This window comes from Thrips palmi, unplaced genomic scaffold (assembly GCF_012932325.1).
Source record: "Thrips palmi isolate BJ-2018 unplaced genomic scaffold, TpBJ-2018v1 HiC_scaffold_12, whole genome shotgun sequence".
Taxonomy (NCBI): domain Eukaryota; kingdom Metazoa; phylum Arthropoda; class Insecta; order Thysanoptera; family Thripidae; genus Thrips; species Thrips palmi.
The window spans coordinates 5,050,754-5,118,127 of record NW_023144623.1 but is presented as its reverse complement, the minus strand read 5'-3'; the positions used below and the strand labels follow the sequence as shown (position 1 = coordinate 5,118,127).

General features: G+C 54.7%; 5 protein-coding genes across 11 annotated transcripts; 3 read left to right on the top strand and 2 right to left on the bottom strand.

Annotated features, from left to right (window-relative positions):
* Window positions 1–2,105: 2,105 nt before the first annotated feature.
* Window positions 2,106–4,656, top strand: LOC117640247 (UDP-glucuronic acid decarboxylase 1). The gene is made up of 9 exons (XM_034376583.1): window positions 2,106–2,308; window positions 2,474–2,623; window positions 2,792–3,099; window positions 3,178–3,463; window positions 3,547–3,660; window positions 3,733–3,920; window positions 4,011–4,143; window positions 4,232–4,365; window positions 4,464–4,656. Exons 2-9 carry the CDS (start codon window positions 2,554–2,556, stop codon window positions 4,617–4,619), a joined length of 1,389 nt encoding a protein of 462 aa, XP_034232474.1. The 5' UTR covers window positions 2,106–2,308; window positions 2,474–2,553; the 3' UTR covers window positions 4,620–4,656.
* A 24,454-nt stretch (window positions 4,657–29,110) lies between these two features.
* Window positions 29,111–38,894, top strand: LOC117640171 (extracellular sulfatase SULF-1 homolog). Of its 3 annotated transcripts, none has more exons than XM_034376455.1 (17): window positions 29,111–29,502; window positions 29,649–29,888; window positions 32,596–32,747; window positions 32,915–33,084; window positions 33,482–33,632; window positions 33,714–33,889; window positions 34,038–34,205; window positions 34,300–34,622; window positions 34,710–35,034; window positions 35,124–35,424; window positions 35,502–35,723; window positions 35,809–36,201; window positions 36,274–36,428; window positions 36,525–36,841; window positions 36,959–37,195; window positions 37,431–37,527; window positions 37,648–38,894. In XM_034376455.1, exons 1-17 carry the CDS (start codon window positions 29,127–29,129, stop codon window positions 37,805–37,807), a joined length of 3,963 nt encoding a protein of 1,320 aa, XP_034232346.1. In that variant the 5' UTR covers window positions 29,111–29,126; the 3' UTR covers window positions 37,808–38,894. The 3 variants fall into 3 exon arrangements, with proteins under 3 accessions (XP_034232346.1, XP_034232345.1, XP_034232347.1); XM_034376454.1 differs by having other exon boundaries at window positions 35,499–35,723; XM_034376456.1 differs by lacking the exon at window positions 37,431–37,527 and having other exon boundaries at window positions 35,499–35,723.
* Window positions 38,895–38,992: 98 nt separating this feature from the next.
* On the bottom strand, window positions 38,993–43,398 carry LOC117640172 (uncharacterized protein MCAP_0864-like). 5 transcript variants are annotated; one of them, XM_034376457.1, is made up of 17 exons: window positions 43,124–43,398; window positions 42,806–42,955; window positions 42,630–42,688; window positions 42,481–42,541; window positions 42,236–42,397; window positions 41,980–42,139; window positions 41,714–41,899; window positions 41,476–41,613; window positions 41,358–41,396; window positions 40,974–41,224; window positions 40,724–40,883; window positions 40,462–40,647; window positions 40,224–40,355; window positions 40,106–40,150; window positions 39,907–40,002; window positions 39,593–39,807; window positions 38,993–39,507 (listed from the first exon to the last, which is right to left on the bottom strand). In XM_034376457.1, exons 1-17 carry the CDS (start codon window positions 43,243–43,245, stop codon window positions 39,303–39,305), a joined length of 2,367 nt encoding a protein of 788 aa, XP_034232348.1. In that variant the 5' UTR covers window positions 43,246–43,398; the 3' UTR covers window positions 38,993–39,302. The 5 variants fall into 5 exon arrangements, with proteins under 5 accessions (XP_034232348.1, XP_034232352.1, XP_034232351.1 ...); XM_034376461.1 differs by having other exon boundaries at window positions 39,593–39,714; XM_034376460.1 differs by having other exon boundaries at window positions 40,106–40,147.
* A 232-nt stretch (window positions 43,399–43,630) lies between these two features.
* Window positions 43,631–47,047, top strand: LOC117640298 (nucleolar protein 58). Its single transcript, XM_034376687.1, has 11 exons — window positions 43,631–43,805; window positions 44,361–44,437; window positions 44,546–44,657; window positions 44,737–44,942; window positions 45,034–45,233; window positions 45,317–45,462; window positions 45,539–45,665; window positions 45,752–45,915; window positions 45,998–46,292; window positions 46,369–46,443; window positions 46,529–47,047. Exons 1-11 carry the CDS (start codon window positions 43,761–43,763, stop codon window positions 46,666–46,668), a joined length of 1,587 nt encoding a protein of 528 aa, XP_034232578.1. The 5' UTR covers window positions 43,631–43,760; the 3' UTR covers window positions 46,669–47,047.
* Window positions 47,048–47,147: 100 nt separating this feature from the next.
* LOC117640485 (glucose-dependent insulinotropic receptor-like) lies at window positions 47,148–49,747 on the bottom strand. Its single transcript, XM_034377003.1, has 5 exons — window positions 49,602–49,747; window positions 49,140–49,434; window positions 48,791–48,949; window positions 47,837–48,175; window positions 47,148–47,806 (listed from the first exon to the last, which is right to left on the bottom strand). The coding sequence occupies exons 1-5, from the start codon at window positions 49,745–49,747 to the stop codon at window positions 47,678–47,680; spliced, it is 1,068 nt and encodes a 355-aa protein (XP_034232894.1). The 3' UTR covers window positions 47,148–47,677.
* Window positions 49,748–67,374: the final 17,627 nt, after the last annotated feature.

The window sequence follows — 67,374 nt, the reverse complement described above, 5'->3', positions numbered from 1 at the left end:
TGACATGCCGAATTGTGCCGCACGGTTTGCCTCTTTCATTCTTTTATTCCATTTTTCCTCTACCATTTATTTTTATTTTGTTAAGAAAACGACGAGCGAATATAGTGGTGTGACAAGTGACAAACGTATCAACTCATTTCCTGTTTTTTTATTCTTTTTTTTATTTTTTTGTCGAGTGACAAAGACGACAAAGGCACAGCGCAATGATATTGGCGCCCAGTCCAATCCGCTTCGAGGGGCGCCACGCAAACGCCACGCTTGCGCCTCCGAAGTCGGCATATTAAGGGATCAAAAAATTAATCCGACGGCAGATGGCGGCATCGCGCTCCTCCTCGCGGGGAGCGGCGGGGCGCGAAGGGGGGGGGGAGGCGCTCTAATTTGTTTACTGCAATCAGAGGATGTGTTTGCAACTCGCAGTGACTCGGAGCGCGGCAGCGGGGCGGCGGGGCGGCACGGCGCGGGGACAGTCTTTCGTACAAACACGCGCCGTCAGACACATCGCTGTATTCCTTTATTCAAACAGGAAAAATGGAAAATAAACGTCGACGTGCGCCGCCTGGCTGCCTGGCCGTGCAATCAGTGGCGCCCCAATCTACGGGGCCAAGATTCGGCGTCAAGGCGAGGCCTTCCCCCGGGGAGAGACAACCTAACCACCGCACCGAACCGGGTTCTTTCGTCCTCTTTTTTTTCCGGTAAATGGGGCAATATGTTCCTGTCGGCGGATACAAACACAAATAATGAAAGAAGTGCCACGGCGCGGCGCCATCCCTCTTGCCCGACTACTTGACACTCCGAGCATGCCGCCCTGGGCTCGAGCCTGGGCTCCTCTTTGACTCCGTGATGAGGCACTCGCCGAGGGGCTGCGGGGCTGCGGGGGAGCGCGTCACACACGACCGCCGCTAGAGGGGCTCTGCGCCCGGCCGCCCCGCCGTCCCCGCCGTCTCCGTGGCTCATTTGGTTAGACGACGCGCCGGCGTCCGCCGGGACCGCGGTTCGGACACCCGCATCGCCGCATCGTGGCGGCCGCACTCGGGGAACCTGGCCACTTCCATGATGCAGTCAGATATTGGTCAACAGTGGGTCCAGGTCCGCAGCGCGCCCCGCCCCGCCCCGCCCCGCCCCGCCCCGCCCCGCCCCGCCGCACCCCACCTCCCCCGTCCTGCGGCCAGTGGCGCAGTGCGGTAGTCACACGGGGCCTGCCCGACCTCCCTTCCGCATACGTCAGCACTGAGGCTGTCTTCATGTTCCATTTGTCCGGAGCACTGCACCGCCGCCCCGCCCCGCCCCGCCCCGCAGTGGGCTTGCGGCGAGGCGGACCAAGAGTGCGGCGTTTTCGGTTTCGCCGTTTCGCCCCGCTGCATCGCAGACTGCAAGCCACTGTACTACACCGATTCCGAGAGTCGTTTTCGTCGCTCTGTCTCTCTCGAACCCGTACTGCGCGCCCCATGAGTGCGAGGGAGACAGAGCGACGAAAACGGCTCTCGGAATCCGTGTCCTGAGAGTCTCGAAAGGTCGCTCGCGTGCGGGGTCGAAGGCGCGCTGGTTGCCTATTCAACAGGCGCTGAGCCGCTGCCCGTGGTGCTTTTAAGTTTTAATAACATTGATGAGGTTCAAGCTGCCGAGCGATTCATTAGAGCCGCTCGCCGCTCTGTCTCTCTCGCACCCTTATGGAGAGCCGCGCGAGTGCGACAGAGACAGACTCTTGTTCGGACAAGCGTGGCGGTCTTCCCTGTCGTCCTCCCTGACGCGGGCCGTGCCTCTACGACCGCCGCGGGGCACGTGGGAGGGAGAGAGACAGACCTCGGACAGACAGGGGATGGCAGCGCGAGGGCGGTCGGGTCGTAGTCGGGGCGAGTCGGAGTGACTTGTCCTTGTCCTGCCACCACTTCGCTTCACTTCGGATTTCGGAGGTGCACAAACAGGAAATGCCGCCGTGGAGCAGAATGGCGTGCCGCGCCCTCTACCGGCCAGACGATCAACCTCCCCGCCGACTTTCCCGCGCAGGCGACGCCTGTGCGACGCGTGGCGCCCTCTGTGGGGAGAAGCACGAAGTTCTTCGCTGGTTCGCTTCAATTTCTCATACCCGGCGGCTGCAGTAGCCTCGCACAATGCGCTACGCATCCCCTTTCCGTCAATAAAGATTTTGTCCGCGTCTTGTTTATGTGATTAGAGGTTAAGTTTTCGTAACTGATAAAATGCTCTTGAGTTTTTCTTTTGATACTTGAGAGAGTCAATGGGCTCGTCGCATGACGCGAGGCCACCATGTGACTGTTCAGGACAATTTTCGTCGAGCTTGCTGTGAAATTTTGTGCGTGACTGTACAAGGGAGGGAGAGAGAGAGAAAGAGATACAACAGGCACTGTGATACAGGCAGTGTTATGTTTTGAAGGGTCGAGATACTAACCTGTAAATGTTTGTCCTGTTGATGAGTAATAACAAATAGAGCTATCTTGCGCTTGTGATGCGGTGGACAGCCTTTGCATGAATGACCGCCAGTCGATAATGAGAGGTCAACCAGGGTGCAGAACGAGGTTCTGATTCCACAAGGTGACAATGCTGAGAATTTACAACGGTGTGAAATGGATGAAAATAGTTTTCTGCAGCGCCGTCTGCGCTACGATAGGTGAGGACATCTTTCTTAACGATACTGGTCTTCCTGGACCTCAGGTCAATTTATTGTCTGCTACCGTAGAGGCAATATGTTCATCGTCTTGCCATTGCTTGGTATTTTTGCGAGTGTTCTTGTCTGCTAGTTTCAAATTTATTTCATTTTTGTTTTGATCTTTCACAGCGTTGTGTGTGTACCACAATTGGGTGCACGCAAAGGAACTCGACATGCTTGGGAACGGTGTTGTCAAAGTGCACCGCAGTAAGCATCTCAGAGAAGACATCTTGTATGGAGACAGAGACGGTGTGACAGCGATTAGTCTATCTCATAATGCAAACCAGAAGCCAGTAGATGGGAACATCAAGGATTTAGATGAGGCTAAAGCAAAAATCAGAGAACTGGAGATGAGAATCAAGCTACTGGAAGGAGGTAACCCTCGAAGATTCCCAGATGTAAAATTCTTGAACTATCGCACAAGAAAGCGAATACTGGTAAGTACATTCACCTTCCTCCCAAATTTGAGTTAAAATTTTTAAAAAATTATTAATATTTCACTGTTAAAATTGCAGGTAACTGGTGGTGCTGGGTTCGTTGGTTCTCATTTAGTTGACAGTTTGATGATGGAGGGCCATGAAGTCATTGTTGTTGATAATTTTTTCACGGGCCGCAAAAGAAATGTGGAGCATTGGATAGGCCATGAGAATTTTGAATTGATACATCATGACATTGTTAACCCTCTGTTCATTGAGGTTGATGAAATTTATCATCTTGCAAGTCCAGCATCCCCACAGCATTATATGTTCAATCCAGTGAAGACCATCAAAACAAACACAGTTGGCACCATCAACATGTTAGGTAAGTCTTTCATGTTTTTCAGTTTCTGAAGAATTTAATTTTTTTTTTTTGGATGTTATTTTATTTATTGCCCCTTTTATTAGGTCTTGCAAAGCGAGTTGGTGCTCGTGTGCTCATTGCAAGTACTTCTGAAGTATATGGTGACCCAGAAGTGCACCCTCAGCCTGAGACATACTGGGGCCATGTAAATCCTATAGGTAAGGTACCACTCAATATAATTGTGAATTCATATTTAATGTGAAATACTCAATGATTGCATTGTTTTTTAGGTCCTAGAGCTTGTTATGATGAAGGCAAGCGGGTATCTGAATCCTTGAGCTACGCTTACGCCAAGCAGGAAAAAGTACAAGTTCGAGTTGCACGAATATTTAATACATATGGACCTCGAATGCATATGAATGATGGCAGAGTTGTTTCAAACTTCATTCTTCAGGCACTACGAAATGAAGATATAACTGTAAATAACTATATTTCTTTCAGAACATGTTAGTTTTTCTAATTAAGAGACTTTGAGCAAATTTATTTATTTATTGACGTTTCTTTGTAGATATATGGACATGGGGATCAGACGAGAAGCTTCCAATATGTGAGTGATCTAGTTGAAGGTTTGACAGCACTAATGGCATCCAACTATTCTATGCCTGTTAATATTGGAAATCCTGTAGAATATGCTATCAAAGGTAACATGACAAATTTTAGTACCTGCTGATTGTCCTGTTTTACTTTTGCTTACTTTTATCTAAATTTTAGTTTCCACATAACTTTCAGATTTTGCCAAAAAAATTAGGGATTTGGTGGGAGGAAGAAGCCGACTAACTTTCTCAGATGCTGTTGAAGATGATCCTCAACGGCGCAAACCTGACATTACAGTTGCTCAGACACAACTTCATTGGCAACCAAAGGTATGTAGTAGTTAAACAAACAATGCATGTATGCACTTTTATCTTTTTTCATCAAACCCACTAAAAATCCCAATCTTTGCCACCTTTTGTTTGATCAGGTCACCCTACAACAGGGATTAAAGAAGACCATTGACTTTTTCCACAAAGAACTTCTACGGTCCAGCCACTCTAATCGCAACATGTTTCAGCCAGAATTGAGCCTGACCAATCCTATTCTCAATGCAAAAGCTGAGCAGGTTGAAGTCAAGAGGTAGCCTTTCAAAGGGATTATGTTAGTACAGTACTTCACTAGTCATCAACTACAACCTACACCATTTCTGATTCTTAGTGGTGGTCCATGTATTTCAAATATTAATAGCAAATGACTGTAGAGTGTTAGATACTTTCAATGAGATAAATAAGCTGACTTGTTCTCTTCATTTGTTGAAGCTTCTTGTGATGGATATGAGTACCTTCAGTTAATATTTAATTGTTAGGTATTTTACAATGTGGTATTTAGGAGTAAAAATAGTAAAGGTAGTGGTTTGTTATCAGTTTTCCCTAATGAAACATTGTCAATATAATTCGTAATTCGCCCCAATGATATTTTTAATTACAGTATGTTTTTTCTCATTGCAAGAACATCACTTTGGTAATTGACTGAATCTTAAATTATGTTGAGTCATTCGTTTCCTGTCCTCTGTTTTTATTTGTTTCATTCCTGGTCATGGCCTATCCCAGGAAGCATGCTGCCAGAAGCATTGACTTTGACTAATTTTATTTGTTTGTTTTTGTTAATGTCTAATTGATTTTTTTTAAATGTGTAGATATTTTATTGTTTTGTTTTTATACATTTGTATCAATGTGATAGATCAAATCTTATCTTTACTTCAGAGTAATTAATCAATCGACAAATTCATAAATAGGGAATTGGTAGCTAAGCACTATTTGAGCTGCTATTAGACAGTTGTGTTTGGACTGATTGGATCCCCATTGTTTTGCTATCTTTAAGTTTTCATGGAGATTATTATTCAGTCAAACTGTCTATTTGGCTTCTTTAAAACCTTAAACTTTGCCTTTGTGACTTGGAGATTTAGTAAGAAAGTTCTCTCTTATTTATCTACAATGAACACTGGATACAGTGCCATAGTGTACATCCAGTGAGTCAGTGTACCTAAACTGGATGGAAATTGTGATGCTATTTTTAACAGATGATATTTAACTCTATTTTTATGTAAACTTGTGATAATTGTCCATTCAATTGTAGGTCATCATTAGTTATATTTGTTATCAAGATTACAGTTCTGAAATACTATTAGCACAAACATGCAAGGCTGTACTTATTCTGAACTCTGTGCTGTGCATGGGGTGACTTGATGGTTCGGCTTTCCATCAGTCTTTCCAGTTGAATGTTACAGTATAACTCTGCATATCTGCAAAAGTATTTTTTCCTCTCTCTATTTTGTTTTGTCTAGTGTGAAATTTTGTATTTTACTTGAATTTCATTATTACTATTATTCTTAAAAGTTAGAGGTGTCCTCATCTGTCAGTATGACTCTGACTGGAACAAATGTTGTCATCACTTTTTAAGGTGGAAATATTGTGACTCGTGAAGAATTCTGTTCCTTGTCATGTGGCGTTCTGAGACGCTTTTGGGTACATTCACTTTGTCTGTCCCTTTCTTCCCGCTGCTGAATCAGAATGAACATAGTCTATTAATGAGAGTGCCAACAGATTTGTGTGAGAACCTAGATGAAAAGGAGAGCAGTGTTAATCGAAAATGGGAGATTAAAACGTGTCTGAGGTAAAAAAATTTGAGCATCATTTCCTAGCACCCTCTCACCAACCCGTGCCGCAAGCAGGCAAGAAAGTCAGGCCGATTCTAGACCCGCCCTTGTGTAGGGCGTTCACTGCAGAAGCGAGGCGGCCTGGACCTGCGAGCCACCCTACACTGTGGAACAGTGGAGGCCACCACGGCACGGCGCCAGGCCGTCTGGTGCGTCGAGCCCCCGAGCCAAGGCCGAGCGATTCCGAAGGATCATTTCGTCGCTCTGTCTTTGTCGCTCTCGTGAAGCGAGCCGTAGGGGTGCGTAGGGGGCCTAGGCGGCCGTAGGGGTGCGAGAGAGACAGAGCGACGAGACGACCCCTCGGAATGAGGCGGCGCTGAGCCTGGCCGGGCCTGGCTGGGCCTGACATGGCGCACGTAATCCGATTTCCAGAGTGACAGTGTAAGTGTCTCGCCGTGTTCCTTCGCGTGTCGAGGCAGCAGTGCAGCAGCAGCAGGGCCAGAGAGTCGTTTTCGCCGCTCTGTCTCTCTCGCACCTCTACGGAACGCCCCACGAGTGCAAGAGAGACAGAGGCTTGCCTTTAGGCCAGACTACATGGAGGCAAAAGTCGGCCGGGAAGCCCCATCCCATTCCATCGCGCTCCGCCTCGCGCGTGCCCCAAAGCCCCAAAGCGCGCACCCAGAATGTGAATTAGCCACGCGTCTCGTCTTTAAGAATAAGAAAAAGGGGCCGGTCGTGTCTCGAGTCGCGAATGCTTTCGGAGGAAGACCTCGGCTCCCGTTCACTCACCCGGTCGCCGGGCATGGCCCTCGCAATCCCATCCGTGCTTTCGTCGCCCTGTCTCTCCCGCACCCCCACGGGACGCCCCACGAGTGCGAGAGAGACACACTGTTCGGAATCCGTCCGGGCTCAACGACACCCATTGTGACGCCTCGTTATCTGGACACGGCCGTGTGTTGAGCAAGCAGTCACTTGGGCTTAATCTTCAATCATCTGACCGGAGTCACCAAGTGGGACTCGAACCGAAAGTGTGACCCACCAATGGATTGCTCTCCGAACGAGGAATCCATTGGTGGGATCACACGCTTGGTTCAAGTCCCATTCAGCGACCCTGGAGCTCAAAACGCGTCGAGTCTCTGTCCCAGCCCTGCCGACGACGCCCGTCTCGTGCTGCAAAGGGTGGTGGAAGAGCCCCCACCGGGTAGGCAACCCAACCTACGGCCAGGCGAGCCGCGTGTACACTGGGTGGCCTACGCCGACGGCGGACACACCTGCGAGAACACACCGGGTGGTCAGGGGTCAGGGGTGATCAGTCGAGGCAAACCTTGTCTAGAATTCCGAGTAGTTGCAGAGCTTGAGGACCGGTGCTGTCTTACCAGTGTATAACGTTAAGCCTTAGTTTCGCAAAAAATAGTTGTATGGAGTGCGAATCGAATGTGAATCACTATGCGTTAGTCGTGTCAGTGTGTCAGTCAGTGGGTGGTCGGTCTCCTCATCGCGGAGGTTGGATCCGTCAGGTCACACGGGGTGTCAAACTGGTCGAATATCTGTCTTGTCGTGATTTTGCGATAGCGATCCCCGGAGCGATACAGTCTGTCTCTGTCTCGCCGGTCTTGGCGAGGCGCCACCACTGCGAAACGCAGTGGAGATGCACGGCATCGGATTCCACTACACTGTGTCAAGGAAAGAGCGAGACTCATTGACGTCCACGTCGCGCGCTTCATCCTGACTGTGTGCGGGCTGTGAGGCGAGCCGCGGTCGCGAACAACCGTCTCCCGTCGCTCTGTCTCCCTCGCACCCCTACGGAGCTCCCCATGAGTGCGAGAGAGACAGAGGGACGAAAGCGCCGACAGTTCGGAACGAGCGTGCTGGTCCTCTGCGTGCAGACCGTTTTCGAGGGTCGTTTTCGTCGCTCTGTCTCTCTGGCACTCATGGGGCGTGCCGCACAGGTGCGAGAGAGACAGAGCGACGAATCAGTCTGCCGCACGCGGACGCCGCGCCGGCCCACGACGGGACGGGGCCTCTTTGTCACCGCGATCATTCAACACTGCCAGGAACGGCGTGTGCGTGTTGCAGCCCGTCCAGGCCCTCGTCCAGGCCGTCCAGGCCGTCCAGGGCTCAGGTAAAGGTGTCCGCAGTGTCCGGAGGGTGCTCCATTCTGCTCCACTCGGCGGCGAGGCGCAGAGGGCGGGGTGGGGGCAAGGTGCGCCGCGGGGCGCGGGGCGCGGGGCGCCTGGTGTGCTCCGCTACTCCATGCTGGCCGTGAGTACGAGGCCCGCCCGCCCCGCCAGGCCGCCCGCCAGCGCCGCCAGTTGTGTTCGGGCTCCGCGCCGGCTCGCATCGCATCGCGTCCACCGCGTCCACGGCGTCGGCGCGCCACAGGCCGCGAGCTCCCCGTCGTGCGCCTCGCAGCACGCGCCGCACGTCGCCGCCGTCGCCGCCAACGCCGTGGAGCACGTGTTGCTCGCGGTCCTTATCAACAGCTTCGACGCAACAAGGAGCACCGCCGCCGACGGCCGCACCGCCGCGCCGAACACGGCTGAACGCGGTCGACGCGACGGGTGTCACGTGCTCGCCGAACACCGCCGCGTCGCCGTCCTGCCGCGTCCTGCGCCCTGCAGAGTGCTCCCAGTGCGTGCGCGCGTGTTGACATCTCGTTTTTGGAAAGGCCGCTCCGCGCTCCGCCCCACTTGCAGTGGCCCTGCTGCGCCCTGCTGCCTCGCCGCTTCGGCGCGCCGTGCCGGTTCCGTTGCGGTTCCCCCGCGGTTCCCACACTCGCGAGATCGAGAATCGAGAAGACGGACCAGGTGAGTCAGACTGCCGGACGCGACCGCGCCAGCCGCGCCGCCCGACGTGTGAACCGCTCCAGCGCGCGCCAGCGCCAAGTCGAGTGTGGCCTGGACTGCGGCTTCGGGGCTTCGAGCACCGGCGGCCGACCGGGCCTTGTTTGTTTTCGCTTGGCGCGGTGCCCACCCCGCCCCGCCCCACCCCGCCCCGCCCCGCCTCGTGGTACGCCCCAATCAATGAGGACAGATGAAATATATAAATGAATTGGGAGCGCCGGACGGTCGTGGCGCGGCCGCCGTGACAGAAGGCAAACGAACCCGCGCAGCACAGTGCGGACATGTCTCGCTGTCAGGACTTGGAGGATCTCGTCACGTCTTGAAATGTGTGTGTGTGGGGGGGGGGGTAATGTGCTTAAAGCACTTGGCCAACAATACCGCCACAGCGGGTCGCAAATGTGGAACTGCGACAGCGTTATGGCACTCATGCGTGGCTGCCTTTGACGCCCGACAGTGGGCCCAAAATCCCAAACGCGTTTTGAGCTCCAGAGTCGCTAAGTGGGACTCAAACCGAACGTGTGACCCCACCAATAGATTGCTCTCCGGACGAGGATTCCATTGGTGGGGTCGCTCGTTTGATTCGCGTCCTGTTTTAGCGACTCTGGAGCTCAAAACGCGTCTCGAGTTTTGGCCGCCTCCACCGGTCCCCTGGCCCACTGTGCGCCTTGCTCTTTCTAACGCCTTTGCCACCGACCGGCTGGCTGGCAGCACTCCTATCTTTGTGCAGGCATCGATCCGCGGCAACGCGAAGCGCGGCGAAGCGACGTGAGGCATCGCGATGGTCTGGCTCGGTCACTGTAACGGAAGTCCGCGAAGAAGAGGGGACACTCATTTGAACCTGCCGTACCCGTATACGCACACACGTGTGTGTGTGTGTGTGTGTGTGTGTGTGTGTGTGTGTGTTGTGTGTCTGTGTGAGTGTGTGAGAGAGCCCGTGTGAGTATAACTGAACGCGAACTTGGCTGATCTTTTTTTTTTCGTGCCTCATTGTCAGGCTGGGTGTTGGAGTATGGAAACGAGGGTCGTGTGTCTGTGTGTGTGAGGGAGAGTGGGAGAGTGTGCGCGTGTGTGTGTGTGAGAAAGAGAGAGCGAGGAGAGGCAGCCCGCCGTGCAGGGCAGTGCAGGGCTCCGCGATAATATCCAAGGTTACCTGAGTGGGACCTGAGCCCGGCGAGACTTCTGATGGCATGGCGCCTACGACGTCCCCCTCTCCCTCCCCCTCTCCCTCCCCCTCTCCCTCCCCCTCTCCTCTCCCTCTCCCTCCCCTCCCCCTCCCCTCCTCCTCCTCCTCCTCCTCCTCCTGCCCACCTCCACCTTCCCTCGTTCATTTTTTTTATTTTTTCGTGTTTGGGTGCTCTTCTTTTTTTCTCGTATTTTCTCCCCCCTTAGCCGGCAATACCTTTTTTTTAGCATTATTATTTTGCTCGTTTCTTCGCACTCTGTTGCTGCGGCCTGCCCGCGCAGACCGGACGCAGAAACACGCACACACACACACACACCCACACACACGCACACACACACATGCACCTACACACAGACGTGCAGCGACAGAGTCGCGCTTAATCCCATTCCCCCGTCCTAATTTCTCACGGATCTTAGGCAACCCTCTCCGCGACCGCGACCCCTCTTCTTCCCCCTCCCCTAACCTGTCGTGAGGGGGTTCCGCATTAAAACGGCGGAAATATTGGCCTCGTCCGCGGAGAGCGCATTGTGGGCCAGAAGACCGGTGGAGGTGGGTCTAAGTCCCGGACGCCTTTTGAGCTCCAGAGTCGCGAAATGGGACTCGAACCGAACGAGTGACCCCACCAACGGATTCCTCGTTCGGAGAGCAATCCATTGGTGGGGTCACACGTTTGGTTCGAGTCCCATTTAGCGACTCTGGAGCTCAAAACGCGTCTGGGATTTTGACCGCCTGCGCTGCGCCGTTTCGGAGACGCTCCGAGGCATTTGTCATGGTCCGTCAGGGGGTCAAAGCTTAATCGAACGTCCCATAAACGAGCGGCAACAAAACATGTTTATGACTCCGGCCGCTTATTATGCAGACATTCAGACATTCGCACCGAGCGCGGGGAGACCACTGCAGACCGATTCCGAGAGTCGATTTCATCGGTCTGTCTCTCTCGCACCATGGGGGGTGTCCCATAAGTGCGAGAGAGACAGAACGACGAAAACGACCCTCGGAGGAGACCCCCGCGCAACTGACACCACCAGCAGGCCCATTCCGAAAGCATCGTTTTCGTCGCTGTCTCTCTCTCTGTCGCGCCCACGGGGCTTTCCGTTTGGGCGCGAGAGAGACAGAGCGACGAACAGACTACTCGGAATCGCGCTTGCCAAATCAGCCCCCCGGCGAGATACAGGCCTTTCGCCGCCCGGCCGCCTGAGAAAACATTTCGGACACGCCGAATTGCCGAACGGGGTGCAGTTGACGCAGCGGGGGCGGCCTGTGGCGGCGGTACACTGCTGTCGGCGGCAGCTGTGGGGACACACACACTCACCCCCCCCCCTTTCCACACACACACACACACACACACACACGCGCGCGCACGTTGAGATTGGCACAGACCAATCTTTTGTTGAATGGGGCGGTGGAGCGTCTCTTTTCGCAGACCAAACGGCAGTGGACCAGCGGACCAGCAGCAAAAGCATAGCCTTCAGGGGACGCGGATTGAAAACAAACTGCATTCCGAGTGAATGAATGGGATGGGAAGGCCAGCACAGTCAGCTTGGCGGCCCGGCAGCGTTCACTTTTTTGCTGTCGCTTCACACCGTTTCACGGATGAGTCCATTCGGCGTTCGAACCCCCGCCACACGCAGGCGCGCGCACACACACACTCACACACACAGAGAGAGAGAGAGAGAGAGAGAGAGAGAGAGGTTCAGGTATGCCGAGTCAGTTACACTAGAGCCACATTGCATTACTCTCATTCTCATTCGATCTAATCGTCTGGCAGCCTCTGTCCCTCTCTTTCTCACTCTCGATTGGCTTGCCCCCCCAGTCCCCCCCCCCAATCCCTGATTGGCTGTGTGTGTCTCTCTCTGTCTGTGATTGGTCGTCGGTCTCCGTCGCTCGCCATCAAGAGCGCCCGGGCGCTGCCAGGGCACTGCGAGGCAGCGACAGAACACCTCAATGCAGTGAATGCGGTACTGCCCGGCAATGGTGCCTGAGTCTGGCTGGCCGGACGCGGCCTGATGGAATCGATGAGAGACTTCGAGAGACTTCGAGGGACTTCGAGAGACTTCGAGGACTTCGAGGGACTTCGAGGGACTTCGAGACATTTCGAGAGACTCTGAGGGACTCCGAGAGGGGGCGGGGGCGGGCCGGCCGGGGGGACGCCAAGGTAGCATTACGCCCCACAGGAAATCATACTCGGCCTGCAATCTGGGGCGCATTTTGTTTGTCAAAAGAAAATCCGAGAGGGTGTTGGGATAGACTGGCCAGAGACCCGGGAATGTGTGTTTCCATTACCCGACAAGGGCATCATTACGATCTCAGTGACATTATTTAGGTCGGACCCATACACCCGAAGTGAGTTTCCGTTCCAAACTGTCATTTTAGTTGCAATACAGTGGAAAATCCTCCTGCACCCACTGTCTATAATACTTTTCAATTTTATTTTTTCCCATCCCATAAATGTACTTATTTGACGCAAAATTTAGGAGGATCCATCCACCTGTACGATTGTAGTAACGAAATTATTGGACGCAAGCCCAGGGTGCGATGAATCGCGAGAATCGCATAAGCTTGTGGTCGCAAAAAATGAAATAAGGGTATAATGCAAAATGAATTACCGTGAACGTGTCCGATGGAGCTTCTCACGGGAAGCGTGGGGCTGGATGGTGCCTTACTAGCTGGGTGGGACGGCGTGAGGCGCGCCGCGTCCAAAACCCCCAATTTCGTTTTCCCTGCTCGCGTTGCCGTTCCCCCTGGCCTTCCCTCGGCCGCCCCGCCTCAGAGAGGCCTCCTCAGAGAGGCCTTCCTCAGAGAGGCCCGTCCTGAAGAGGCTTTGCAGAAAGCCTCGCCTCCGCCATCACCCACTTAGAGCACGCCGCACACCTTCTTACAGGCTGGAGGGGAAAATGGCGTCTCGATTCCAGCAGGCTTTCTTCTCTTTTGTTGTTGTTGTTGTTGTTGTTGTTGTTGTTGTTGTTGTAGTAGCAGTCTCTCTCTCTCTCTCTCTCTCTCTCTCTCTCTCTCTCTCTCTCTCTCTCTCTCTCTCTCTCTCCTGGTTTGGGGCCGGGCTCGCGGCCGCCGCCCGCCTCGATTCCGCGGAAATCAATAATCAGCAAGCTCCTAATCAAATGAGCCGTCAGCCATTGGGGTGGGCCCAGGGCGGGCGCCGCGCCTTCTGGTTCCAATTTCACGTAACGCCGTCGGCGACCCTGAACCACTGAGCCGAATTGAAGCCGGGCACAAGGAGGGGAGGGGGCAGCAGGGTGACCTCGAGGGCGGCAAGGTCGCGGGGTCGCGGTGCGGCCAGCTGATAGGTCGCTAAGGGTTGTAATGTGGCCAGTCAAGGGTCGCGTCGCGGCCAGGGTCACATAAGGGTCGCGAAGGGTCCGCGGTGTGGCCAGGGTCACTTAAGGGTCGTGAAGGGTCGCGGTGTGGCCAGGGCCACATAAGGGTCGCGAAGGGTCGCGGTGTGGCCAGAGCCACATAAGGGTCGCGAAGGGTCGCGGTCAGAGCCACATAAGGGTCGTGAAGGGTCGCCACCGAGCTTCCGTGCAAGTTATGCCAAAGTCGTCCCCAAGCCGTCGGGGTAGTCGAGTTTTGGAGTTGTTGACGCGCGGACCGGTGCAGGGCATGTTTGTCCCGGGTCCACACTGCTGATCGGGTTTGGGGCGCCTCCGCCACCGCCGCCGGGGGACCGCGGTACCGCCGCTTGTTGGTGGCGTTGCGGCTTGGCGTTGGCTTGGCGTTGGCGCCCCGCGTCGTACTCCTGGAGGCGCGCGGGTCGCCGTCAAGAAGGGCGTGGAGGAGGAGGAGGAGGAGGAGAAGGAGGGGAGGAGGGAGGGCGCGGCTCAATCTATTTCAGTGAACTTGGACTGATTCGGCGCTCCTTGGGGGAAGGGAGGGCGGAGGGGGTTCCGGAAAGAGGGGGGAGGGATGTTTCGCCCCTCCGGATATAGGCTGGGGTCGGGGGAGTTAGCACCTGCTGGCGAAGGGTGCGAAAATTGAACGCGAGCATTGTCGCCTCTCTCTCTCTCTCTCTCTCTCTCTCTCTCTCTCTCTCTCTCTCTCTCTCTCTCTCTCTCTCTCCTCACTCACTCACTCACTCACTCACTCACTCACTCAAGTACGGTACAAAGCGGCCAGCACGCGTTACAGTGACAGGGTGGCAATTGGGTCGTGCACTGTGCCCACTTCGCCACCAGCAACCACCAGCAGCACTACCATGTTCACCACCGGCACCTGACTTGGCCGTCGGGCCGTCGAGGCCGGGCCGGCAGGGCCCCCGAGCGCCCAGGCCAGCCGTGCCCGCAGTCCCTCATCAAGGCCACCATTCTCAACAAGTTTGCGCCGCACCCCGCCACAGCCACCAGCTCACCTCCAGTACACTGTCGAGGCACTCGCGGAGGAATATGGGTCGTTGGTTGACATCGCCACACCTGCCAAAAAGTGTCCTTTTCTCATACGTACCGAGAAGAATGCCTCTGCACGGCGGCGGACGTTGGACTGTGGCGGGCGGCCAAAACTCTAGACGCGTTTTGAGCTCCAGAGTCGCTAAGCAGGACTCGAAGCGAGCGTGTGACCCCAGCAGCAGTGAATTCCTCGTTCGGAGAGCAATCCAATGGTGGGGTCACACGTTCGGTTCGAGTACCAATTAGCGACTCCGAGGACAGGAACTCTTTTTGGGGGGTTGCATGACTTGCATCCACCATGGCGTCAAGATCAGTTCCGCGGCGTTTCGTTTCGACAATTCCGAAATTGCGCGTCGCTCTGAGACCGATTGGACCGATTCCGAGTCGTTTGCCTGAGGAATGTCGTCGCCGTGACGCCTGCTCGCCTTTCGAGGGTCATCGTCGTAGGACTTGCACGGCGGCAAGACATGGCCGCGGCTCCGGACCAGGCCGCCACTAAGATTTATCCTTGGCGGTCACTCGCGATAAATTATGTGATGTTGCGAGGCAGGTGGACTTTCAAATCCAGCATTACCCCTGGAAGGCCCTGGAAGACTCTGAAAGACCCTGGAAGGCTGCTGGAAGGGAAGCCTCCGCGTCGCTGCTACACTGCTATAATCCTTTTTCGGCGCGGTGACCGTTAACCGCGTTACTCGGTCGGAAACAATGCGCTCATGCAGTGGCGCCGCGAGCCTGCACTGTATAGCAGAGTGTGGGGGGCTGGCCGTGAGCGCCGCGAGCTCCTCCGTCGCTCTGTCTCTCTCGCACTCGCGGAGCATCCCTTATAGGTGCGAGAGAGACAGAGCGGCGGATCGCTTTTCGGCGTGACGTGACACGACACGTGAGCTGGCCAGGCCGACTCGAGTGACACGACACGCCCGTGACTCGGCCGACACGGCGAGGCTCACGAATCGACCCAGATTCCACGACCATCCGCCACCGGCGCGCCCGCCGCGTCAGTCTGATTCCGGCCGGAGGCCTTTCTCTCTCTCTCTCTCTCTCTCTCTCTCTCTCTCTCTCCTCTCTCTCTCTCTCTCTCTCTCTCTCACTCTCTCTCTCACTCTCTCATCTCTCTCTCTCTCTCTCTCTCACTCACTCTCTCACTCTTGGGGCATTCCCTGGGTGCGAGAGAGACAGAGCGCTCGGAATGAGCTCGCCGCCCGGCGGGCACGTTCTGTCGTGGTTCCACCACATTTGAGCCTCGAGTGCCGCGTCTTGTCTCGAGGGTGGGGAGAGTTCCCGCATGCGTGGTGGTGCATGGCGGTGGCGCCTGGGACACCCTGGGACGGCGAGCGAGACAGGCGACTGCATTTTAACACGCGAGATAGGACAACAGGAACACACACACACACACACACACGGCTGGGACTTACTTTTACTCGACCCATGCGACCCTGATATGACTGTAACGTACTGCAACGGTTCACCTAGAGGAAAATGCTCTTGGCCTGGTCTTGGCCTGGGGAAACGCTCTTGGCTTGGGGAAGTGCTCTTGGCCGGGGGATGCTCTCGGCTGCCTCGGGTCACATGACACCATGACACCTTGCGTGGCTGATTGTTCCGGAAAGAGTAAGGCAGAGAGAGAGAGAGAGAGAGAGACGGGGGGACGGGCGCGGAGAGAGTGCCTGTGTTGACATAGGCCCGCGGCAAACACCGTTAATGTACACGCCGACGCCTCCGTGCCGCCGTCTCTCTCGCACCTTCACACCTCGGCGTAATCCGTCGTGTGTTTGGGGTGTGTTGGGCGCGGGTGTTGAATGATTGCGCACACATCATTTCGGGCGCGAGGACGAGCGAGTGTGGGTGTGGGTGTGTGCGTGTGTTTAGAGAGAGAGCTGTGTGTGTGTCTGTCTCTCTGTCTGTCTGTCTCTGTGTGTGTGTGTGTGTGTGTGTGAGAGAGAGAGAGAGAGAGAGAGAGAGAGAGAGAGAGAGAGAGAGAGAGAGTGTCACACTCGCGCGCCAACGAGGAGAGCCCACCAAGTCTGATTATTTTCTAATTAGAGCCGTGTGGCTGTCCGCGACGTCCGTGAGGTGATTACCCGTAATGGCGCGGGCTTCGTCGCCCTGTCTCTCTCGCACCGCTGCGCAACGCGCCGTGCGTGCGAGAGAGACAGAAAGCGTCGACATGACCGCTGCTTGGAATCGCGGCGTTTTGCTGGTCGTGGTGGCGGCGTGTGGGTGACTGCCGTAGAGGGTGCCGCACCGAGACGCGGCGTGCAGCACACCGATTCCGAGAGTCGCTTTCGTCGCTCCGTCTCTCTCGCACCTGTAAGGGACGGCCCGTGAGTGCGAGAGAGACAGCGCGACGAAAACGACTCTCAGTCTGCGGCGCCCACACGCGCCAATTTGGAGGACTTGGAGCTCCGAGGAGGCGATAAAGGGCGTCGTCCTGGTTTGTCGAGGTGGATGACTGAAGACGCTCGGCGCGCTGCTTTTGGCAACACCTGACTCCCCCGCCCTCGCCCCCGCCTCCCCGCCGCCCACCGCCAACCCGCGAACCGGACACGTCGCATTTTACGCACCTCATAATTTGATATCCGGTCCGGCCGGCCGGCCGCGCAGCGCAGCGCTCGGTCTGGCCGGCGGTCTGCATCCGCACCGCACTCGTGGGTGCGAGAGAGACAGAGCACAGTTCGGAATGAGTCGGCAGGAGCGCGACTGCAGCGCTAATGACTCACACGCCCCGCACGGCCATCGGACTCGACTTTAATCCGACCCGCCGCTTGGCCGCTTCATCCCGGAGGAGCGTTTTGTTGCTGTCTCCGTCGCACTCGGAGCGTACCGTGGGGTGCGAGAGAGACAGAGCGAGGAACAGTCCTTCGGAGTGAGTCCGCTGCATCGCCGTTTGCCATTACCGCTCCACCCGCTCTGCGCTCCGAACGCCTTACGCCTCGGCCGTGCGGAGCGGACTGCCTGCCTCCACGGCGCCCACGCACAGTGGGCCAGAAGACCGGCGGAGGTGGCCAAAACTCTAGACGCGTTTTGAGCTCCAGAGTCGCTGTGCAGGACTCGAAACAAGCGTGTGACCCCACCAATGGATTCCTCGTTCGGAGCGCAATCCATTGGTGGGGTCACACGCTCGGCTCCGGAGCTCAAAATGCCTCTAGGGTTTTGGCCGCCTCCACCGGTCCTCTGGCCCACTGTGCCACGCCCTGCTGGGCAAGCTGGGCCGCTCCACGCGAACAACGCCGTGGACGACACCGACACCGTCGGCGAGCGCGAAAAGGTCAGTGGCGGCGGCGAGGCGGGGCGGCGGGCGTGTGACAGGTCGCCGGCGTCGCGGGGGCGCGGCCCACGTCCACGTGGCGGCCAACACGTGGCGCACTGACCTGCACACTGATTCCGAGAGTCGTTTTCGTCGCGCCGTCTCTCTCGCACTCACGGGGCGTCCAGTACGTAGAGAGAAGACAGAGCCACGAAAACGACCCTGGCTTGCTGACCGCCGGGTCCGGGCGGCCCTCCAGGGCTGCGCCCTGCACCGGCTGCTCGCGGCGCCCACGCCGGAAGCAACGCGCCGTCCCCCGCGCCGCCGTGCCCCCCGTCTCGGAGGCCGCCGCCACGCCCACCTCTTCCGCCGCCAAGCTTTCGGGCGGTGCACTTTAAGCGCCACCATGCCGTCGAGCGATTCCGCCGCCCGCGCGCCTCGCTCCGTCTCTCTCGCACCCCTGCGGTACACGCCGCGAGTGCGAGAGAGACAGAGCGACCGCGGCGTCCACCTTGCACTGCAAGCTCAGCGCGAAGCGGCGGCGGCGTGGGTGCCCTGCCTGGCGCTGCCCTGCAGACCGATTCCGACGAATCGTTTTCGTCTCTGTCGCACTCGTGGGGCGCTGCCAGGCGTTGCGGGGTTCCGTCGGGGTGCGAGAGAGACAGCGCGTCGAGTGTGCGCTGCGCTGAGTGCGCCGCCGCGCCGCCGCCGTGCGGCTGGTCCGTTCGATGGCGCGAGTTTTCTCCACTGGAAGGGAAGGGAAGGCCCGCCGGCCGCCGCGTCGTCCGCTAGCTCGTCCGCGTCCACGGCGGTCTAGGTAGCGGCTGCCGGCTGCCCTTGTTCGCACGGCTCGGCCAGTAAGGGGTATTGAAATGCACGTTTTTTTGAATTCCATACCGGCACACCCGGAAAAGGGTTCATTCCTGCCTAAAACCACCGCAAACCAAATTTGAGACCGATCGAAAAATATTTAGGGGTCGCTACAATGGCTGAAAGTTGTAAATTTGACGTAATTTTAAACAAAATACAACTTTGGAGTATTTGAAGCCCTGCGCATCCGGTGTTGGTCCTAGCTTGTTGCCCCCGGAGACTTTTTTTTCTCGGGATCCAGGCCGACCGAAAGAACCCTACGGGATGCGTTTTTAGCGAATGGTAACGGAACTGGGTCCATTCTACGCTCAAAAAAGTGTTTTTTTCTCCGCTTTTAATGTTTTAGAGGCCTGCCAAACTTTTGCTTTGCGTCACAAAAAATCTAAACCCATGTATTTTGATAGAAAAAAGGTTGCTCTTTCAAATGGCGGTCACGGAAACAGTCTATGATTTTTGGTTCAGGCTCCAGAGCCGTTTTAAGTTGAAAAATGGATTTTATTTTAGTGAAAATGAGAGCAAATTTTCACTCTTAGTCACGTGCGACGTATGGTTAGGCCACAAGTGCTACCCGGCGAAGTGCAGGCGGTGCGCTGTGATGGGAGAAATTTCCCGGGTAGAAATGGACGGCTTTTATACGGCTGCTTAATATTTTGTGACCAAAGTAACGCGCAGGCGTTCGAAAAATACCTGGATTATGTTTAGACTGTGTCAGCCTCTTTGCTCCCATTCGTTCACAGCAGGTCGCAGCAGCTCCACCCACGCTATAGACTAGCTGTTATTGCCGCGCGTGATCAACAGAGTTCGCTGGATCGTGACATCATGGGCTTGACCTGGGGCAGGGACCGGCTGAATCCACACCGTCGTGGATACGTAGACAGACCGCTCAGCTGCAATTCTTTTTCAACGATGACGCTCTGGCCCAGCGCCCAGTAGATCCGCTCTTGTCTCGCAAGCGGCAGGTTTGTGGATCGACGCCAGTGGTCTCTCTTTTGCTGCTGCGGCCAGCGATGCGGCAGCTCTTTGCCGATATTTTGTCTTTGCCATCTGGGCATCTTTTTAAGGTCGTTTAAAACGACGTCGGCCGGCCAGAGACTGCCAAAACGTCCACCAAATATCCGAATATTTTGTCGACATCTTGCTGACACAGTCCAAACATAATCCAGGTATTTTTCAAACGCCTGCGCGTTACTTTGGTCATAAAATATTTAGCAGCTGTATAAAAGCCGTCCATTTCTACCCGGGAAGCTTCTCCCATCACAGCGCACCGCCTGCACTTCGCCGGGTAGCGCTAGTGGCCAAACCATACGTCGCACGTGACTAAGAGTGAAAATTTGCTCTCATTTTCACTAAAATAAAATCCATTTTTCAACTTAAAACGGCTCTGGAGCCTGAACCAAAAATCATAGACTGTTTCCGTGACCGCCATTTGAAAGAGCAACCTTTTTTCTATCAAAATACATGGGTTTAGATTTTTTGTGACGCAAAGCAAAAGTTTGGCAGGCCTCTAAAACATTAAAAGCGGAGAAAAAAACACTTTTTTGAGCGTAGAATGGACCCAGTTCCGTTACCATTCGCTAAAAACGCATCCCGTAGGGTTCTTTCGGTCGGCCTGGATCCCGAGAAAAAAAAGTCTCCGGGGGCAACAAGCTAGGACCAACACCGGATGCGCAGGGCTTCAAATACTCCAAAGTTGTATTTTGTTTAAAATTACGTCAAATTTACAACTTTCAGCCATTGTAGCGACCCCTAAATATTTTTCGATCGGTCTCAAATTTGGTTTGCGGTGGTTTTAGGTAGGAATGAACCCTTTTCCGGGTGTGCCGGTATGGAATTCAAAAAAACGTGCATTTCAATACCCCTTATCGGCCAGCAAGCAGACTGAATCCGAGAGTCGTTTTCGTCGCTCTGTCTCTCTCGCACTCATAGGGCGTGCCGCGAAGGTGCGAGAGAGACAGAGCGACGAAAACGACTCTCGGAATCAGTCCACAGGCTTGGCGGGAAAGGGCGGCCCACTTCGCCGTCGGCCAGCCCTCCCCTTCCCTTCCCTTCCCCCTCCCCCTCACCTCACGGCGAGCACGAAAGAGGCTGTTATATACTCGTTTACGATCGTCTTGTATCGAGCAGAGCGGAGCAGAGCGAGAAAGAAAAGGGGTTTCAAGTGAAGCAGCCATGGCGGCTTTCAGTGCTCTCGGCGCCACACGGCTCTCCCCCCCCCCCCCCTCTCGCTCTCGCACAGCGGCTCGTGTCCGCGGCGCCAAATGATAGGAAAGAGCGTCGCTTTTTGCTGCTTTTTGCCGCCCCGGTTTCTTTCCGTCTGCAAGACGAAGAAGGAGAAGAAGCAGGAGGTCCAGCCAGCAGCTGCAGCGTCGGACAGCGGCGTGGCGCTTCTAAACAACACGTCAGTCGTAATAATTCGCTGCCAGTGGCGCGGACGGCCAGAGACCGGCCCGCCGCCAGATTCCGAAATATATTTTGTCGCTGTGTCTCCCTCGCACCCCAACGGAACGCCCCATGAGTGCGACAAAGACAGAGCGGCAGCCCTCGAGACTGGCGGCACCGGGGCGTCGGGACGAGGAGGTCAAGTTCAACGACAGCCCGTCCGTCCCGGTCAGTCCGCCCGAAGCCTGTCTGCCCGTCTGGCGGCGCGCCGCGGCGACTACAAAGTGTAGGTGTTGACGGGCGGACGGGCGGATCGGGCCGGCGAGGAGGAGAGGAGATCTGCCAATGCCGAGTGAGATAAGTGAGAGAGGGAGGGGGTCTTGTTCAGCGCCGCGCCGGATGCCAGGCTTCAGACTCCTGGCTCTAGACGCCAGGCTTTAGACTCCAGGCTTTAGACTCCAGGCTTTAGACTCCACACTGGTAAAACAAAGGCATAAAAATTACGCCCTTTAGGGCATAAATACTCTTTTACGCCCTTGCAAGGGCATAAATCGTTTTATGCCCTTGGGAAGGGCGTAAATGGTATAGGAATTTCAAGCAAAATTTTAATGCCCTTCCCAAAGGCATTAACGATTTATGCCCTTTAAGGGCGTAAATCGTTTACGCCCTTAAAGGGCATAATTTTTATGCCTTTGTTTCACCAGTGCAGGCTTTAGACTCCAGGCTTCAGACTCCAGGCTCCAGACGAAGGCTCATCGCCACCCAGGTGTAAGGTGTCCGGTGTGGCCGGCCTGTCCGTGACGCTCCACCCATGTCCCGTCAAGTCCTGGCGACGCCTAGGCCGGGCGTCTGGAAACCTGAAAGCTCTGGCAGCTCGAAAAGCTTGGAAGCTCTTGAAAGTCTCGACTCGAAAGTCCGACCCGCGCCCCGTAAACGATGAGAGTTATGGCCGCGTCAGCAAGATGACTCACGCGACAGGGATGGGATTTTGAATCCAAGTCAAAGCGGGACAGGGCGGGGGGGGGGGGGGGGCTCTCCTCGAATTCGTTATCTGTTTAGCAGACTCAGTGACTGCGGTCGGCGCCCCGTCACCGGGACGGTCTTGGTGGCGACGGCCAGCCCGCTGACGCGCTCTGTCTCTCTCGCACCCAGACGGGCCGCCCCTGAGTGTGAGAGAGACAGAGCGACGAAAGCCTGCTGGGTGTCCTTGTTGGTAATTTACTGCGCGCCCCCGAGCGGGTTGGGCCGCCCCGCCGTCCCGCCGTCCGGGATGCGGCGTTGTCGCCGGGGCTGCATATAAGGTTTATTGGATTACAAAAGGACAGGCGGGACTCGGTCGCCGGACAGCGTGGACTCCGTGGACAGCGCGGACAGCACTGCGGTGCGACAGCCTCGAGCCAAGCTCGCTCAGCCTGCCATTTTTTTTTTTTGCCGTGTGGAAACTCCATTCATACGATTACGTGTCACATTCCCACTGACGGTGGCTGCGGTGTGTGTTTTCGTGTTTTCGTCATCTCGCGGTGTAGGATCGACAGATCGTCCAATTTTTCGGCGGTGTCGCCTTACCAATCTCAGCTCGCTGTGATAATCCTATCAGTTCCTGGGCCGCGCCATGCCGTGCCGTGCCAGCCGTGCTTATGGCGCGCCGATCACACACCTGCCGTGATCAGGCCGCCGCGTTCAAGGGGATGATGGGGGAACAAAACAGGCGGCATTTGTTTGGCAGTGTAGCGTAGCGGCTCGTCGGTTGGAGCAGGTGGCCGAACGGGCCGCCGTGCGCTATGGTCGCCGTAGCCGCTGTGGCCGCTATGGCGCGTGTGGGGTAACTTTATCCGGCGTAAGAAGGTGCTCATTGAATTGTCCCCGTCTCACCCTGTGCGTTCTGCGTGTAACGGTGTAGGACCCGGTGCAGCATGCAGTAACTTGACCATCTCACCGCCGTCTCTTGACGCTCCTCGAAACGGTGCAGGCTGCCCCGACAACGCTCGTTTCCAGAAACCCGGAAAATGCAGTAAATTCATTTCGGACTGCAGTTTTGTTGCTGCATTGCTGCGAGACTGCGGACAGCGTCCCTGTCGTAATCCGGGCATTGTCCGCCCCGGCCGCCCACTCGTTCCTCCAGTGTACTATCTGGGTCACGCCGCGAGTTTCCCTGGAAAGCTTTTCCCCTTATTCAGAAATGTCCAAGGACGTTCAAGGTCGCGCCGGGTCGTAAACCTGCGCGAGGTGTGACTCTGGCCGCCACACGGCACTGGTGGCTCGGCGTGGCACGGCGTGGCACGGCACTGCAGGCCTGTACCTCACACTGTACAGGTAAGGTGAGGTAGTGCAGGTGCCCTCCAATAAAACCCTAGTTCCGCGGCCCCTCTGAGTCCCCTCTGGTGTCTTTGGAGTGCTAAACGGTACTGGCGATGCTGCCGATGCTTTACGAGGGCCTCTGAAAAGGCATTGAACTTGTCGACTGGCCGCGACGTGCCACAACCTGCCACGCCACTCGTAGTACAGTGCACTTGTCGCCGCGTTCCTGGAAGACTGGTCACCTTGCAATGCCTTGCAGAGCGCCCTGCTGAGGACGCTGAGCCAGCACCTGCCGCTCCGTCTCTCTCACACCCCTACGGGACGCCCCGCGAGTGCGACGAAGACCTTACGAAACGATCCTTCGCGAGTGGTCCATGACAGCCTCACGGCTCCGTGCGTGTTCGTCCGGTGGGTCCGGTGCCGCACTACGCACCCAACTATTTTCATCCAAACTTCCAACAGGTTCCCCCTCCTCCCCTTCCCCGGCGTCTGCCCCTTGCCCGCTGCGGATAAGTGGCCGCCGCGATTAGGGTGAATTAGGGTGAGCAAACTGTGAGCCACACTCGCTCTGTCTCTCTCGCACTTGTACGGGACGCCTTATGAGTGCGGGAGAGACGACTCTCGGAATGAGTCTGGACTTGGTAATGGCGGCCGCTCCGTGCTCGAGGACCCTGATCGTCCGAGGCTGAATCGAACCTCGAACCGCTGCAGCCACGCCATGCGACGCCGTGCAGCCCACTGTAGTAGGAGGCTCTGCCGCTTCTACATCCACACCAACGAACCTTTCAGCGTTCTCGTTCGCGCCTCTTCTACTTTTCTTCACTTTGTCTTCGTCATTCCCTCGCGGCTGCGCCAAGCCGCGCGGCGCCCCGCCAGCGCCGCCGCCGAGCGGTCTAGGCCGGTCTAGCGGGAAGGCCGCCGTAGGCCGCCGCCCGGTGGCTGGTGGTCGCGCCGCCGTCGCCGCCGTCCCGTCTGGCAAGCTGGCCCGGCCGGCCAGTCTCCACTAGGTGGCTCTACACCGGGTCTACACCTGACGAGGCTAGACAGGGCGACGACTGCTGCGACTGCTGCCACACTGCCACACCCCACCGCTCTGCGCGCCTTGCCGCCAAGCCCAGGAACGCCGTGACTCACGAGGACGAGACTCCTGTTGTCTCTCCTTTTGTTTTGCACGGTATACGACATGCCGAGGGGGGTGGAGGGGGCGCGCGTGCGTTTGGGTGGGCAGCCACTGTCACTGGCCGGGTCCACGACGAAGAAGCACCGGCGGAGGCGCAGAGGCCCCAGCTGCCGCCACTGCGTCTCCCCTCGCAGGGTCCACGACGAGGCCCTGGCCGAGGCCACGGTGCGGACCACAGTCGCTACGGCCAGTCTAATGGCCTTGTGGACCTTCCCTAGGCTCTTCCAGGCTCCCTGGAGTCGCAGTCGGAGTGCCTCGGGCCAACCTCATTTCGGGAACGAAACACGGCGAATGGGACAACGCGCGGGGAGGGGGAGGGGGGGGGAGAATTGAGACGCGGCCCCTTCTTGCACCGTTTGGGCTGCGCCAAATTAATTTCGTTTTGGGGAAAAGGGGCGGCCGTGCCGGGCCGTGCCGCCTGGCGCCCGGCAAGCCCTTGGACCGCGCACGCGCGCCCGTGGACAAGAAAGCCGTCACTGTAAAGCACCCCTTCTTGCGCCCTCGGGCTGGCTGGCTATCTAGCCGGCTGCCCTGCCTGGCCCGACACTGCACCGCACTCAGCCCTGCCGCCTCCCCTTGGGCCTTCAACCCAGCGCTACTCGCAGTGCTAACGAGTGCGCGCGGTCAAAGTCGCGGACGCGTTTTGAGCTCCAGAGTCGCTAAATGGGACTCGAACCGCACGTGTGACCCCACCAATGGATTGCTCTCCAAACGAGTAATCCATTGGTGGGGTCACACGTTCGGTTCGAGCCCCATTGAGCGACCGGGATTTTGGCCGCCTCCACCGGTCTTCTGGTCCAAAGTTTCTGTGAAGAGTTCTCTGCCAGTTCGCAGCGGCTCGCAGTCCCGCCTGGACGGCCTGAACCCACTCGGTCGCACTGCGTTACATGCCCGGCGGTTCGAGTCTCTTATCTCGATTGTCATTAACGCCCCGCGCCTCGCCCTCGCCTCGCGTTGGTTGTACCTGCGGACCGATTCCGAACAGTGTGCCTACGTCGCCTGTCTCCCTCGCACCCCAGCGGAGCAAGCGGAGCGCCATGCATCGCCCCGTGAGTGCGAGAGAGACATGGGCGACGAGGGATGACCGCCCTGTGTACGGAATCAAGCTCCTGCGCTGTTGTTCGCTTCCCACCGGGCAGGCAAGTAATGAGTGACGCACCCAACACACACATACGCTCACACACACACACACACACCACACACACACACACACACACACACACACACACACACACACACAGTGACGACGCTGCTGCGTCAAGCCCCGATTTCGGAGGAAGCGTTGGCCACGGCGCGCATGGCCTCCATGGCTGCACTGCACTGCGCCCCTCCACGCCACGCCACCGCCTCGCCGCCGCCGCGCATTCCTGTGTGCAAGTGCAAAAAGAAGGTAAGGCCGATACTGTGTGGCCGCGCCGCGCGGCGGAGCACGGAGCATCACAGCAGACGCTCTGACACTGCGGCTGGCTCCGCCGCTCCGCCGCGCCGGCTCGCTGGCATGCCATGGCATGCGAAATCATGGCCGAGTCCCCCTCATGACTTGCACACTGCACACCGCCTCCCTTTGACCCTTCGCCGTCTCGCGACCGCTTTCTCGACTGACTGGCCGCGCCGCCGCGCCACCGCGCCGCGCCGGCTTGCACGGCAGTGCCCGTGGCGTGGCACAGTGGGCCAGAAGACCGGTGGAGGCGGCCAAAACTCTAGACGCGTTTTGAGCTCCAGAGTCGCCAAACAGGCCTCGAACCGAACGTGTGACCCCCACCAATGGATTCCTCGTTCGGAGAGCAATCCATTGGTGGGGTCACACGTTCGGTTCGAGTCCTGTTTAGCGACTCTGGAGCTCAAAACGCGTCTAGAGTTTTGGCCGCCTCCATCGGTCTTCTGGCCCACTGTGCGTGGCAGCGCCGAGCCCGCCGGGCCGGGCCGCCCGGCTCATCTTGCAACATTTGATCGCGGTGGCCGAGTCTGCCGAGTCGACCCGCCACCTGCCCTACCCCGCGTAGCGCGCTGGCCCTGGCTGGCCCGGACTACACTTACAAGTACCAAGTTAGTCAGGCACGGCAGGCGGAGCCGCCTGAAAGGTAGGCAACACACCACGCTTCCCCCCTGAAGTAGGTAACTTTTGCGGCACCCTCACTGGTAAAACTAAAGCGTAACTATGCTTGAGTCAAGCATAAAGTTACGCTTGAAGACGTTAGGCTCGAAATGAAGCATACTCTGAATATTGCCCCTTGCATTTAGATAGGGGGAATCTTGGCGGAGGAGCCTGTTACGCTTGATTTCAAGCGTAAACTGATCACGCTTGAGAACAGAGGGTAATACTACGCTTTAGTTTTACCAGTGCTCTCCCCCTGAAGCCGACTCTGAATCCATCACTGAAGTGGTAAAGCAAATGAGAAAATTAAAGGGCAATAAAATGTGCTTTCTGATGGAGCAGGTGTGGCGAGGGGTTACCCACTCCGGGAATCGTGTGTACACTCAGTGCGTGAATCGTTCGTAATTTGCTCAAAATTTTATCGAAAATCTTAAAAGTTTCAATGGAGAGGGATATGTAATAGACACAAAACACTCATAAGCTAAGAAAAATCTTCAAAAACCTCTCCTTTTAAGCAAGATTTGTTCAGGAATCACGGGAATCCGGAATCGTGTGTACGCCCACGTACCGAGTGGGTAACCCCTCGAGGTGTGGGCATTTTGACTTAGAACCCATTTTTTATACTGTAAGAAAAATGACTGAAAACTCATTACTTTTCTAAGAAGTTGATTACTTGCATCCAGTGTGAACTTTCATACCAAAACTTCCATACTTCGAGGTCATTAATTTCAGACAACGTCAGTCTGGATCGGACATGATGTGATTGTATGTTGAGATCTTGAGTACAGTGCTACTGAGGGAAGGGGCTATCTGTACTGATGCTAAAGGGTCTTCTCGTCGCTCCGTCTCTGTCGCGCTCTTGGGGGCGTCCCGCATGTGTATAGTGGGTGTGTGTGTGTGCGAGAGAGAGAGAGAGAGAGAGAGAGAGAGAGAGAGAGAGAGAGAGAGAGAGAGAGACGCGGTGCGACAAGACGCCTCGACGGAATGGCTCGGCTGGATAGCCTGGCCTGGCCTAGGCCTGGCAGGAGCCTCGCTGGACACTAGACCTGCTGGAGCCAGTCCAACACCGGAAGCGGCCAGCCGCGGAGAGTGCACCGCTAAAGATGGACTAGACAAGTCGGACCGGCGGGGGGGGGGGGGGGGGGGCACGCTTCAGCCACAGGGCATTGACCAGCCATTCTTCATACTTACACTGTCTCTCACACGGACACTCACACTCACTTACACTCCCCCCCCCCACACGCACACTCACCTACACGCACTCACCTACACACACACACACACACACACTCCTGCTACCTGTTCCACTGTAAACCTATCTGTCCCCGCCCACCCGTCTCCCTTTCCTCGGCCGGAAGTGTCCGTCAAAAAAGTGCATCCTTACGGTGAAGTTGCGTTAATGACCACGCTGTAGAGCCATAAACAATTATTTTCTCCACTTTTTTTGGCCGGTACTTTTTCTGTAAGGAAGCAACAGCGCATGCCTCCTGTTCCCTCCTCCAGAGCGACGACCACTTGGTTTTATCGAGTATAAAATTCCCTTCCATTTTTTAATGTCATCATCACTGCATGTGTGGAACGAAATTCGATGTGGGTGTCTCGGGTCGAGGTTGGGCCGGCTTGGAGCGGGTCGGGGAGCAGGACGGGGCGGGGCGGGGCGGGGCGGGGCGGGGCGGGGCGGCGGGCGGGGCGGGCGTGTGTCTCCTTTTGAATAGGAACCTGGGGGCGGGCGGCAGTCCGAATGCATACCGGGCATACCTTGTCGATTGTTTGCCCAATTCTCGACTCATCTTTCGAGTGAGTTGGGACGGAATGGGACCCTGCGGTCCCGCCGCGCGCTGCCCGACACTGCTAAAATAACAAAATACGAAAGTAACATAAAATAACAGCAGCATTGTCGAATAAAATAATGAAATAGGGGGCCGCCGTTTGCCGAGAGGACTTCGGAAGGACGGGCAGTCTTGCCGGCCGTAAACACGAAACACGTCAGAAAAGGGGGACACGGGGGCGGCTTGCCTTCAGTTACCGCAGTGTGGCCACTGCCGGCCACTGCTTGCCGGCCGACCAATCAGAAGCGAGCTCCGGCCATCGCGGCAAGCAGGATATGTGTCCGTGAGACTAGTCTCATCATGTGTGTGCTGGTGTAGCCTCGGGCAGGGCCGCGGGCCGACCGTAACGCCCCGAGGAGGGAGACGAGCCCCCGGAAAAAGAGGGTGGAGCTATGGGCGCGAACCCACGAACGCGAAGCCAAACCAAGACTAATATCTGTCTGTTGTTTGATGTTTTCCAGGACTCAGGCATGATGCGGATAGCGTGAGCCAACCCAGGCCTCAGGATGGCGACGAGGACGGCGTCGAGGACGGCGTCGAGGACGGCGTCGAGGACGGCGTCGAGGACGGCGTCGAGGACGGCGTCGAGGACGGCGTCGAGGACGGCGTCGAGGACGGCGTCGAGGACGGCGTCGAGGACGGCGTCGAGGACGGCGTCGAGGACGGCGTCGAGGACGATGGCGGCGGCGCTGCTCATCGTGGCCATGCTCGCCCTGCTGCCGGTCGCCCCCGCCAGGAAGCACCAACAGCTGCAGCAGCTGCAGTCGTCCCAGTCGTCCCCCGAGCCCGCGGATCCCCTGCCGCGGCCCGAGGAAGCACCGGAACTACCGGCCAGGAACTCCCCTAGCGCGCCCGGCGTCCAGCCCAGACGGAGGAACAAGAGCAGGGCGCAGCAACAGCAGCAACAACAGCAGCAACAACAACAGCAACAGCAGCAACAACAACAACGAGGCGCTGACGAGGAAGATCCGAGATTCGATCTGCCGCCGCTCAACAAGGACCGGAAGCCCAACATCGTGCTTATCCTCACTGACGACCAGGACGTGGAGCTCGGTGAGTGAGCTGCACACTATACATATACACCCTGCGCGCGGTCTCGGTGGCGCCCTCGGTTGGCGCACGGAGCGCGGCGCCGGGGGCTGCGGGTTCGGTTCCCGCCTGCGGCGCTGTTTGTTGTGACCCGTTTGGTTGTTCGCCAGGCTCCCTGAACTTCATGCCGCGCACCCAGCGCCTGCTCCGCGAGGGCGGCGCCGAGTTCAGGCACGCCTACGTGACGACGCCGATGTGCTGCCCGTCGCGGTCTTCACTGCTCACGGGCATGTACGTCCACAACCACCACACGTACACCAACAACGACAACTGCTCGTCGCCTGCCTGGCAGGCCACGCACGAGACCCGCACCTTCGCCACCTTCCTCGCCAACGCGGGCTACCGTACCGGTGAGTACACGTGCGCGGCGCGTGCGCGGGTTCAACCACCGGCCGCGGCCTCTTTTTTCGTGTCTTTCTTTCTCTTCCCCGCCGTGACTCCCCGCCTGGCTTCCATCAGCGAAAGGTCAGTGCGTGCCCTTCGGTGCCCTTTGAGTGCCTTTTGAGTGCCTTTTGCACAGGTGCGCGGCTCCCTGCCCTCACTGCATTGTCCGCGGAGTTTCCTTTTCGGTTCGAATAGCTTCGGCCGGTCCGACCTAACTTTACCGGTCTAGCAGTGGAGCGGGCAGGTCCCAAATCGGCTAGCTTGCGAGACGTGGACTGTATACAATACAGTGTCGCCATAGTCACGCTCTCCGCCCATTGCTGTCTCCAGCCTCTCCAGTCCCTCCAGCCTTTCCAACCTCCAACCTCTCCAACCTCTCCAGCCTCTCCATCCTCTCCATCCTCTCCATCCTCTCCAGTCTCTCCAGCCTCTCCAGCCTCTCCAGCCTCTCCAGTCTCTCCAGCCTCTCCAGCCTCTCCAGCCTCTCCAGTCTCTCCAGCCTCTCCAATCTCTCCAGCCTCTCCAGCCTCTCCAGTCTCTCCAGTCTCTAGCCTCTCCGGCCTCTCCAGTCTCTTCAGTCTCTCCAGCCTCTCCGGCCTCTCCAGTCTCTTCAGTCTCTAAAGTGCGCAACAAACCGAGAAACCACCATTCCAGGATGGATTCCACGAAAGGGCGAGGCGCAGGTTGATTCCGTCGTCTGCGTCGTCGCCCTGTCTCTCTCGCACCCCTGTGAACCGCCACCAGAGTGCGAGAGAGACAGGGCGACGAGTCAGCAAACGAGGCCGTACTGCCGCCCAGCCGGGCCAGCGGGGCCAGCGTGCAGCTTGCCGTCAGTGGAAGCGGAAAGGGAATCGATCCCTCTAACTCTGTGATCCGATCGAGGAAACGAAGAGGTGTGCGCGCGCCAAAGGACGCCAAAGCTGGCCAAAGCCTGCGAAGGGACCGCAGCCATGCTGGGATGCCTGGTATGGGACCAACTGGCACCAATGGGTACCAATGGCTCTCGGCTACAAGACTCGGACTGACCGATACGACCATCAGTTCCGAGAAGGGCCACTTGTGCGTGCCTTTGCTCGACACACACTCACACTCTCCCACTCTCACACACCACCAACACATACCCACATACTCCCTACCCTTTCCTTCTTGTCCATTCTCTCTCTTTGGAACGCACCCGCGTCGAGTTCAGCAAGCATTTCCAGAAAAATAAAGTTATGGCAGAGCTGGGATTCGAACCCACGCTCTTTCGGACTGGTGGTGCCTACAACCAGCGCCTCTGACCACTCGGCCACCCCGCTGCCACTTGAAAACCCCGTGCGCAGGATTGTGTCCGAGGGCTCAATCAGCTGAAAGGCTGCAAGGGAGCTCTGTTTGATGCCCTGTGGTTTCCCCCGCCAACGCTCCTCCAGGTACTTACGGTGGAAGGCAGACTGGAAGGTGGCTGCCGCGGCATCCCGTGAGGCCGTGAGTCATCGGCTAGGGCCCAGGGCGGCCCACTGCCTCTCTCTCACTCGCACCCAGGGGGCGTTTCGTGAAGATCCGAGAGAGACAGGGCGACGGAGCGGTGTTCGGAATCGCTTTGCTGGCGGCCAGGCCTCGCAGGCCAGGGCCTGGGGAACTGACTGTCCCATGGACTGTCCCATGGACTGTCCCATGGACTGTCCCATGGACTGTCCCATGGACTGTCCACCTTGGCCCGCGGCCAGGGCCTGGGGGACTGACTGTCCCATGGACTTTCCACCTTGGCCGCGCGGCACGGCGCTCGGCGACGCTCGGCGACGCTCGGCGCGTCTTTCAGATTCCAGCAGGAATGTCGCGCAATCCAATCGAATCCGATATCGAAATCTAATCGATTCAGCCATCGATCCCGGAGCCTGCGGGCCTTGCGGGCCGCATGAATGGACGGGGACCTTGTTAGGAGAAGGATTTATCACCCCCTGCCCCCGCCCCCTCCTCTTTTAGACGGACGTTGGCTCGCCGGCGCATTACGCAGGGTACACTGTGGGTACACTGCCAAAACACAAAACACCCGTCCTCCGGCAGTTCTTGCAGAAACGGTGCTGTTTTGGGGCATGCGAGATTACACACACCCTCCCCCCCCCCCACACACACACACAAACGCGCACGCGCGCGCCTCGAGCTGCGCGCGGCGACAATAAATTTAACAGTGTGTGGCTCATGCTAAGCCCGCGGACAGCCGGGCCTCCGGGGCCACCCAAACGGTGCGAGACGATCTGATCACGGGGATCACGCTGGTGGCCGGAGTCTCCTCCTGGAGCCGCGCCCGCTGGAGCCCGGGGCCTGGAGCCCGGGGCCTGGAGCCCGGGGCCTGGAGCCCGGGGCCTGGAGCCGTCCGTCGTCGCTGGAGGCGCTGGAGGCTGAGGCTCCAAGTTGAATGGCGACTCATTGACGACTCTCGGGTGGGACCCGCACCACCGGGCAGGGCCGGCAGGGCACCCCACACATGCCTTGGCCGCTTGGCCGCTTTGCCGCTTTGCCCGGCGTGGCCCGGTCCCCCGGCAAGCCGGCAAGGCATTTTATTGCGGGAGAAAAATAAGCCGCTCCCCAGACGCGTCCAGGATTTCGACCGCCTCCACCGGTCTTCTGGCCCACTGTGCGTTGGCTTCTGAATGACCCCTGCTATAACCACGCCGTTTTCCTTGCTTTCCGCAGGCTACTTCGGCAAGTACTTGAACAAGTACAACGGCTCTTACATCCCCCCCGGGTGGCGCGAGTGGGGCGGGCTCATCATGAACTCGCGCTACTACAACTACTCCATCAACCTGAACGGCAAGCGGATCAAGCACGGCGACGACTACCACAAGGTGCAGACTCATCGTCGCGTCGCCCCGTCTCTCTCGCACCCATCGGGGACGTTCCATCAGAGCGAGAGAGACAGCGCGACGAAAACGACTCTCGGAAACGACTCTGCAGTACGCATGCGAGCTTCTGTTCAGTGCACTGTCTGAAACGGGCATGTTCTGGTTGGCAGGACTACTACCCGGACCTGATCGCCAACGACTCCATCTCCTTCCTGCAGCAGTCCAAGCAGTACTTCTCCCACAAGCCCCTGGCCCTGGTGCTCAGCTTCCCTGCGCCGCACGGCCCCGAGGACTCGGCCCCGCAGTACAAGGACATGTTCTTCAACGTCACCACACACCAGTGAGTGCCAACCACTCAACCGCGCACCTTGACGTGCACCTTGACGTGCACCTTGACGTGCACCGTGCCGCTTCGTGGTGGCGTGCAGTTGGTTTCCTTTGGTCCTCGTCCCGCCGACGCAGACTGAACAAACTATACAAGGTGGCTCGCCCGCCTCGCAGAGAGCCCCTGCTGCTCGCCGGATAGGCAACCCACCCGGCACGCCTGCCAGGCGGGTAGTCTCCTTCCGGGCGCTTCCCGCTGCAGACTGATACCCAGAGCCGTTTTCGTCGCTCTGTCTCTCTCGCGCCCCTGGAGCGTTCCGTATTGGCGCGAGAGAGACAGAGCGACGAAAACGATTCTCGGAATGAGTCCGCCGCAGCCGGAGTTTGACGGTGTGGCTTACTGCTGTTCGCAGCACGCCGACGTACGACTACGCGCCCAACCTGGACAAGCAGTGGATCCTGCAGGTGACGGGGAAGATGAAGCCTGTCCACCGCGAGTTCACGGACCTCCTGATGACCAAGCGGCTGCAGACTCTGCAGAGCGTCGACGTGGCCGTGGACAGGGTGAGTGGCGCGAAGCGAGTGGAACCTGGAATGTTTCAGAGTGTTGCCCTTTTAACGAAACCGCACGATCGCCCCTTGCAGGTGTACAAGGAGCTGGAGGCCATGGGGGAGCTGGACAACACGTACATCATCTACACGTCCGACCACGGCTACCACCTGGGCCAGTTCGGTCTCGTCAAGGGCAAGTCGTTCCCCTTCGAGTTCGACGTCCGGGTGCCGTTCCTGGTGCGGGGCCCTGGGGTGGAGCCAGGCACTGTGTGAGTATAGCTGGAGGCTCCAGCCTGGACCTGGAGCTGAGTGACTAAGGGCGGATCCAGAGACGGGTTCAGAGGGGAGGGGTAAAGTGCGACTTTTTGCCTACCTTCCCGCCCGTGGGAGTCTGTGAGAGTCCGTTTTGTCTCGCAGGGTGGACGAGATCGTCCTCAACATCGACCTCGCCCCCACGTTCCTGGACATGGCCGGAGTGGAGGCGCCCCCCGCCATGGACGGCCGCTCCATCCTGCGCCTCCTGCAGCTCAAGGGGAGCCGCAGGAGGAAGAAGCTGCGCTGGCCTGACACGTTTCTCATTGAGAGGTGAGCGCGGAGTGGGATGGAAGACAGGCACGTGTTCGACTTCGACTACCTTGTAAGAGGTAATCTAAAGCTGTTTTTTTAATGCCGGTTTCAGTAGTGGCAGGCGAGAAAGTCCTGAGTCGATTGCAGAGGCAAGGAGCAAGTGGGAAAATTTCCTTCGTGCACAACAGCAGAACGCTACGCAAGCAGAGGCCAACACCAGCTCACTTCTCTTGAGCACAACAGCAAAGCCAATTGTACCAACTGACAGTAGTCAACAAGAAGAGGGTTCGGAAGAAGCAACAAATACTGATGATGAAGAGGAAAATGAAGATGAGCTTGATGAAGAGGATAATGATAACAATGATAATTTGGCCAATTCAAAAGGAAATAATTCTTTAATCCGATTACCTCAAGAAGAGCTACTTGGTCCTTTACGTAAGTAAAATGCCCATCACCGCAGGTAGAACAAACATTTTAAAAATTCAAGGGAAAATTGATAGTTTTTTCTCATTTTATCCTCAGAGCCGGACACACAGCTGGACAATAGGGTTGTACCTGTTCTCCATCCAGTTGAAAATTCCAGTCCTTCAAAGCATGAGCGACTGGCTGTTGAATGTCAGCGTCCTGAAATGCAGCTCCCCTGTCGGTATGGCCAGAAGTGGCAGTGTGTTTTAGAAGGCAGCCGATGGCGCAAACATAAGTGCAAGTTTCAGGGGTCTCTTTCCTTTCGTTCCTCTTTGTCTCGGGACTCTAATGGGGGCAAGCGATGCGCATGCTTCACTCCTTCTGGCCTTCTGTACACCAGATCAGAACCAGAAGACAGGCATGCTCACAGATCATCACCTAAGTGAGTAGAGAGACCTATTTTTAAAACAAGAAAATTCTATTCTAGTTAGTTTCAGTATATTTACTAAAAAAATATTTTTTTAAATAAAGGAATGACAACCACAAAGATCTTCGAAATTATCGAGGTAGATATGGGCAGTTTGGTCAAGATTCTTACAGTGATATTTTACCCCACCGTTGGAAAAGAGATTCAGTTGATCATCTAAGCAACTTAATTGATTCTACTTTGGATGGAAATGTTGCTGTCAAGTTGGGTGAGCGATTCAGGCAAAGTTTCATTTCGAGCAGAAATGCTGTGAATGTGGAGCGCGTAAAACGACAAGTTAGTGAACCTCTTGACCATGTGGCAGCAATTATGGAGGATATTAAGAAAGAAATGCATAGCCTTGAGGTGAGTAAATAAATCAACTGTGCCATTAGAAAGTCTGGTGCCAAACTAATATTTTCTTTTTTAAATTAAATCAGCAGGCCTCAGAAAAATCAAGGAGTTTGGAATCGGGAGCAGAAAGTGACCCATCAGGGCAGGACACCAGTAATTCATCTGTCATTACCCCGGGCTGCATAGTGTCCTCATCTGGAGATATCAACTGCAGAAATGCTGTGTACACTGACCCAAAAGTGTGGAGAGCAAACAGAGAAAATGTTGATGAGCAGATTCGTAATCTGCGTTTACAACTTGAAAGTCTGAAGGTAAAAAATTTTTATCTCCATCTTCAAAATCCTATTTTATCACCAGGCATATTGAATCTGAGCGAATTTATTTATTTCTGGTCAGGAAATTCGAAAACACTTGAGAGAGAAACGCCCACATCCATCTTCTTTCCATATAACGGGTGAAGATGAGGAGGAATCTGACATTGCTGGAGTTGAAGCGACATTTTCTAGTACTTGGCAGCAGCAGCAGCAGCAGCATCACAGTCATCGTCAACACCATGGAGAAAATCAAGGTCATCGAAGAGGGAAGCCTGGAACCTTGGCTTCTACCACTCCCATGTCCCCTGAAGAAACAGTCCCTATCACATCTGTTAGCAATAAATCTAGCTCTAGCCAAACTCCCAAAGAAATCCACCATGGTTTAAAAACTGTTGTGAATGAAGAATCTGCAACAGTTGGTCAATCATGGAATGCCGAATCAACTCGATTCCAAGACACCACAGCAAAGAACAAAGTAAGTCATTTCGAAAAACATGTATTTATAGTTCAAGAGCTCTGATTAATGTTGAATATTACTTTTATTCAGATCTTCTACAAAGGAAATTCCGGAATGAACTCAGCACCTGGTCGAATCGATGTGACTGTCATTCGTCCAACTGGTACTCCAGGAAATAGGAGACCTGTCATGGCCCTGCCTGAACCCCAGCACGAACAACATACTTGCTACTGTGAGCCAGAGCTGTAAGTTATTTTTAATTCGAAACCAGCCAATCCAAATAGATCTAAGGGTTTAAAAAGAACTGCATTTGCTTACGAGTCAAGGGCTTTTGCTTCCAGATCACCAAGACAAAAAGAAAAGGAGGCAGCCCGCAGAGACAGATGGCGCGCTAAGGAGGAACGATTGAGGAAGAAAGAGAGAAAGCTGAAAAGAAAAGCAAAAATGGAGAAAGAATGTTTGTCAGAGCGTATGAATTGTTTCAATCATGACAATGACCACTGGAGGACCCCCCCTTTGTGGACATCTGGCCCTTTCTGTTTCTGCATGAATGCTAATAATAATACGTACTCATGTATTAGAACAATTAATGCAACTCACAATTTTCTATACTGTGAGTTTGTGACCGGTCTTATAACTTACTACAATCTAAGACTTGGTGAGTACTGTAAAAAATAACTTTTTTCTCTCTCCTATTTTTCTAAACTCATTTTTGTTTTGTTTCTGTTAAAAATAAACCCTTTTTATTTTTTTCAATTTTTAAAAATGTTCTCAGATCCATTTGAACAGTGGAATAGAGTTCACACTCTCAACTCAAGTGAGCTTTCATATCTCAAAGACCAATTAGCTCAACTCAAGGCTTGCAAAGGCAATCGCCAATGCACTGTGGGATCTGCAGCCGTGGGACCTCATACACCCATTGTAAATCTTCCTGTGGCAGCACCATCAGTTAGTCGAAATGGAGCTACAAATCGCACCAATGGGAAAAAAAGAAAATATCAACAAACTTCAGGTGAGATTAATGGAAATCTATTTTCAGTCATCTGCTTTTCTGAATGCATGTGAATTTTGCCACTAACAATAATTTTGAACTGTTAAGCGTGCTTATTTTATTGGTGTTTCCACTATTTCTGCTCTTTGTCTAACATTGGTCTGTTTCTGCTGTTGCTTTTGGCTTTCTATCATTTCACAAATTTCATGTGGTGCTCATGTGGTGGTTCATGCTCACATTTTTGCTTGGCACAAAGATGAAAAAGTAAAAAGGCGCTATCCCTATAGCCCTCAAAATGGTGCAAGCTCTGATCAATCCAAATCTTACATTAATGCCAATTTTAAACTCACCAAGTGAGTAAACCTGTCAAACATTTTATACCATTTCAATTTCTGTGGTGTTAACACAATTGGGGGCGGGAAGGAAAGCACAGCTAAAAATTTACAGCACTCATTTGTTTCTTGTTGGGACAGAGTTTGGAACCGTAGAAGAAAAGTATGGCCTTCACATGGGCAGTGGCAGTCACAACATCGGAGAGCGAAGGGAAGATCGAATCGGAAACCCTCCATCCTTGTCTCCAGTACTTCCAGAAGTGGAGTGGAGAGCACTTCGCAGAGAGCACGAGTGGATTGATAGTTCTCAGCGTCATCGACACAAGAGACGCCATAGGCAGCACAATAAAAAGCACGCACATTAGTTCTGCCTGGTCATTCACTGTTTTCTGTGAAGAATATCTGCATTATTTGACCTGGATATGTCATGATTCCTATTTAGCACTGTGATGTTTATTGGATGCTCTGCTCCCGTTTTACCATTTTAAGTTTATGTGACAGTGTATGTATGCATTTATACTTTTAAGTAGCTGAGTTTATGTATTAAGAGCTTTGTGATCCCAGTTCTTGTATGATTAAGACTGATTAAGTAATCATTTTTCTCTCCTGGTTTAATTTATGTAAACTGAACTACCCCAGGCAAACACTTCTGCTTAGTGTTTATTTGCTATGCTACTTGTTTTCTTGGTGCTTTATAAAGTGCATATCAGTTGTTTTAGTTTTTCTCTTGTTATAATTGCGGATTTTATTATTCTTTTAAAAATATCATATGAAGTATATAATGAAGTAATTTGCTACTGACTGATAAATCATGATTCTGAAAAATAATTATGATGATTATTTTAATCTGATTTGCTGCGTGCCCTTTGTACAGCCTGTTAAAGTATATAAGGAACACTGTGATCTGTCAGAAGCTTTATACCTGATGTATTTGAGCCACCTGATAATTTACTGCCATATAATTTGTGTATCTATAAAGTCTGTAAAGTATCATGTGTGAAGTACTGTAATCACAACTGTCTCTTACCAAATTGTACACCACTATATCACTACTCTTTACAATTTAATTGTAAGGTTACTAGATTTGGCAAGCAATCTCTGCCTTTTGTAAGAACGCCTTTAAGTATAAATCTGTGTAAAAAGTAAAATGCTTTGTATATTGCTCTGAGTTCAAAATTTGTGTGAGTTCTGTAGTGACTGTAATTTTTATATGTGCATAAAGTTGTATATAACCAGATGTAGTGCTCGTTTTTGGCTCTACTCTGTCAGATGAGAAACATGTACATAGAACTTTTTAATTTATTATTTATTTAATTCTCATGTAAAGAGAGGTTTATCTTCAATTGTATCCCTGATAATTTTTGGAGATTAAACAAGCATCCTCTGTACAAAGACTCATAGGTATCTTCCTCATCCCTAACACCTTACTAGGCAAGAGATGAAGATTTCAATTCAAATGGATTGCTGGAGAAGATTGAAAATAAAATTCCATGGATTGATAAGATTTGATTTATTCTCCTTTGAGTTCAAACTGCTAAAAAAAATATTATTGTTACTAATAGAAACTAAGAAATAACAGTGACTTAGTTTGAGATGATCACATTGGTGAGATAAGCACAGAGATTCTTATTCTAATCAAAGAAACATCAAACAAACAAAAAAGATAAATGTATCACAAAACCAATCACCACTGAGAAGTTATAGAAAATGGCACTGGAGAATTTGCCTTAAATGGAACATTCTTGGCACTCTTAACTTAAGATTCTTATTTTTTCTAATCATAATAGAAGATTATATTATACTGGGACATTTCTTGGTCGGAGATTGGTTTTCACAAGAGGTTTTATAATGCGTTTCACAAAATCAGAAGATGGGCCTGCATATGGATAAGACAGCAGGCCAGCATCAGAAGCAATTTGCAAAACTGCTCCTGTACAAAATATGGTGGATATGACGAGTAGGACAAGAAAGATGATAAGGGTGAAAATGACCCACAAGCACCTGGAAAAGGCGTACAAAGTTATAGCATGTGAAGGTACTTTAAGAGAAAAGAAACTAGAGTAGCTTCGACTTTTGAATATCATACCGTGATTTATGAGGCAAAACTGATGAGAATTTCTTGTGCACACTGCTTTGCTCGTCTAATATCCTCAATGATAAGTCAGGAGATTTAATGGCAACTTCAGTGGCATTTGTTGGAGGAAGTTTCTGAAAAAAATATTTTGTAAGATATCTTGGTAAACACAGTTTATAGTCTTTTTCAGAAGCATGAGGAGAGGTTTGAGTCTCAACAGGACACATCTGGAAGCAATAAAATTAATTAAAGTGAGAAAAAAAGTTGAAAACAGACCATAACAGATCCAGTCTGTAAACATTCAAGACTAATTAAACACATCACACCTCAACTTCTGCTTGAATACTCTTGTCAACTCTTTCTGTGGGCATGTGAGATGGGACATTAAAAACTCCTTGAGTCTGTGCATCAGCATGACATGACTGTTCAGAACAAAACAAATACATGAAAAAAATGAAAACATTTTCATTGCTTGATAGCATTGAGATGATAGACGGAATAAACGCATGCGGTAATCTGACTTACCATAGCTTTCATTTCCACCTCTGGTAGTAAAGATTTTTCCAACTGCTAGAAAAAAAAACAAAAAATGAAAAATTAGTTAAAAATCCTATAAGGTTTAAGCATGTATGTACCAACTTACAGAGGTCGAGGAATTAGACAAATGACAGTTTGCTTGAAGACTGAAATGGGCGGGTTCTGATTGGGTCTTCCTACTACTTTTGCAATCCAAATCATCCAAGCCGGCTGAAAGGCTTTTGTTCAGCGTAGACTTCTAGCGAATGAAGGTTGAAAAGAAACAAAGGTAGGTTTGAAAAGAACAGACTTAAAGGCATAAATGAAGACAAGATCTTGTTTTAAGAAAGTATGAAAGAGCTCACTGTTATTTGGGGGCTTTGTTCATTTTTCTCATATTGATGATTCTCCATAGTTTTCTGGTGATCTATCCTCTGCTCCTGATAGACATTGCCCTGGACCTCCAGTTTCGTTTGAAGCTCCTTTATATTTGATTTTAAGAGTCCATTCTCCTGATTTAAGTTCTCAATCTCTGTACTTAATGCAGCTAACTGAAACTCAAAGACCATTAGAAATAAAAATTGATTAAGTAGCTGGTGATTATGGGTAGAACATTGTGATACTGACCACTTGGTTTTGCTCGTTAAGTTGAAGGTTCAATTGCCTCTCGGTAACTGATGGGCTATCAAGAGATTTGTATAAGTCTATCTTTTCACTCTCACTAACTTCAAGAGAGCCTTTTGGTACTTCATTACTCTCTAGGAGAGTTTTGATTTGTTTGGACAATCTAGAATAAGGAAATCAAGCACACATTTAAAAAACATGGTAATTAGTGGATTTATGAAACTTCTTGAAAAAAAATTCCAAATGTACATACTTGTTCACTTCATCATCCTTCACTTTTTCTAGCTCTTGCTTTACAATCTGCTCTTGGCATAATGCATCATGTAGCCTTTGCACTTCCAGTTTTTCATTTTTCAGAGTGCAGTGAAGTTGTTGGATCTCCTCTTTGAGGACAACCAATTCTTTTGAGGCAAACTCTGCTTGAATACATTTGTCAATTGTTTTTAAGGGTGTAAGAGGTGTGACATTAAAATTGTCTTGGGTCTGTGTTTCAGCATCACAAGACTAGAAAAAAAGAAAGAAAAAAGTCGAGATCTTTTTCTTAGCAGTGAAAACATTTTTATGAATGTATTGTCCCTCAAGAGTTGGCATAAAAAAAAAAAAAAAAGAAATACAATAATAATAAAAATTGACTTACCACAGCAGCTTGCATTTCTATCAATAAAGACTTTTGCAACTGCAAAAAATAAAAAGCAATGAAATAGGGGTTTAATATTCTCCATTGCTTAATATGTAGTATGTATATAACTACTTACAGCTGGAGGGGAATCAGAAAGATTTAAACTGTTTGCCTGAAAATGGAAAGGCGCGAGCTCCGATTGAAGGTTACTACTATCACTGCAATCCAAATCATCCGAGTAGGTTGATAAATGTCTTTTGTGAAGCATTGAGTTCTAACAAAATAAGTTAATAACAAAACAAAGTTAAGTTATAAAATAACAAAAGAACAAGAAGCCACAAGATCTATTTAAAAGATAGTATGAAAGAGCTCACAGTTATTTGGAAGTTTAGTTCACTTTTCTCATCAAGATAATTTTGAATAGTTTTCTGATAATCCATCATCTGCTCCTGCTGGGCGTTTGCCTGCTGCTCTAGTTTATTTTCAAGCTCCTGTTTATCTGATTTTAAGTTTTCAATCTGCTGGTTCAAATCCTCTACTTCTGAACATAATTCAGCTACCTGAAACTCAAAGACTATTAGAGATGAAAATCAATTACCTAAGAAACTGGCGATTATGGGTAGAACATTGTGATACTTACCACTCGCTTTTGTTCCGTAAGTTGAAGGTTCAGTTGCCTCTCAGTAACAGATAGACTATCACAAGATTTGCATAATTCGAGCTTTTCACTCTCACTAACTTCAAGAGAGCATTTCAGTGATTCATTACTTTCTAGAAGGGATTTGATTTGTCTGGACATTCTGGAAGGACGATGTCGAGCACATACATATTTTTAAAAACAGAATAAAATAATAGATTTATCAAACTACCCCTTTAAAAAATGACAATGTACATACTTGTTTACTTCAACATCCTTCAATTTTTCCAGCTCTTGCTTTTCAATTTGTTCTTGGTTTAATGCATCATCTAGCTTCTGTAATTGCTGTTTTTGAGTTTTTAAGGAGCACTGAAGTTGTTGGATCTCCTCTTTGAGTTGTACCACCTCTTCAGAGTCTTCTCTGCAAAGGCAGTCAAGAAGTTTAGACATGATTTTAAACAGACCGAAGAGATTGATGGTTGGGCAGAAAAGGAGGGGACTTACAAACTAGAGGAGCGAGAGCCAGGTGAGAAACAGTAGGAATGCTTCGACACGTCAAGGGGACCTAACAAAAAAGAAAAGAACCAAACAAACTTTGACTAAACTTGGCCAATCTGACAATGTAGATGACATAATTCTCATCCAATATTCACCTTGAAATTCGTCACCTATGCCTAAGTCATCACCCCCTGCCAAATCTGATATGTTGTACCTGGAAGCGAAAACCTTACATCAATATAATCCAAGAAAGAGAGTAAAATACAGCGAACGAAAGTGTGATTTTCTTGAAAATGGTCATAGGAGTCAAAGAAAGTAAATTCTTCCTCACACTTTAGATTTTTTAGGAGAAGGAGATTCTGCTTGCTTGTACCAAGCTGCCATCCATGTGGCTTTGTCAACTTGAATATCTTGATCTGATGGATCCAGAAGACAGCGTACTGTGTCCAGTAGTTCTTCTTTCTCATGCTGCTGATGATCACTGACAAACGAATGAATGGATTAAACAATGAATTCGGCAAATTTGGTGTCGGGGAAGCAATAATCCAGATAGATGTTACAGAGCTGGTACGCTGATATTAAAACAGTAAGAAGGGATACCAATATGTGTGGTAAAGAAAAAATATTACAGAAAATACGTGTGACTTACTTGTTATTGAAGGCATTGACTTCATTAGTTACAGCCATTATCAGTTTAGAGACCGGCACTTTTCCCAAGTTTGCCGTGTCACAAGCATCGAACAGGTTTTCAAATTCCGTTATGGCATCCATCGTGGCATCCGAGGAAAGTGTAATTCGGTTCACCTGTCCAGAAAATAGTTGGGCTAATTCATTTAACCGAAATAGGCAACTGACACGGTAAATTGGCGGCACAATTTGTATTTATTCAAAATAACAACACAACATAAACAAAGATCGATGCCGCCCAACAACAACAAAAGGCAAGTTCATATATTTCCACAAGGCGGGGCGCCGCATGAAAATCAAATACACGTTTCATTTAATCCTATTCGGAATTTTGTTCAATGCTTTAGGTTGTGATTTAATTTTGGGAAGCCAAAAGCAGCATTTATTCTCTAATTTAGAGAAAAGAAGCTCAAAAGAGAAGACGTCACATCTCTAGTCCAGTTTTATTAAGAAGAAGTAAAAGCATAACACAGACCGGAAGCGCTCGTCCTGCGCGTGCGCGTGCGTCGTGCGTGGGGCTGCTCGGCAGCATGTTTTTACGTTCTGCATAAGAGCGTATTTGTTTTGATTTTTGTGTGGAAAACCAAATTTGCTTCAAAATGTTGGTGTTGTTCGAAACTCCGGCGGGATACGCAATCTTCAAGGTACGTCTCCTGCCCTCGACTATGTTCTATTTACTGTAATTGATGCATTTTGTTTACGCCGTGCAAGCTTGTGTGTTGACGACAACCCTCGTGTCGAACTTGCCTTTGCCAGGCTCACATTGCCGTCTTGAGTTCTAGTTTCCCTTCTGTACGTATCTATTGTCGGTTTTTGTTATTACTTATACGTTTGTGCCCTTTGGCTTGGTTTCTTCCAAAATGAAGTACGCACACGGTGAAGTGCCGGCAGCGTGCAATGGCACACGTGTGTTTGCCAGGTTCATGTATTTTACTTCCTAGCAGTAATAGCCCTCGTTTTTGTCCAAGTTTATGTCTTGACCGCTGTACCTATTTTTATCTTAAATGAAACTCCCCTTTGCCCTTGGCCTAAGCTTCACGATATGAACTACTCAATGCTAAGAACAGTGCAAGTCCTTAACCTCACTATTTCATGCTTTTTCACTTATCATGTGTATCAAAGCATTTTGACTGTACCGTCCCTGCACTTTTGTTTTGATTTTTATGATTGACAATATTTTTTATGTGTTCGTGTTACAGCTCCTTGATGAAAAGAAGCTCAGTCAAACAGAAAACCTGTACCATGATTTTGAAACGCCTGAGGCGGCCAGTAAAGTGTAAGTGTTTTGGCATTTTGGCTTTCAGTTATCTATTGATCCTGTCTGAATATTTTTTATTTTTACCTCCTGAACTACCAGTTTATAAAGTATCATCTTTATTTTTAGGGTCAAGCTCAAACACTTCGAGAAATTCCAAGATACAACAGAAGCTTTGTCTTGCACTACAGCTGCAACGGAAGGAAAAGTGTCAAAAATGCTCAAAAAAATGCTGAAGAAGGTACTGCTTTTTACCTTACAATAAACTTCCGAAGTAGTTTTGTGATATTGTTTTGACACTTCTCTGTTACTGATTCTAGCAAGTTGCTGCTGCTGGTATTCAGGATCAGCTTCTTGTAGCCGATGCCAAGCTCGGAAACGCTATTAAGGAGAAGCTGTCTGTGTCTTGTGTGTCAAACACAGCAGTGCAAGAACTCATGCGCTGTATTAGGTCACAATTGGACGGTCTCTTGGCTGGTTTGCCCAAGAAAGAAATGACTGCAATGGCCCTTGGTCTTGCCCACAGGTAATTTGCCTATTTCTTGCATCCATCCTTTATGATGCAGTATTCACTTGTAATCTCCTGATTCAGCATATTCCCTTTTGTTGTTTTCCAGTCTTTCCCGTTACAAGTTGAAGTTCTCACCCGACAAGATTGACACCATGATTGTTCAGGCTGTGTGTTTACTTGATGATTTGGATAAGGAGCTCAATAACTACATTATGCGGTGCAGAGAGTGGTATGGATGGCACTTCCCCGAGTTAGGAAAGATTGTCACAGACAACACAGCATTTGTTAAAACTGTGAAGCTCATAGGTATGTATCCCATCTCTCAGTTTACTTGTTGTTTCCTTCAGTGTCAATTTCTTATTTATCTATCTTCTCTTATCTCATCTTAGGAACCAGGGAAAATACATCATCCACAGACTTATCAGATGTACTGTCTGAGGATTTAGAAGCCAGAGTGAAAGAAGCTGCAGAAATTTCCATGGGTACTGAAATTTCTGATGATGATATTTCTAATATTCATAGACTTTGTGATCAGGTGAGGACTGTTTTTTTTAGCCATTGCTTTTGCTTTATTGAAATAGCGTCTTATTTTTCAATTCTGTTCTTTCCAGGTCCTTGAAATTTCATCATACCGTAGTCAGTTGTATGATTACTTGCGTACCAGAATGATGGCAATTGCACCTAATTTAACAGTGCTTCTTGGTGATCTTGTAGGTGCTCGTCTTATTTCCCAATCAGGTAGGACAACACCCAATTCGTCTTCATTCAAATAACACATCAACTTTACAGGATGGAAAAATAAACTATTACTTTGTCTGTTTTAGGTTCCCTCATCAATTTGGCCAAAGCACCAGCATCTACTCTTCAAATTCTAGGTGCTGAGAAAGCTTTATTCAGAGCCCTGAAAACCAAGAAAGACACTCCCAAGTATGGTCTCATCTACCATTCGTCACTTGTAGCTACAGCCTCTGCGGCCAACAAGGGCAAGGTAAGCATTTAACTGTCTAAGGCTTTCGTTTCTAACTTGAGTTCATATTTCACTAATTGCTTATTTGCTTTTTTTTTTTTAGCTATCTAGAATGCTAGCTGCCAAAGCATCTCTGTGCACCAGGCTGGATGCCTTGGGGGAGGACAGTACCTTAGAGTTGGGAGCAGAGCACAAAGTTAAATTGGAGTCTCGCCTCAGGTTATTAGAGGAAGGCAATTTGCGAAGACTGTCTGGCACAGGCAAGGCAAAGTCCAAGTTTGAGAAGTACCAAGGAAAGAGCCAATTCAAGCAGTATCCTACAGCTGCTGATTCTACCTTACCCACTAAGAGAACACATTCACAATCGGAGGACCAGAAACCATTAGTTGAGGAACTTGGTGCGTTGCTGTTCAAATTTCTCCATTTTAAACACTTAATGTAACCACTGCTAATAATTTGGCTTTATCATTACAGAGGCACCGAAGAAGAAGATCAAGCTTGAGCCTGGTGTATCATCAGTAGAAGTTAAATCTGAGCCTGAAGATGATGGTATGTTTAGTGTAATTCTGAATAGTTCCTACTCTTGTGCAGCAGAATTAAGGGACTCGTCCTTTTTCATTCCAATTTCTTGCAGGTTCTTCCAAGAAAAAGAAGAAAAAGAAGAAGAACAAGGGAGGCGATGAAGAAATGCCAGTAGAAGAGCAAGTTGCTGAACCTACCAGTGAGAAGAAGAAGAAAAAGAAGAAGAAGAAATCTGCTGAGGAAGATGATTAATTTTACAAATTTTTATGCTGCTGATAATGTGTGCCAGGTCTTGGTGCTATATTTTCTTTAGTTTCATTTTCATTTTGTTCAGTTGTTGTACATTGAACTTGGGAGGAGTGATAAGTCTATTGAGTTGTCATGAGTTGTCAATAGTGTGATAAAAGCAGAAAATATTAATTTTTCTATTAATTTGGTATCAAATATTTCCTTTGTTATGTGGTTGTGCACATACATTTGATGTATGCTTGTATCATTGTTTCAATCTTTATTTTGTTTGTGGAATGGGTGAAATAGTTTTTCAGTCTTGGACTTGAATTCTATTTGTTTGTAAAACTTGACCTGACCTGACCTGTGAAGTTTCCAAATACAGACTTAATGCTGTTTGAGATTTAAATCTTGCCTAATTTACCCTGACCTCCTGTTAATACCATCATATCTTTTGTCCATAATAATACCATAGTTAATTTTTCTTGGATATCCTTTATTTTACGACAGTAGAAAATAGATCCTTCATCATAAAAACGTGAAGTATACCTATCTATTAAGGAGAGTTCACGGTTGAACGGGATGGCCACAACTGAGGGAACAGTGGGAGGACAAAGACTGATTGGGGGTCAACCTTCATCCATCTGAAAAACTAGGAAAACGAGGATCTCATGGCCACACTGGAGAAGTAGCATTATGAACTTGCCACTGAGCGTAAGACCGCTTTGAGCTGCTACAAGCGATAGTTAGAGCGCGGCCCGTGACACGGGGCTGTGGACTTCGAGACTACGTGTGGCACACTGAACTAATATCTTGATTATCAATGAGAACACGTCCTCTATCCGGCGAGCGCGAGGTTTAAGTTTCACACTTCAACTGCAAAACCGAACAACGAAAGAAAATCATCAAATGGCCGCACGAGTTTCCTTGAATCACAGTCACTTGAAGACACAGCCAACCTACGGTCGGGGAGTATCGCCGCCATGGCACTGGCGTGGGCTAGGGCGTGGGGTAGCTCCACGGCGGCTAGTCCCTAAACGTGGTGCACCTTGTTGAGCGAGGTGGCCGCGGCGTTTGGCACTTGAACGGGGACTCGCAGTTCGATGACTGTCTGGGCGAGCGTGATGACCGCGGTGTGCGAGGCCGCGTGCCCCGCGAGGGCGTGGCCGGCGTGGCCGGGGCCGCCGGGCACCCTCAGCGTCCTGCTCGGGGGCGGCGGCGGCGCAGGTGGCGTTAGTGGTGAGGAGGCAGCCTTGCCGGTGGACGGCGAGGCCGGCTGGCTCGGGGTGTCCACGCTCGGGGTCTGCGGCGACTGCAGCAGGATGGCGTCGTCGGGGTGCAGCAGCGAGGCGTTGGTCGTGGTGCAGCACCGCGTCGGCGTGGGCGTGGCCAGCGTGTGCGTCGCCGTGAACGACAGCGTGCACAGGCGCACGTTCGACGCGAAGCTGTTGAGCTCGGCGTCGGCCCCCGTCGTCACCAGGTGGGGACAGCCCAGGTGTGGCGAAGACAGCCCCACCTTGGTCAGCATCTCCTACAACAAGGCGGCAAATTCATCATCTGTCCTGTCACGTCACCAGCCCGCCCGCCGCCCCGCACAGCGGGCCAGAGAACCGGAGGTGGCGGTCAAAATCCCGGACGCGTAATGAACTCCTGAGTCGCTAAGTGGAACTCGAACCAAAAGTGTGATCCCACCAAAAGATTGCTCTCCGAACAAGAAATCCATTGATGGGGTCACACGCTCGGTTCGAGTCCCATTTAGCGACTGTGGAGCTCAAAACGCGTCTAGAGTTTTTGCCGCCTCCACCGGTCTTCTGGCCCACTGTGCCACGGCGCAGATGGCGCTGGCTGGCGCGGCCCGAGCGGGACGACTTCATCCGAAGCGGTAAAACGGCGGCCGCCTCGCGTACTTGAGCCATTTCATGCATTTCATGGCCCGGGCAGGACAGCGGGACCGAGACAGGCAGGACCACCCTGCCGGCAGCAAGCCGATTCCGAGGGACGTTTTCGTCGCTCTGTCTCTCTCACACATATAGAGCACGCCCTGCGAGTGCGAGAGAGACAGGGCGACGAAAACGACCCTCGGAATCGGTGTGCAGCAGTCAGGCATTGCTATCGCTGCTTTGATTTCCCTGCGTTTTGAACTCACGCCGAGCACGCGCTGCACCGCGGCGCGGACCTCCCCGTTGCGGTAGCCGTACACCCAGGGGTTGAGCGCGGAGGAGGCGAACATGGGCAGCGACAGGCACAGCCCGCGGAGGGAGGAGACCAGGTGGGAGCCGCACACCAGGTCCACGACGATCACCATCTGCGCACGAGAAAGGTAAGCACCAAACGGAAACAGCAAACTGATTCCGAGAGTCGTCGCTCTGCCTCTCTCGCACTCACGGGGCGTCCCTTACAGGTGCGAGAGAGAGAAAGCGACGCAAACAGCTCTCAGAATCCGTCTGCTGGGCATTGGAACGCAAGAGGAACAAGGAGAGGGGCAGAGCGGTCACCTGGAACGGCAGCCACAGGCAGACGAAGAAGCCGACCGTGATGGCGAGGGTGGAGGTGTAGCGCGACGCGTAGGGCGCGTCGTGGCCGTGGCGGAGAGACACCTCGACGCTGTAGATGGCGCGGTGGTGGTTGCGCGCCACCAGGTACACGTACGAGTAGCAGCCCACCACCAGCACCATGCAGGGCGCGTAGACGGCGCACAGCAGGAACACCGCCACGCCCGGGGGACGCAGCAGCGCCGCCCCGGAGCACGGCGCGGGAGGGGGCGCGCCCCCGACGCCGGGCCCCCACACCCTGGAGCACACATTCGTTTAGAGACACACTCACTTGGAACGGAGTCGAGTAGAGACGGACGGCGCTGCGGACTGATTCCGAGAGTCGTTTTCGTCGCTCTGTCTCTCTCGCAACTGTACGGGACGCCCCATGAGTGCGAGAGAGACAGAGCGACGAGGAGGACTTGCCTGGCGGCGAGGGGCGCCGTGCCCACCAGGCCGGCGTACAGCCACAGGCCGGCGATGTAGCGCTCCACGGAGCGGTGCGTGATGAGGTTGTTGTAGCGGAGTGGCTGCGCGAGCGACGTGAACCTGTCCACGGCGATGGCGGCCATGACGAGCAGCGAGGCGCAGCACAGTGCGGTGAGCAGGCAGTGCGGCAGCGCGCACAGGGACGCCGCGGCGTCCGGGGCGGCGTCGGCGGCCGCCGTGGCCGTGGCGCTCACCTCCAGGTACGCGCACAGCGGCAGCAGCACGCCGACGCCCAGGTCGGAGGACGCCAGGCTGCCCAGCAGGTAGTTGCTCGGCGTGCGCAGCCGCTTGAAGCGGTACAGCGCGTTGAGCAGGAGCGCGTTGCCGCACACCGTCACGGGGGACAGCACCAGCACGCCGCAGCACAGCACCACCGCGGCCAGCGCGCCGCTCTGCGTGTCCGAGTACGCGTCCGAGGCCGCCAGCGTGGTGGGCAGCCGCGTCGCCGCCCCCCAGTCACTGCCGTTGGCCACTTCCGCCCCCAAGGACGCCCCCACGGGGGTGGGCGGCGTGGCCGTCGTGGCCATGGTCATGCCACATCGGGCCGCCCGAACGGAACCAGTCCCCCGGCCCCGGAAGCCCCAGGCAGCCCGCGGCAGCCCGCGGCCCGGACCGCGGCGCGGCGCGGCTCTCTTCGGCTCGACCTGCGCCTCCGACTCGCCGACTCGTCACCGGGGGTCCTCCAAGTCCGCCATCGAGGTGGTGCTGTCCTGCGGAGCCTGCGGAGCAGAGAGGAAACGGGGCGGTCAGACTGGCGGGGTGCTTGGAGAGCCAAGTCGCCCCGCGCCTTCACCCTTTCGCGCTTTCGCGCTTCCGCATTCGCACAAGCAGAAACTTGGACAATGGGGCAGGAAGCGGGACAAAGAGGGCGAACCAGCTGACTGATTTCGGGAGCCGTTTTCGTCGCTCTGTCTCTCTCGCACTTACGCGGCGTTGCGTACAGGTGCGAGAGAGAGGGAGCGACGAAGACGACTCTCGGAATCAGTCTGCAGCGCGAGTGAATGGAAGCGTGGCCTAGGCGTGGACGCCCTCCTGGCCGGGGTAGCCACTCGCGACGCGCACGACGCGGCAGCACACTGACTCCGAGCGTCGTCATCGTCGCTCTGCCTCTCTCGCATCCGTAAGATCGCCTTTGGGAATGGCCGATAACACGTTCTGGTGCTCCGCCGGCGCCCAGGGCACACCTTTGTCTCTGTAAGTGCAAACTGCAGAGTGTTTTGGATCCGGCTGGGTCCAGTGGGTCGGGCCCGGTCCGGTCCGGTCGGCCGATCGGCGAGCCATCGATTCCCTGACACTGACAACGTGGCCCGCGGCAAGGCCTCCGGCAAGGCCACCGGCTTGCCGTTGCCTGCCTTTGACTTTGGCTATGGCTTTGCCTTTGCCTTTGCCTTTGGCGCACCACTGCAAGCGCCACTGCCCCGCCCGGTTACTTTGCGCTTTGCGCTTTGCGCCGCTTTGCGCGCACTCCGACAGCCGGGCCGTCCTTTGATCCCGTCGGGCCGCAGCTCGGAGCAGCGAGCAGTAGCGAGCTCCAGCGACGAGTCCTTTCGTCACTCCACTACCTCTGTCGCGACAGAGTCAGATACGTTGCCCTGGCTGCAACCGAATTGTGTGGCTCTGTCTCTCACGGAAGAGAGAAGAAGAGGAAGAGAGACACCCTAACGCAATTAATGGACGCCCCCCATCGAGTGGCACCGAGAGCGTGTCGAATGTTGAAGCGGAGATGCGGCGCTGCGCGAGACAAGCGTTCCGTTTACGGACCCGCCATCGCCCTACGCAGTATAGTGAGTGAGCGCGCCAGGCGCCAGAACAGTCCACCCACCCCCGCCCCTACCCGCCCCCAGCGCGGCAGCTCCCAGAGCACCGACGCAAATTTCAGTTAAACATAATTATTTAGGAAAGAATCCGCGACAAAGCGAACCGTTGCCTCCTTCCCCGAAAGCAGCCCGCTCCCCCTGCGCGCCGCCCTGCCCGGCCCTGCCGTTAACGCCCCCCTCCCCTTCCCCCTCCCCTTCCCCGCGCGTCTCATTTATAAGTGTCGCCAAATTGCCCTGCCGGCTGGAATTGCCCGCGTCTTTGCTCCGGTAATGTTGGCAGTACACCGAGGCGCGCCGAGGCGCGGGCACGGTGGGGCCATCGTCGCGTTCCTGGAGACTCCAGGCAGACTCCAGGTAAAGTCCATGGAGACTGCGGGGAACTCCAGGGAGACTCCAGGCCGACTCCGGGGGGACTCCTGGCAGACGGACTGCTTCGGCGCAGCGCGGCGCAGCGCCACTCCGGAGCAGAGCGGGCTATTTCATGGCGTATTTTATTCGTCGTGGAACGCGCTGCTGCACGCGGCCATGAGCCGAGCCATGAGCCGAGCCATGAGCGGCCCGGGGGCGGAGAAGCAGAAGACGCCGCAAGGCCCGCAAGGGTGATGGAATATGGATTAAACATGGCCGAGTTTGCCTGCCTTGCCTGCCTGCCTGGTTTGCCATGCACTCACGGCCCCGCCTTATCCCTTTCTGATCGGTTTCGCGTCGCGGCTGGATTACAAAGCAACTTTCCCCCAAGTAGGGCTGGAGCGTGGCTGGAGCGAGACTGCAGGCTGATTCCGAGCGGGAGGATCGCGCCGTTTCGCACCCTCTACAAAACAACAACAAAAAACAAACAAAAACAATTCAACGGAAACATGGTTTTATTTACCCAGCTTTGTTTGGACACTATTCCTGCCCCACCTCACTTTCCAGCCACGTTCCGTAATCGCGCGTGCGGCACGCGCGTGTGGCCTATCACGCCGTGGCAGTCGCCAACAGGTGCGGTCGGAGCGGCCAGCCAGCCAGCCACATCCTACAGACTCCTGCTGCGAGTTTCCTCCCCCTTGCCCTTATTTCGCCCTCTGCGATTACAGTCACTCGGAGAGAGAGAGGGGGGGGGGGTGCGACCCTGGCCGCATTGCAGGATGTTTTTCCGGCGGGATGATGGTACACTGGTTGGCTTGGCACTGGCAGCGTGCCTTTGTCCACTTGAACAGAGTCTGACGGAGCCCGACGGAGACCGAGATAGAGGCCGACAGAGACCGACAGAGTCCTGGCAGCGGCGTGGCCGCAGCCCTTCGCCCTCCACAAAGCACACTCACCCCGCTGCCGCGGCTGCAGACTGATTCCCAGAGTCGTTTTCGTCGCTCAGTCTCTCTCTCTCATGGAGCGTCCTTTGAAGGTGCGACAGAGACAGAGCGACGAAAACGACGCTCGGAATCAGTCTTCTGGCCGTAGATTGACAGAGGCCACGGTGTTCCGTTTCGCCGCATTCGAAAAAGGTGTGGAGAAAGGGAAAGTGAGGGACAAGCGGAAGAATTAAAGCAGACAAAAGAGAAAGAAAGGAAAGAGAGAAAAGAGGGGGTGGTGCGGTGGCGCTGTGCACAGTGGGCCAGAAGACCGGAGGAGGCGGCCAAAATTCTAGACGCGTTTTGAGCTCCAGAGTCGCGAAATGGGACTCGAACCGAACGTGTGGCCCCACCAATGGATTGCTCTCCGAACGAGGAATCCATTGGTGGGGTCACACGTTCGTTTCGAGTCCCATTTAGCAACTCTGGAACTCAAAACGCGTCGGGAATTTATGGGCCGCCTGTACCGGTCTTCTGGCCCACTGTGCGGTGAGTCCACCAGAAAACGAAACCGCCCCCGCCTTTCCCTCGGGCTGCTGAAACGGACGGGCAGGGGCGGGGCAGGGGCGGGGCAGGGGTGGGGCAGGGGAAGGGGTCTTGTGGATTTGGTTAATACAGCTGTTCCCCGTCCGCGGTCCGCGCCCCGACCGCGGGTCGAAGGTTTGTAGTTTCTGTCGGCCACAGTGCGCGCAGCCCGGCCCAGCCACACGGCGCCGAAAAAAAGGCATAGTTGAGGCGATCAACTCCATGTTCGATAGGCTGCAGTTCGATAGCTGCAAACGGAAATCCGATACCTACAACCTATCGAACAGAGTTGTTGGCAGTTGTTGTTCACCACAACAGAGCCTTCACTGCCAAGCCAGTGGTAAGCCATTTTCAATGCAAAAATTTGGCAAGCTTTGACTTGAAATCTCCGTAAGCTCGCCAAATCTTGGCAAGCTGGGGAGCGTTTCTGGGCCAAGCTTGCCAAATTTTGGTAAATCAAAATGGCATGCCAATTTTGTGGCTTGCAAACTCACCACTGGCTTTTGCAGTGTTTGTCTGCGCGCACTCACACGGACTGCCATGGACTCGAATGAGATGAAAATCCAAGTCAGAGGGGGACGATCGGCCGAATGCAAATTGCAGCCAGTGGCATAGGCAAGCCGGTGTCTCAGCGTGGACAAGGTGCACTGGACACGGACTCAACGGACAAGACACAACACCTCACAGGCAGAGTCCAGCCTTCGAGCCGTCCAGCCCCTGCAGTCCGCAGTCCGTCTCACTGGCTAATCCATGGGGATGAGCGATGACTGATCCCCCTCCCTCCCCTCCCCTCCTCCCCTCCTTCCCCTCCCCTCCACTTGCCTTCCCACTCCCCCTCCCCCTGTCAGGCCCCCGCACCCCGATCAAAGCCCCGATACTGCTGGTGATTGATCACTAGTGCAGCGACCGTGTCGCACGGACTGAGCCCGGGGCTGGGCCCGGGGCCGGGCCCAGTCGAACAAAACTAACCAATGCCGCTGTGTCAAGCTGTCAGTCACTCCTCCGCCGACGTCAAAACGCGCGCCGATCGAGTTTTCCAGTTTTGCCAGCGACCCTCTTTTCCTCCCTTCTCTTTCTTTGTCAGTCACACTTGAAGTCGAGTGCGCGGCGCGCGGCGTCTCGTCGCGGAGCTACTTCCGGTCTGGAATAACAAAGTTGGTGTGTGCGTGGCGTCCCCGGAGAGCGATGCGTGCCAGACGGCGAGCACGAACAGTGCCTCGGACAGACAGACAGACAGGCGGACAGACAGACAGACAGACAGACAGACGGACAGACAGACAGACAGACAGACAGGCGGACAGACAGACAGACAGACAGACAGGCGGACAGACAGACAGACAGACAGACAGACAGACAGACAGACAGACAGACAGGCAGACAGGCGGACGAACAGGCTGATAGAGAGACGGGGCCCCTGCGAGGTAGGCAGCCCCGCGACTCTGGCGCGCATCGCGCGGTCTGGTCAGCTGGTTTACACCGACAGCAGACAGATTCCGAGAGTCGTTTTCGTCGCTCCGTGTGTCTCGCACTTTTGGGGCGTCCCGCATTGGTGCGAGAGAGACAGAGCGACGAAATTGACTCTCAGCATGGCTGTAGCATGCGGCGGCCTCGCCGGACCGCAGCGTGGTCCAAGGCCGGGCAGGGCGTCCGACCCCCCAGGGCCCAGGGGAGCGTCTCGGGGAGAGGGTTGCACAGTGGGCCAGATGACCGGTGACGGCGGCCGAAACTCGACGCGTTTTGAGCTCCAGAGTCGCCAAATGGGACTCGAACCGAACGTGTGACCGCACCTATGGATTGCTCTGCGAACGAGGAATCCATTGGTGGGGCCACAGGTTCGGTTCGAGTCCCATTTAGCGGCTCCGGAGCTCAAAACGCGTCTAGAAATTGGGCTGCCTCCGCCGGTCTTCTGGCCCACTGGCAGCGCCTGGCCAGACCGCGCGTCGACCGCTCCCTCCGCAGCGCCTTAAGTCCCCGGGGCAGATTAAGGCATCCTTCACAAATTACTCGGGCGAGGCGAAGCGCCGCGCAGCGCGTGGAGATCCACCCACACTGCGCCTCCTCCGCCACCTCCGCACGGCCAGCGGAGTGATTCCGAGTCTCTCTCTGTCTCTCTCGCACTCATGGGCACCCCGTATAGGTGCGAGAGAGACAGAGAGACTCTCGGATGGGTTCATTCGTTGGCCGAGGCCGCGGCTGCCCGGGGGCGGGGCCGGGCGCGGCCCACCGGGGCACCTGTAACGCGAACTGCCCGACCCGGAATCGGATTTGCGACGGCCAGCGGCCAGCCACGGCCAGCCGCACGGTTGCCATCAAATTTTCGCGGCGCCAGCGCTCTGGACCCGCCGGGCATGCGCTGCCTTCGTCGTTCAGTCTCTCTCGCACTCGGAGCGGCCCCTATGGATGCGAGAGAGACAGAGCGACGAGACTATTGGGTTTAGGTGAGCAGCACCATCGCCGTTCTGTTTCGAAGGGAGTGGGCGGTTCAAGCCGCGGCCGATTGTCCGACTGCAAATGGACATCGAGTCGAGAGATCGAGTCGAGAGATCGAGTCTAGATATTGAGTTGAGATATCAAGTTGAGAGACCAAATCGAGATGTCGAGTCAAGAAATCAAGTCGAGAGATCGAGTCGAAACACCGAGTCAAGACCGAGTGGAGAGACCGAGTCAAGAGACCGGGTCCAGATATCGAGTAGAGAGATCGAGTCGAGATCGACGATTGGAGGGAGGATGGTCTGCAGAGCGGCGCCGCCACTGCATGCAGTGTGGACGTGGACTTCCGGCGAGTGAACTCAGTGAGCGGCCTCGCCGGAGGCTAGGCCTGGATTAAAGTTTTCTTTCTTCCTCCTCTTAAGCAAGTTGTTTTAAAAGTTGTTTTTCTTTCATGACCACGGAACAGGTCAGCCCTCCTACGCTTGCCGAGCGAAAAACCACGCGCCCTTCGATTCTGTACATATTTGCACTGCTGACGTGGAGTGGTTTTTCGTGTGCAAAAAATGGAAAAGAATTTTAATCCTTAGGACGATGTTTTTTTCGCGGCCGCGACGGGACAGCGCTATTTCACCCGAGCCATAGTCGTTTCTGCTTCTTTTGTCTCTTTCTCCTTTCTAGTGGCGGAGTACTCCCGGCAAGATAAATGGCGCGCCGAATTACTGCGCGCCGAGAAGGCCAAGAAGGCCGAGAAGATGTTCGTTTTTGCATTTCCAGCTGCCTGGCTTCCCTTATCTCGGACCGCATCACCTGCCGGGGAGAGCTCGAAAAAAAAAGGAGGGGAGAGAGGGGAGAGAGAGAGAGGGGAGAGGGGGAGAGGGGAGAGAGAAGAGAGGAGAGAGAGAGAAAAGAGAGAGAGGGAGAGAGAGAGAGAGAGAGAGTGTCCGAATTACAACAAAGGAGGACGTGGAGGAGGAAAGGGAGCGCAAAAACGGAATGAGGTGTGGGCTGCCGCCGCTGCCGCCAGTGAGCCGGCAGCGAATCAATGCTGGAAAAACAACGGGGGGAAGGGGGAGGGGGGCAAGGAGTGTCCAAAGCCGATAACACAGCGCGCGGGCGGCGCGGCCGAAGCAGTAATATCGTTGCGAGATCCCGCCTTGCGCCGCCATCGCCATGGCAGACACATTCCGCGAGTGCTTCTGACATATCAGTGGCTCCGCCGTTAAAGTTCTCCTGTTCTTCGTCGGCGGCCCGGTTCGCCCCGGTCCCCCCCCCTCCCCCCCCCCCCTTTGCTCCCCCCAGGGAACTCACCCCCTCCCCCCCCCCCCCACCCCTTTTCCAAAAAGGTCCCCTTTTTTACCCCCTCCCCGGAAACCCCCGCCCCCCTTTTTTTGGGAAAAAAAAGGCCCGGTGGGGGGAAACGGGGGAACCCCCTTAAAAAAAAAAAATTAATCCCCCTCCCCCCTGGGGCGGGCCCTGGAAAAAATAAATTTGGGGGGAAAAAGGGCGGGGCCTCCCCTGGGCGGGGCCCCGGGGCCCCCCGGGGCCCGGCCCCCGGGGTAAAATTTTTGCCCCCCCCCTTTTTTGGAATTCCCCCCAAACAAGGCCCCCACCCCCTTTTGCCCCCCTTTGCCCCCCGGCACCCCGCCCAAAGGGCCCCTTGCCCCGAAAAACCGCCGAAAAAAAACCCGGGGCGGAAGGCCCGAAAATTTTTTTTTCGTTTGTTTCCTTTCCTTGGGGAAAAACGAAAATTTAAGGGGAAAGACCCCCCAACCCTCGGCTTGGGGGAAAATTTTGCGGGCCCCCCCCCCCAAACAGGCCCGGGAAGGAAAGGGGGGACCACCCCCCCTTTTTCAAGGGGAAAACCAAAAAAGGGAAAGGGGGGCAAAAGGAAAAAAAACCGGGGAAAATTTCCCCAAAATTCCAAAGGGGCCCAAACGGGGCCCAAAAAAATGCGGCCGAAAGGGGCGGAACCCAAGCTGGGAAACGCCTTTGAAAAGGGGGGGGTGGCCCAGTCCCGAAAAACACCGCCGGGGGTTTTCGACCCCGGGCGCCGCCTTCATTCCCATTTGGCCAAAAAATTTTTTTGACCGGGGCCCAAAAAACCCCCTGTCGGGGGGCCAATTCCCGGGCCTTAAAACAGACCCGTACGCAAAAAGTTTTTTTTTAAAAAAATTTAAAACAAGCCGTTTAAAACCTTTATGTAAAAAAAAGGCCTTTTTCCACATTTTCAAAGTTTTTCCCCAAACCCCCAAAAAGGTCTCCCCCACTTTAAGCCGGTTTTAAAAACACCTTAAAAACCCTTCTTACATTTAAAACCTTCCCCTCAAACTTTAAACCAAATTTTTTTCCCCAAATTTTAAAAATTTTAATTTTAAACAATTGGTTCCCACAAGAAGTTTTCCCCGGGGGATTGGGAATACCGTTTCCCACGGCCCCTTATTTCAAAAAGGGCCCCCCCTTGGGGTTTAATAAGGGAAAAAGCAAAGGCTAAAATTGTGGCCTCCCCCCCCCCTTTTTCCGGGGCCGGGGCCACAGGGAAAACCCTTTTCCAAGGGTTTTTAACCAAAGGCGGGCCCCCCCGGGTTTTTCCCCTTTTTTAGTTTAAAATTTTTCCCGGGTACCACGGGGGGGGCCAAAAAGGGAAAGGGGGCACAGGGGGAAAAAGGGGATAATTTTGGGTTCCCCTTAAGTAGCCGCGAGCCGGTCGAGCGGGGCGGGGCGGGGCGGGGCAGGACCGACGGTTTGCTCGCCACAAACGGAAATTCGACAACAATGTTCCAGCGGTTTTGTTATTATTTCGCAGCGGGCTTCGGCAATGTGTGCCTTGTGTCTTGATGGGGTTTGGAAAAGGGGTGGGGGAGCGGGGTCGTCGCCAGGCGGTGCTGATTGCGGTTCGGGATGATTCGATTTGCATGGCCGCCGCCGCCCGCCACGTCGTCGCCCCGACACTGTTACTCGCACGCCACTGTGCCACTATGCGCACGCAGCCTGGCCGCACTATTCGCACGTCAGGCTCCACTATTCGCACGCGAGCCCGCCAGCCCGCAAGCCCGCGGGCCTATCGAACCGAGTTTGCTGCGCTAATTGGTCGAGCAGCGGATCAGCCGACGACGTGGGTTCTTCGAAGGGTTGTTACCGCTGGGAAAATGTGGTCCAAAAAAGTAGAGCAGGGAAAAAATACCAGCAAAAAAAACCACACCAAAAACTATGTTTAGAGAAGGCGTGAGGAGGGCTTCTTGGCACCCGCGCGCGTGCGCAAGAAAGTTAGCAGAATTTGGAGAGAGGGGGACGGGGAGGGGGAGGCCAGACACGTGCGCGGGAACAACACTGTAAACTGCTTTAAGTTGACCGGGCTCGGCGTTAGTTGGTGCACTGGCCACGGGGGCGCCTCGGTCGCATTAGCAGCAGCACATGCCGCACAGTGGGCCAGAAGACCAGTGGAGGCGACCAAAACTCTAGACGCGTTTTGAGCTCCAGAGTCGCTAGATGGAACTCGAACCGAACGTGTGACCCCACCAATGGATTGCTCTCCGAACGAGGAATTCATTGGTGGGGTCACACGCTCAGTTCGAGTTCCATTTAGCGACTCTGGAGCTCAAAACGCGTCTAGAGTTTTGGCCGCCTCCACCGGCCTTCTGGCCCACCGTGCTGTAAGCGGGATATCCTACTCCCCGGATTGAGTTACTCCCCAGTACACCATCCCTAGGGACAATGTACTCCCCCCCTTTGGGGGAGTACACCATCCCTGGGGGTAGTGTACTCCCCTACCTCGAGAGGGGGGGGGTACATTGACCCTAGGGATAGTGTACTCCCCCGGGGGTACACTATCCCTAGAGTGAAGGTACTCCCCCCCTCTTGAGGGGGGGGTACATTGGCCCTAGGGATGGTGTACTCCCCCACCAGCAGGGGAGTACTTGGTCCCTAGGGATAATGTACTCCCCCAAATGGCAGACGTCATAGGGCAGATGCCGTTGTCGGGTTGGTTGGGTTGGGTTTTCCTTGCATCGACGGAAGGCTACTTAATATTCTAAATCTAAACTGTCCAACCAATCCTAACCAAACCTAACGGGCTCGGGATAGATCTTACTCTACTCGCGACGGATGTTACCCCACTCTCGACAGATATTATAATCAAACATAATGGTCCAACCAGTCCTAAACCCAACGGGCTCCTCACAGATCTCAAGGGCGCCGGAAGTGGGGTGCGGGGGGGGGGACCCGCCCCCCCCCCCCCCCCCAAACTGGTGGGGGGGGCATCGCCCCCCCCCCCTTTCAGACACTGAAGTGCCATTTTGAGCTCAAAAAGAGAAAAAAAAAATAGCAAAGTCGCAAAATTTTTTGATTTTTTGGGTTCTTGCTCGCTTCGCTCGCAGGTTTTCTTAAATTTTTCCCCCATTATTTTGCCGTTTGGCTCGCTTCGCCCACCCAAAAAAGCGTGTGATTAAGCTCTAAAAATGGCAAAAGTTGTGTTAAAGTCTAGAATTGTGTGAATTTTCGCTTTAAGCTCGCTTCGCTCGCTGGATTTGGAACACTATTAGAGAAGTCTAAACCGTATTGGGGTTGCCCCTTACCCGGGAGGCAACCCCAAAAATTTTTTATAAAAATTTCGCCCCCCCCCCACCAGAAAGTACTTCCGGCGGCCCTGGACGCTGGCACAGCCTCGCTGTTTGACGCTGGCACAGCCTCGCTGTTTGACGCTGGCACAGGGGGCCCCCGCCCCGTTTGAGGCTGGCACAGCCTCGCTGTTTGACGCTGGCACAGCCTCGCTGTGGGAGGCTGGCACAGCCTCGCTGTTTGGCGCTGGCACAGCCTCGCTGTTTGACGCTGGCACAGCCTCGCTGTTTGAGGCTGGCACAGCCTCGCTGTGTGAGGCTGGCACAGCCTCGCTGTTTGACGCTGGCACAGCCTTGCTGTTTGACGCTGGCACAGCCTCGCTGTTTGACGCTGGCACAGCCTCGCTGTTTGACGCTGGCACAGCCTCGCTGTTTGACGCTGGCACAGCCTCGCTGTTTGACGCTGGCAAAGCCTCGCTGTGTGAGGCTGGCACAGCCTCGCTGTTTGACGCTGGCACAGCCTCGCTGTTTGACGCTGGCACAGCCTCGCTGTGTGAGGGTGGCACAGCCTCGCTGTTTGACGCTGGCACAGCCCGCTGTTTTACGCTGGCACAGCCTCGCTGTTTGGTGGAAGGGGCTGGCACAGCCTCGCTGTTTGACGCTGGCACAGCCTCGCTGTTTTACGCTGGCACAGCCTCGCTGTGTGAGGGTGGCACAGCCTCGCTGTTTGACGCTGGCACAGCCTCGCTGTTGGGGGGTGGCACAGCCTCGCTGTTTGACGCTGGCACAGCCTCGCTGTTTGACGCTGGCACAGCCTCGCTGTTTTGGAAGGGGGGGTGGCACAGCCTCGCTGTGTGAGGCTGGCACAGCCTCGCTGTTTGACGCTGGCACAGCCTCGCTGTTTGACGCTGGCACAGCCTCGCTGTTTGACGCTGGCACAGCCTCGCTGTTTGAGGGTGGCACAGCCTGCCCTCCGCCCCGTGGGAGGGTGGCACAGCCTCGCTGTTTGAAGCTGGCACAGCCTCGCTGTTTGACGCTGGCACAGCCTCGCTGTTTGACGCTGGCACAGCCTCGCTGTTTGAGGGTGGGACAGCCTCGCTGTTTGACGCTGGCACAGCCTCGCTGTTTTACGCTGGCACAGCCTCGCTGTTTTAGCTGGCACAGCCTCGCTGTTTGACGCTGGCACAGCCTCGCTGTTTGACGCTGGCACAGCCTCGCTGTTTGACCCTGGCAAAGCCTCGCTGTGTGAGGCTGGCACAGCCTCGCTGTTTTACGGGCACAGCCTCGCTGTTTGACGCTGGCACAGCCTCCTGTGTGAGGCTGGCACAGCCTCGCTGTTTGACGCTGGCACAGCCTCGCTGTTTGACGCTGGCACAGCCTCGCTGTTTGACGCTGGCACAGCCTCGCTGTTTGAGGCTGGCACAGCCTCGCTTTTTGACGCTGGCACAGCCTCGCTGTTTGACGCTGGCACAGCCTCCTGTTTGAGGGTGGCACAGCCTCGCTGTTTGACGCTGGCACAGCCTCGCTGTTTGACGCTGGCACAGCCTCGCTGTTTGAGGGTGGCACAGCCTCGCTGTTGAGGGTGGCACAGCCTCGCTGTTTGACGCTGGCACAGCCTCGCTGTTTGACGCTGGCACAGCCTCGCTGTTTGACGCTGGCACAGCCTCGCTGTTTGACGCTGGCACAGCCTCGCTGTTTGACGCTGGCACAGCCTCGCTGTTTTACGCTGGCACAGCCTCGCTGTTTGACGCTGGCACAGCCTCGCTGTTTGAGGGTGGCACAGCCTCGCTGTTTGACGCTGGCACAGCCTCGCTGTTTGACGCTGGCACAGCCTCGCTGTTTGACGCTGGCACAGCCTCGCTGTTTGACGCTGGCACAGCCTCGCTGTTGAGCTGGCACAGCCTCGCTGTTACAGCCTCGCTGTTTGACGCTGGCACAGCCTCGCTGTTTGACGCTGGCACAGCCTCGCTGTTTGACGCTGGCACAGCCTCGCTGTTGAGCTGGCACAGCCTCGCTGTTTGACGCTGGCACAGCCTCGCTGTTTGACGCTGGCACAGCCTCGCTGTTCGCTGGCACAGCCTCGCTGTTTGACGCTGGCACAGCCTCGCTGTTTGACGCTGGCACAGCCTCGCGTGTGAGCTGGCACAGCCTCGCTGTTTGACGCTGGCACAGCCTCGCTGTTTGACGCTGGCACAGCCGCTGTTGGGCTGGCACAGCCTCGCTGTTTGACGCTGGGGGCACAGCCTCGCTGTTTGACGCGGCACAGCCTCGCTGTTTGACGCTGGCACAGCCTCGCTGTTTGACGCTGGCACAGCCTCGCTTTGACGCTGGCACAGCCTCGCTGTTTGACGCTGGCACAGCCTCGCTGTTTGACGCTGGCACAGCCACCAGCCTCGCTGTTTGACGCTGGCACAGCCTCGCTGTTTGACGCTGGCACAGCCTCGCTGTTTGACGCTGGCACAGCCTCGCTGTTTGACGCTGGCACAGCCTCGCTGTTTGACGCTGGCACAGCCTCGCTGTTTGACGCTGGCACAGCCTCGCTGTTTGACGCTGGCACAGCCTCGCTGTTTGACGCTGGCACAGCCTCGCTGTTTGACGCTGGCACAGCCCTGTTGAGCGGCACAGCCTCGCTGTTTGACGCTGGCACAGCCTCGCTGTTTGACGCTGGCGCCTCGCTGTTTGACGCTGGACAGCCTCGCTGTTTGACGCTGGCACAGCCTCGCTGTTTGACGCTGGCACAGCCTCGCTGTTTTACGCTGGCACAGCCTCGCTGTTTGACGCTGGCACAGCCTCGCTGTTTGACGCTGGCACAGCCTCGCTGTGTGAGGCTGGCAAGCCTCGCTGTTTGACGCTGGCACAGCCTCGCTGTTTGACGCTGGCACAGCCTCGCTGTTGAGCTGGCACAGGGCCCCGCACCGGCCGGGGGGGGGGGGGGGGGGGGGGGGGGGGGGGGGGGGGGGGGGGGCTGTTTGACGCTGGCACAGCCTCGCTGTTTGACGCTGGCACAGCCTCGCTGTTTGACGCTGGCACAGCCTCGCTGTGTTTAGGCTGGCACAGCCTCGCTGTTTGACGCTGGCACAGCCTCGCTGTTTGACGCTGGCACAGCCTCGCTGTTTGACGCTGGCACAGCCTCGCTGTTTGACGCTGGCACAGCCTCGCTGTTTGACGCTGGCACAGCCTCGCTGTTTGACGCTGGCACAGCCTCGCTGTTTGACGCTGGCACAGCCTCGCTGTTTGACGCTGGCACAGCCTCGCTGTTTGACGCTGGCACAGCCTCGCTGTTTGACGCTGGCACAGCCTCGCTGTTTGACGCTGGCACAGCCTCGCTGTTTGACGCTGGCACAGCCTCGCTGTTTGACGCTGGCACAGCCTCGCTGTGTGAGGCTGGCACAGCCTCGCTGTTGAGCTGGCACAGCCTCGCTGTTTGACGCTGGCACAGCCTCGCTGTTTGACGCTGGCACAGCCTCGCTGTTTGACGCTGGCACAGCCTCGCTGTTGAGCTGGCACAGCCTCGCTGTTTGACGCTGGCACAGCCTCGCTGTTTGAGCTGGCACAGCCTCGCTGTTTGACGCTGGCACAGCCTCGCTGTTTGACGCTGGCACAGCCTCGCTGTTGACGCTGGCACAGCCTCGCTGTTTGACGCTGGCACAGCCTCGCTGTTTGAGCTGGCACAGCCTCGCTGTTTGACGCTGGCACAGCCTCGCTGTGTGAGGCTGGCACAGCCTCGCTGTTTGACGCTGGCACAGCCTCGCTGTTTGACGCTGGCACAGCCTCGCTGTGTGAGCTGGCACAGCCTCGCTGTTTGACGCTGGCACAGCCTCGCTGTTTGACGCTGGCACAGCCTCGCTGTTGAGGCTGGCACAGCCTCGCTGTTTGACGCTGGCACAGCCTCGCTGTTTGACGCTGGCACAGCCTCGCTGTTTGACGCTGGCACAGCCTCGCTGTTTGACGCTGGCACAGCCTCGCTGTTTGACGCTGGCACAGCCTCGCTGTTTGACGCTGGCACAGCCTCGCTGTTTGACGCTGGCACAGCCTCGCTGTTTGACGCTGGCACAGCCTCGCTGTTTGACGCTGGCACAGCCTCGCTGTTTGACGCTGGCACAGCCTCGCTGTTTGAGCTGGCACAGCCTCGCTGTTTGACGCTGGCACAGCCTCGCTGTTTGACGCTGGCACAGCCTCGCTGTTTGACGCTGGCACAGCCTCGCTGTTTGACGCTGGCACAGCCTCGCTGTTTGACGCTGGCACAGCCTCGCTGTTTGACGCTGGCACAGCCTCGCTGTTTGACGCTGGCACAGCCTCGCTGTTTGACGCTGGCACAGCCTCGCTGCTTTGACGCTGGCACAGCCTCGCTGTTGACGCTGGCACAGCCTCGCTGTTTGACGCTGGCACAGCCTCGCTGTTTGACGCTGGCACAGCCTCGCTGTTTGACGCTGGCACAGCCTCGCTGTTTGACGCTGGCACAGCCTCGCTGTTTGACGCTGGCAAGCCTCGCTGTTTGAGGCTGCACAGCCTCGCTGTTTGACGCTGGCACAGCCTCGCTGTTTGACGCTGGCACAGCCTCGCTGTTTGACGCTGCCACCTCGCTGTGTGGGGGTACAGCCTCGCGTTAGTGGCACCCCGGGAGTAAAATTTTATTCCTCGGTCAATTTTAACCTCCCCCCCTTTCTTGGTAGGGGAGTACATGTATCCCAGGGATGGGGTTCTCTCCCTAGGGACCAAGTACACTCCCTGCTGGTGGGGGAGTAAAATTGGTCACTGGGGAGTACTTTGGGCCCCGGCGGAGACCTCCTGTCCCTGGGACAGTGGAAAACACCCCCCTTTGCGCCGCCTCCCACCGTCCCAGGGGGACTCCCGACCGGCGGGGCGGGGGGGGTACGTTGCCCCGGGATAGTGAGGGAAAGTCTCACTTTGCTAGGCAATTACCCCCCCCTTTAGGTCGGGGGCGGTAAGTGTGTTTCCTAATGATTATTGGGAGACCTTTCCTTTTGGGAGGGGTTTTGGGAGTCAAGGTGACGAGTTATCCCCGCCCAGCCTGCCTGTGCAGCCTGGGGCACATGTCGGCATAACTCACGCCCTGCGCGCTGCCCCGTCCCAGCCGGGGACTCCCGAGGGGCGGGGCGGCGGGGGGTGAGGCGTGGGTTGTGGGAAGCTCTCATTTGCTCACGGCACTTCACCATCATTAGGTGCCGGTAAGTTGTTGAATGATTATTGTCTGCCTTTCCCTTTTTTTGGGAGGGGTTGGCAATCTTGTTGTCACCGTCTTGCGGTGTCCGTGGAGTTTGGCGACCGGGCGGAGAGAACGCAGGAGAAGTGTCGCCAGGCTCCGGCCAAATGTTCCATGTCATAACCTCTTCCTTCGCGCTTTCTGTCCTCTGCGGAGCCATGCCTTTTCTGTCTCACTCGCACTGCGAGTGTTCTGTATACCCGTGCGATAGGGAAAGAGGGAAAGTAAGATCGAAGAAAACGCTGGGCGGAATCAGTCTGCTGCAGCTCTTTTCTTTTTTCTTCTTCTTCTTCTTCTTCTTCTTCTTCTTCTTCTTCTTCTTCTTCTTCTTCTTCTTCTTCTTCTTGGTACTTTTCCGCAGGGACTCCTCTCCGTGCGGTTGCATGCGAGAGGCGTGGGCGGCGCGGCGCGCAGCCTCCGCGATTAACCGTCGTTAGTGGGGGCGGCCCAGGCGGACGGAGACGCCGGCCAACTTGTCGACGGGGAGGAAGGCCAAGGAGGAGCGGCCCTGTAATCGCCGTCCGTCCGCGTGGAACATCGTGGGACATCGTGGAACAACGGGGCGAGCCAAGCCAGCTCGGAGGAGGAGGACACTGCAAAAAAAAGAAAACTCCTTGCCTAGCAGTGCCTTGCCTGGCAGTGCCTTGCCTGGCAGTGCCTTGCCTGGCAGTGCCTTGCCTGGCAGTGCCTTGCCTGGCAGTGCCTTGCCTGGCAGTGCCTTGCCTGGCAGTGCCTTGCCTGGCAGTGCCTTGCCTGGCAGTGCCTTGCCTGGCAGTGCCTTGCCTGGCAGTGCCTTGCCTGGCAGTGCCTTGCCTGGCAGTGCCTTGCCTGGCAGTGCCTTGCCTGGCAGTGCCTTGCCTGGCAGTGCCTTGCCTGGCAGTGCCTTGCCTGGCAGTGCCTTGCCTGGCAGTGCCTTGCCTGGCAGTGCCTTGCCTGGCAGTGCCTTGCCTGGCAGTGCCTTGCCTGGCAGTGCCTTGCCTGGCAGTGCCTTGCCTGGCAGTGCCTTGCCTGGCAGTGCCTTGCCTGGCAGTGCCTTGCCTGGCAGTGCCTTGCCTGGCAGTGCCTTGCCTGGCAGTGCCTTGCCTGGCAGTGCCTTGCCTGGCAGTGCCTTGCCTGGCAGTGCCTTGCCTGGCAGTGCCTTGCCTGGCAGTGCCTTGCCTGGCAGTGCCTTGCCTGGCAGTGCCTTGCCTGGCAGTGCCTTGCCTGGCAGTGCCTTGCCTGGCAGTGCCTTGCCTGGCAGTGCCTTGCCTGGCAGTGCCTTGCCTGGCAGTGCCTTGCCTGGCAGTGCCGCTGGATGCCCTTTCCTGGCAGTGCCTTGCCTGGCAGTGCCTTGCCTGGCAGTGCCTTGCCTGGCAGTGCCTTGCCTGGCAGTGCCTTGCCTGGCAGTGCCTTGCCTGGCAGTGCCTTGCCTGGCAGTGCCTTGCCTGGCAGTGCCTTGCCTGGCAGTGCCTTGCCTGGCAGTGCCTTGCCTGGCAGTGCCTTGCCTGGCAGTGCCTTGCCTGGCATGCCTTGCCTGGCAGTGCCTTGCCTGGCAGTGCCTTGCCTGGCAGTGCCTTGCCTGGCAGTGCCTTGCCTGGCAGTGCCTTGCCTGGCAGTGCCTTGTCTGGCAGTGCCTTGGGGGTGCCTGGCAGTGCCTTGCCTGGCAGTGCCTTCCGCGTGCCTTGCCTGGCAGTGCCTTGCCTGGCAGTGCCTTGCCTGGCAGTCCCCGGGGGCTTGCCTGGCAGTGCCTTGCCTGGCAGTGCCTTGCCTGGCAGTGCCTTGCCTGGCAGTGCCTTGCCTGGCAGTGCCTTGCCTGGCAGTGCCTTGCCTGGCAGTGCCTTGCCTGGCAGT

Bases quoted from the DNA above. Each gene is read 5' to 3' on its own strand.
- LOC117640171 (XM_034376454.1), top strand. From the start codon at position 29,127: ATGGCGGCGGCGCTGCTCATCGTGGCCATGCTCGCCCTGCTGCCGGTC. The intron at 34,623-34,709 runs GTAAGTAAAATG...TTTTATCCTCAG, and splicing joins AGAGCTACTTGGTCCTTTAC to AGCCGGACACACAGCTGGAC. The intron at 35,035-35,123 runs GTGAGTAGAGAG...TTTTAAATAAAG, and splicing joins GCTCACAGATCATCACCTAA to GAATGACAACCACAAAGATC.
- LOC117640247 (XM_034376583.1), top strand. From the start codon at position 2,554: ATGCTGAGAATTTACAACGGTGTGAAATGGATGAAAATAGTTTTCTGC. The intron at 3,921-4,010 runs GTAAATAACTAT...GTTTCTTTGTAG, and splicing joins TACGAAATGAAGATATAACT to ATATATGGACATGGGGATCA. The intron at 4,366-4,463 runs GTATGTAGTAGT...TTGTTTGATCAG, and splicing joins AACTTCATTGGCAACCAAAG to GTCACCCTACAACAGGGATT.
- LOC117640485 (XM_034377003.1), bottom strand. From the start codon at position 49,747: ATGGCCGCCATCGCCGTGGACAGGTTCACGTCGCTCGCGCAGCCACTC. The intron at 48,950-49,139 runs GTGACCGCTCTG...TCTCGTGCGCAG, and splicing joins GCCTGTGGCTGCCGTTCCAG to ATGGTGATCGTCGTGGACCT. The intron at 47,807-47,836 runs GTGCCCGGCGGC...CACGCCGGCCAC, and splicing joins CCCCGAGCAGGACGCTGAGG to GCCCTCGCGGGGCACGCGGC.
- LOC117640172 (XM_034376457.1), bottom strand. From the start codon at position 43,245: ATGGATGCCATAACGGAATTTGAAAACCTGTTCGATGCTTGTGACACG. The intron at 40,151-40,223 runs GTAAGTTGGTAC...TTTTTTTTCTAG, and splicing joins TGTCTAATTCCTCGACCTCT to CAGTTGGAAAAATCTTTACT. The intron at 39,508-39,592 runs GTATGATATTCA...CGCCTTTTCCAG, and splicing joins GTTTTGCCTCATAAATCACG to GTGCTTGTGGGTCATTTTCA.
- LOC117640298 (XM_034376687.1), top strand. From the start codon at position 43,761: ATGTTGGTGTTGTTCGAAACTCCGGCGGGATACGCAATCTTCAAG. The intron at 43,806-44,360 runs GTACGTCTCCTG...TTCGTGTTACAG, and splicing joins CGGGATACGCAATCTTCAAG to CTCCTTGATGAAAAGAAGCT. The intron at 46,444-46,528 runs GTATGTTTAGTG...AATTTCTTGCAG, and splicing joins ATCTGAGCCTGAAGATGATG to GTTCTTCCAAGAAAAAGAAG.